Source organism: Bremia lactucae, linkage group LG7 (assembly GCF_004359215.1).
Source record: "Bremia lactucae strain SF5 linkage group LG7, whole genome shotgun sequence".
In the NCBI taxonomy this organism is placed as follows: domain Eukaryota; phylum Oomycota; class Peronosporomycetes; order Peronosporales; family Peronosporaceae; genus Bremia; species Bremia lactucae.
In genome coordinates, this window is record NC_090616.1 from 3,833,212 (window position 1) to 3,895,796 (window position 62,585).

A 62,585-nucleotide genomic window follows, 5' to 3' on the forward strand; every position below is an offset into this window, starting at 1 on the left:
ACTGGCGTCCGAGGATGGCGCAGTCCGTTAATATAAAGCGGTGTCTCACCCGTACTGGCGTGGACACTTTGATTTATAGCGAACCATACAAAGGGCAATTGCTTGCTCCACTCTTTGGGAGTTGCTATGATGCGTAAGACATCCGCCACGAACCGATTGGCACGTTCTGTTTGGCCATCGGTCTGGGGATGATCTGCGGTCGACATGTGGAGCTTGCTACCTAGCAGCTCAAACACAAGTCGCCCAAAAACAGACGTAAAACGAGGATCTCGGTCCGATACTATGGACTCAGGCATCCCGTGTAGTCGGTAAACATGATCCAGGAACAAGAGAGCTGCCTCCTTGCCTGTAATCGATGCCTTACATGGTGCTAAATGCACCATCTTGCTCAGTCTGTCGACAAAGACGACGAGACCCGTCCGACCCTTATGGTCGGGCGGCATGCCAAACCTGAAGTCCAGGCTTACAGACTTTCAACAGTCACTTGTGATCGGTAGCGGCTTCATTGGCGCACTGCTGGACGGTGTAGGCTTAATGCGCTGACTCTGTTCGCAAAGAGCGATTATAGTTGATCACTTATCTATATAGTTGCGACCAAAATTCCTCTGACACTCGTAAAAGAGTATCTTTTCACGGCCGAGATGCCCAATTGATGGCGCATGATGGAGCTCGTGAAGAATCATCAGCTTGAGATCTGTGTCATCAGGCACATAGATTCTAAAGAGACCACAAGGTGACAGCTGATGCCATAACATGCCATCGCTGTAGTTAAAGCGATTTAGCTTAGCTTTCAGGTGCGACGAAAGGGAAACCTTTCGTCCACCGAAATGATCCAACAGCAGGCGACAAGTGGTAGTCCTGACTGTAGCTCTCCTTTATCTCAGAGGTCAATGAGTTGGTCACGTGGTATGCCTGCGTGGAACGTTGACGACTCACCTTGTGCTTAAGCACGAGACACACTTTCCTGGTGTCTTACCTCAAAGTCTGGTCTGCGTGATAAAGCGTCAGCCAGGACATTCGACTTACCCGGCTTGCTTTCAACTTTAAAATTAGATTCAGATAGTAATGTAAGCCATCTTGTCATCCTAGGCGAGAGGTGCGGTGAGTTTATTGCGGTCAGCAGTGATGCGTAATCCGTATAAGCCATAAATGGTTCGGAGATAGGTGCACTCGAAACTTGACCAGAGTGTACTTAATTGAAAGTAGCTCCTTGTCATGCACAGGGTACGAAGCTATTGCCGCGTTTCATTGGGCCCTTTACGGTTGTAGAAGAGGTTGAAGACCTATATTATAAGCTTATACTTCCCCTATTTTAATTTATTTCTAATTAAAACAGAATATTTTAAATTAAAAGATTTAACACCGTATATGAAGACGCACCCCGTATTTTGTGGGTCGTCTGAAACGGTATGTAGACCCAAATGAGGTCACACACACCCATTTGTCTAAGGAGACCGATAATGACGCCGACTGTGAGTCGAGCGTCGATCGGGAAGGGGGATGGTGAAGGTGAAAAACTTTCAGCCGAATGACTCCTCCCACCGCGGTAATGACTCGGAGAGTGAGGGATACCACACGCGTAATGCGGGTCCCTCAGCATCAACTTCTCCAGGATGTCAAGCCGAAGTCAGGCGATCATAACCCTTGCGATTCTTCGCGCGGACATCCTGTAGATCCGAGGTCATTCGCAAGACTTTACCCTCGAGATCTACAATACGTCGTTCAGCAGCGCTTAACGCCTGCGACTGAATGGACAAACGTAAGGCAGCCGCGAGTAGATGGGCGAAATCGCCACTTCTAATTGGCGCCGCCTGCACTGATGGATGCGAGTGGGAACCAACGCTGCCTTGTTGAAAGGTTGCTTGCCCACCGCTCCGTGATCCAAAGGTATCAGATCCTCGACCAATAAAGAGGTTACCCGAAGAGTTTCGACTATTGCGAACCGATCAATACCCTACATATTGATGTTACCGACTTGGTGAGTGCCTATGAAAAGGAGCACCAGCTGAGGCCTCTTCGCTAGTTTTAACCGTCCTTCGGCAGTTGCTGGTGCAGCACAGGGGATTCTGTCCCTACCCACAGGGTGTTAGGAGCCCATTAGTATGGATTTTGTTTTCAGCCTACCGAAAGATTTGGCCGGTAACACCGGCATAGTGGTCTTTTTGACCGATCGAGCGAAATGGCTCACTTGGCGGCTGTGACACGACCGGGTTCGGGAAAATACGCCCAAGCGATTTTCCCTGACCCTTTCATGATTGTAAGACGCCATAAGAATTATGTGCGTCTAGAATAGCGCGCTCTAGGAGCGACGCTCTTGGCCCGTTTATTTACATAGAGGGGGCATCAGTGATATGCCGCCCGTCGCATAGCCACGTTTGATACGACTGGCTTGTGACACCGACTGAGCACGCCTACGTGTCGTCGGCGGAGCTTTAGGCTCCGAATCCTCTATGTCCGAACCATTGTGAACAATGGTGTGAGCAATAGACGTTGTGGGTTTACCCAACGGAGAAGCGGCTGCGCCTTTGTAGGCAGCGCTCTCATCAATGGTCGCTGCGCTAGCCAGCGCTGACGACGAGACAGCATTGGAAATCTTTGTTGTCTCCATGTTACAAGCAATTAGTAAAGTTTATATGGGCAGTAAAGAGGCATTATCCTTCCTCATAAGCACTACTATGAGGTGATGGCAACGGTGTCGACTCATTGTAGTCGACAATGAGCGACGGATCGAAACATCACTGTTAAAGTGGGATGGATTATGAAGACCAGTTAACGCAACAGCAGCAGTGGCTGTCGACGTTGTAACTATGGCACTGGGCGACGGGGGCGTGTCAACCCGGCGCGAGGTTGAGTGGGTGTCTTCGTAGACGACTCACCAACATTGCCCCCTTAGGTGGCACCTTTGGCGCCGTGTATGTAAACAAAGTCGCTAGAGTGACTGAGAGGAGTAGGCGGCGCGTAAAGCAGCTCGCAGTTCCTCTTTCCTCTGTGACGAATTTAAAATATAAATTCGTTCTTATAAAAATAAAGGGGGGATGGCCAATTACTTGGACCTACCACTTGGGTGTGGCCTACATTGTGATTCATCCGTAATTTAATTGGACCTACCACTTGGGTGTGGCCTACATTGTGACTCATCCTTGTGTATGTGATGTCCCTGAGGGCATTCACATTAGCGGGGATGATGGCTAGCGTCATCCGTTACGCGAGGTATCTAGAAAGACACTCGCAATACATATAAGTGTTATCAACGGAGATGAAATTTTATGATTGGTTTAAAAAAGTATTTATATTACTGCCATTAAATATAAACCAGTCTGAAAATTACTTGAAACTTTCTCACGAGGAGCCTGATTACCGCTTTCGTGACGACACGTATAACAGAGCTCTTAGTGCGTTAGGTGAGGTCGCCAAGGCTCTTACCACAACAACCTCACTGCATGCGATAGTAGACGGTCAAATCGCTTCCTTACTGTGCTAGGGTGTGTGCTTGAGTAGAGCGTGGCCGCATTAAGACGTGCCCGCCTACAACATCGGTATCAGAAGAAGAAGTACCAGAGCCAGTGAATTACTACACGGTTTGGAATGACGGTCGGCCAATAGGACTGACCGCTTCTACATTTGCAAGTCATGGACAGCGGTCGTATAGCAGGTGCAAGTGCAACTACCTGCGCTTCAGTCTGACCATTTCCAAGTAACTTTGCATCCCCAGCCAGTACAATATCCCATTCAAAAGCCGATAACCGCGCGAGTCCATGACGAGCTCTTAGCGGAGTTAATACGTCGGAAGCTCGGACGGGCAGAGGATGTCACTCCTTTGTTCCAAGCTTGGGAGCATTTGTGTAAAGAATCTGCGATGCATAGGCCGCGAGGTCTGGCTTGACAAACTGGATGCTTTCCGTGACCGGTCAGAAAAACGGATGCACGCTACAAGCTGCACCGAATGTGTAGAGAGGCAGGGTTACGTTGCCTCTCGTGGGAAGACTCATTTCCATGGTGGCTTAAAAGTGCAGGTTATGCCCCTAAGGAGACATTCTCCTATAGGACCCTCATCGGAGGATGCTCATCTCTTGTGAGATGCTCGAAGAGATTAAGAAACTATAATCCTTTTATGAGTGCAAGATGCGCTCGTTCTCAGATGGACCTTCAGTCGAGAAGGATGGGTCTCGTCGTACTGCCGTACGAGATGCACCCATCGTTCCATCATCAGTTGGGTACGAGATTTCCAACTATCATGCGAACCGTCTTGCAAAAGCGATCAGCACAAACAAGAATACCATTATTCTTGTGGGTGTCTTCAGGGAATTTGAAGACGAAGTCCATAGATACGGACTGCTAATAATCTGCCGGAGCAGGCAGATGTTGTAACGAAGAATGGGATGAAGCAGTGGGCTTTACCCGTTGACAAACTTTGCAAGCACGTATGTACTTGCGGAAGAACTCATACTGGCGTGGTTAGTAGAAATCGCGACTTATTATGAGATAAGTCTTCTCACGTCCACAATGACCACTTATTGGTGCATCGTGGCACTCATACATGACGCGTAACGCGAATTATTATGGGTGGTGATGACGACACAAGATGTGTTGCCAGCAATGGATGTACCATTGCGGGTTGTATATCGATCAGTTGGGACTCGATACAATTTCGACAATCATTTTTAAGATTGTCAAGATGGGTTTCTAAGGTAATTCATCCACCCTATAAGAGCCTTATCTTCTTGATAAGCTCTTCTGACGTCGTCGAGTAATGTTGACGACGAAACACTCTATTAGACGGAACCCATGTGCTCGAGGAGCTTGTTCTTTCGCCATTTTGGTTACCAACGACGCGCTAGGTGTCGTAATAAGCTTCTTAGTAGCTTTCCGTAGAAGCAAACATACTTCATTTGAAATTAATGACCTAGTCCGACTGTCGACGGTAAACCTATCAAAGCACGTAGTGACAAATGTAGGCAGTAATAACTTAATGCCCAGGTATATCGGCCTGTTTCGTGTACTACATCGCCAAGGCAATGCGTACATGATCGAGCTGCCTCGTAGTATGCGTACTCATCCTACATTTATATTGTGCGTCTCCGCCCGTACCATCAGTACGAGGCTTCTTCCGATTCTGGATTACGCCGGAACGGTCAAGGGCATCAGCCAAAGCCGGATGGATCCAAGCAAAGACTTCTTGTTTCGGAAAACGGTATGATTGTCTTGACCAGACGATCCACGCTTTTCTTCAGGGAAGAGTTCTTCTAATGAGCTGTCAACAGCTCCTTTTAGTAGAGACTGATGTGTCCTTTCGTTTGTTAATCAGTCGCGACCTGCGCACAATTTATCAACCAGTAACGAGAAACATTATCAACAGTCACCGCTGACCCGCGGTGACGGGATCGCTTGTGATCAAGATTTTCCCTTATATAATACAAGGTGTGATCTAAATCATGATGTTGAATTGGGCTCGTCAAACGAGGCGAACCCAATCCCCCCCCCACATCCACTGATGAATTCAGATGGTGAGAAGCGCTTTCTTGTTGAAATTTTCTTGAACCACCGTGAGGCAATGGGGGTACGAACGAGTTATCTCGTTCGTTGGCGAGGGTATCCACCCTCGCATGATAGTTGGGAACCTCGTTCATAGCTGATGTTGGACGTTCCGGGTCTCGTCTTGCCGTACAACGAGACCCATCCTTTCGGGTAGAAGGTCCATCGGAGAACGAGTGCTTCCCGCGCTCGTAAAAGGATTGGGGGTTCTTTTACGAGCGCGGGAAGCACTCGTTCTACGATGGATCTTCATCTCTTACGAGACGAGAGTCTTCTATGGGTGTCTTTGAGGGGAATATGCTTCCTTATGGGCATGGCCTGCACCCTACAAAGAGCATGGACAAGAGTCCCTCCACGAGAGGCAAAACAATCCTATCTCTCTCGACAAACGGTGCAACTTATAGCGTGCACCGACTACGTTCCGTTTCTAAAACCGTTCACAGAATGCGTTGAGCTTGTCAAGCTAGACCTTACGGCCTATGTATTTATTTGCACATTCTGCGCGAAAGCTGTCCAAGCTTGGAAGGAAGGTTTGACATCCTTTGCCCGCTCACAAGATTACCATCGATGCCGGAAAAGTGCATCGATGGAGAATTCCGTTTCATCCTCCCCAGGCTTGTGAAGCCTGGATGAGTCGAATAACGGAATATGATATCGATCGTTGGTTATAGTAGACAAACAATTAGGTTACCCTTAGAGGGTGCCTCTTTTCAGGAGTGAACTGCAACGTAACTTGGCCCTGGAAGCGATCCCTTGCTTCACGCCTTTTCTGCCGACGCAAACTAGCGCCACTTGCAGCACTTTTACCTACGCGACCACGTATTCCTGGCGACGCATACTAACGTCACCAGAGTGATCGTCTCCCACGGATTCATCATCAGATGACTCCCCACCAAAGAAGTCAGACGATTCCAACAACCTCGTCATCACCTCTTTGGTAGTAACGTTAGAACCCAAAGGTCTAACGGACTCGGCTCCGGGTAATCCGGTGGCCTTTACAGTAGATACTGAGGCGGGCGATGCCGGTGGCTTGGTCCAGTCACCTACAATTAATGTAGCAGGTGACTTGCACCTCTTCACCCCGCAATGTCAACAACACATGACATACCCCAGTCACCTTCAATGGGAGAAGGAGGTGACACATTCCCCGCAGTATACGCATTGGCGTCTACTGAAACATTTGCCTTGCTGGCAGCTACACTGATTCGTGCAGCTGCCAGCTTAGCGACCTCACGGCCCACGCGCACGGACTTATTCGTTGTCATCTTGATTTTGATCAAGATTAATATTGCAAATAAAGTCGGTTTAAAAACAATAATGCAAAAAAAATCGGTATTTTAGTTAAAACCATTTATGTAGCGGACCTACCTCGCTCCTAAAATCAGAGGAAGACTTTTAGACTCAGAGAGTCTCTTAGTTCTATAAGAACTAATGAATTTTATAGCTCAGGGAGTCGTACAATCTATTAAAACTTAGTTAATCCTAGTTCAAGGGATTCAGGGGTTCATAGAACCAAGTGGCAACTAGTGCCAAAAGTATATACCTTAAAAAGGCTTCTATTTCTTACTGATCAATAAGCAAGCCTTATGAGGCACCTAACGCTTTAAGATCAAAAAGCGAACTGCAATTTATTTAATTAGTTAATTTAAAACTTACCATAGCTAATTTAAAAACAGAAATCGGCCGCCAGATATATATCTGGCGGCGACACATGTGTTACCCATAATAATTGGAATTTAACTAATTAATATTCTAGAATAGGAGAAAAGGGTATATTACCCATAAAGTAAATGTACCACAACAACGGTTCTCAAGCCGATGTGTGCCCCATTACACCCTCCCCCACTGGACTGTTGACACCGAGTGACAACGTTCGCTTCATTCCTCTAATAGGTCGGAATCTTAACAGCTAAACGTTTGGTTGTGTTTTCTTTCCTTTGTCCCATGACAATCAAGCGTGAGTCACAGACTTAGCGCCTTCCTCGACGATGAGGAAATAGTGGACTTTGAAAGCCTCACTCCATCAGAGGACGAGGAACAAGAGCGTCGCTCTTATACGCCTCCTCCTCCGGATGAACGTCGGCGGGCCCCGAATCCGTTCCCAGAACATGGTGCCGATGATGTCTTGCTTGCCTTGAGCAGGACACAGGACCCTGAGTCCAAAATCATTACGAATCCGCTTGATGAAGAGCGAGAGCGGTAATCCACATTGAGGAAAATGCTTTTCGTTGAGCTGCCGAGATAGCGAAAGCTAAAGTTCATATTGAATATAGATTCACCCCGCTTAGTGCGGAAGAGCGTCTTAAAGAGATCGCGAATCACAGTTTGGCCATTCGGATCTCTGGCCCCACGACGATAATCCCAGAAGAGCAATCCCACAACGAGGACGCCAGAGGAGCTCGCTGCTCGCGACGCTCTTCATGAGCGATACCTTACGCCGAAGGTAATGACGCGAAGTCAGTATCTGACGCGTTTGCGTATTCTGGCCTGTAGGGCTTCGATGACCTCAATGAGAGAAATTTTGATCGTATTGTTCCTAACAAATCACAAAGCGAAACGAAATTTCGTTTGAGAACTGGCTCCATCGGGCCCGCCGCCTCCGCAATATTTGGAATATTCAAGAGTCTGCGGATAAGGCTGATGTTCGTTTGGAACAGAAGCTTCGCTTCAATTTCGCCAAGCTTAATGCCAAAGGCCAGTTACGTCCGGCATTTATGTCACAAAGCGAGGCATAATCAAGCCGACATTTCAGTGCTTCGGTTGACAGTACAACCAAAATACGAAGCCGCACTGAGGCTATAGATCTACCTAATCCACTTCTATGGGTGGGAAGCGTTTTTTTGACGCACGTTGGCCCTGAGCTTGACGCTCAAAAACGTCAACGGCGTACGCGCAATCTTGCCGAAGAGGTACCTCAAACTCCCAATAGGTTTTAGAAGAGGGGTGCCCTAGCCACTTCACCAGATACTGGAATTGGCCCTTACGACGACGTCGCTTCAAAAGTCTCTCTACGTGAAAGAAAAGGTTCCCTCGCGCATCGAGAAGCGCGGGAGGGGACCGAAATCTTGACGGAAGCATTTAATGATTAAAAGCAGGAGGTGCAACTTCTTCGTGAGGGCCTTGACCGGGTTGAGAGCTCTTTTGAGGTGGTTCAGAACCGTCTTTCGATGCTGGAGCGTCAGCAGCCTCGTTTAGAGAACCAGCTGGACATCTTGGGAAGGATGCAGCAATCTGCGGCACGACCGCCTGTCTTGGCACAAGTGCCTTTGAGTCTACGTGGGAATGGTCCTGATATCGCTTAAGCAGAGGACAGAATCTGTCCTCTCGGCCGACGGCTTATACCAAGCTGTCGCCGAGGCACTGTTGTAGGATTGCTCCTCAACTCAGGCAATTTGGATTGCCTCTTCCATCGTCGACGGCACCTTTCTGAAAAGGGCCTGTCGCGATGGGCCATGCCGTAGTCCGTTCATAAACGTGGGCACCTTAATGTGCTCCGGAATTGGACCTACGGTTATGGACGTCGACAGCGAGCGCATCTCTTGCACATACTCTTGCAGAGATCGCTTTGCCTTTCGCACTCCAAGGAAGCGCGCCTAAAGCAACACTTCGGTGTTCGCCGGCTGGTACATGGCGCGAATCTTTTCCTTAAAGATCGCCCCTGTAGGGAGCGCCCCGAGCAAGCTCACTCTGAGGCCTTAACGCGCAGATGCGACATGGCGTACGACACCATCCGGCTGTCGTCCTCGATGAGCTGGGCTACACCGCATTGCTCCACGGCTCAAAGCCAGTGGACAATCGTGTTCGCTACAGTTCCATTGAACTTGGGAGGGTCCATCCGAATGGGCCTCGGCTGATGCGGCCGGGCAGAGAGCATCTCAAAAGTCCTGTTGAGAGCCTCGCTCCGAGCCTGCTCATGCCTTAGCTCCCTGTGTCTGAGTGACGGACTCCACCACAGCATGGCCTTGTGCCTCGGACGCGGCCCTCCGCTGTCCGAGCACGAATGCCTCAAACTGCTCCTACTGAGCAACATGTTGCTCAGGAGGACTACCCAGGAGCCTGGCCAGGGCTTGTTCACCAAGTCCCTGCGCCATAAGCCCTGCCACCTCCCGATGATGTTCGGCGAGGTGGGGAAAATGAGCCCAATCAATGTTGAGGCTCATCCTCACGTACACACGCAGAGATGCGGGTCGTGGGAAAGATTTCAAGTGCTACCAAGTGTAGGCGGGCACGTCGTAATGCGTCCACGCCCTACTTAGACACACAAAACCCTAGCACAGCGGGGAAGCAGCTAAATTAGCTTCTTTTACGTGCAGTGACGTAGTTGTAGTGGGCGCGCTAGCGTCCTCACCCAACACACTAAGTACTGTGATTAAGAGTCGTCACGGGAGCGATTATCCGGCTCCTGTGCGCACTTATCAAGTAGGAAGTAGTTTTCAGACTGATTTATATTTAATCGTATCAAATATAAATACCTTTTTCTACCAATTAAAATGTCATCTCTATAGATAACATTTAATATGTATTGCGAGCGTATCTTTCTAGATACCTCGCGTAACGGATGACGCTAGCCGTCATCACGGATGACGCTGGGCGTCATCCCTTCTAATGTGAATGCACCCATGTGCATCACATACACAAGGTTGGTCACAAATGTGCACCACTCCCGAGTGCTGGGTCTAATAACTATTATTTAGTAATTGACCATTCCCTTAAGTACACCAAGTGTACATAACGGGGACTGTGTAACATTAGGGCAACTTTAGTCCGTTACAGTACACCCCGTTACATCTCATGTAGCGACACACCCCGTTACAGTAGGTGAGTTGCATCGAAACTTATCGTACAGAAGCGTTCAGAGTAAGGTTTCTAAATAGCTAAGGGGGCTTTAGCTTCCAAAGGTAATTCAACATTAGAAAGTAAAATTGTAATAATATATTTAGTATCCTGCGTAACGATCTTCTATCTATATTAATACTGAGTAAGTATGGCGCCTCCTTGCGCACCGCACAATCGGGTCTTTTATCGATTGGCGGGATTGGATTAGGCTAAAATCAACCAATCAAAAGAGCTAGTGTCTTATTGCATCAATGTTTTCAAATTTGGTAAGATTGGAACGTTTTAAGTCAAAATTATCAAGGAAAGTAATTTTGTTCTTTATTTATTTCCTCTCATAGGAAAACATATTTCTTATTCCTCTTATACGAAATAATACTTATGTTACGGGACACCCCGTTACAGCCCCCCCGTTAACCAACAGCCACTATAGTGACTGATGAAGGGTGACAACAAATTAAATTACGTATTTCCCTGTAATTTTGCATTATTCGTTTTAGTCAAAATACAGACTTTATTTGCATTATTAATTTTGACCAAAATCAACATGGCGACAAATAAATCTGTGCGCGTGGCCCGTGAGGCCGCAAAGCTGGTAGCTGCACGGATCAGTGCAGCTGATAGATGCTAATGAGTCTACTGTGGGGAATACGTCACTCCTACTTCCATTGGAGGTGACTGGACCATTTCATCTGTCGATGACATTGCAGGTGACGGTGACAAGTCACCTGCTACACCATTGTAGGTGACTGGTCCAAGTCACCGTCATCGCCCGACTCAGTGCGCATGTTAAGCCGGATTACCGCTTCCGTGACGACACTTGTAATAAGGTACTTACATTTTTGGGTAAGGTCGCTCAGGCGCCCACCAAACACCTCACTGTGCCTAAAGGTGTGCTCGTAAGTAGAGCGTGGCTGCTATAGTTACACCCGCCTACACTGCCAATGACTTCTAAGAGAATGGCTTCGAGCTACGTGACTCTTGCCCATATGTACGCTCTTAAGGCGACTGTGCTTCAGACTAGCAACATCCGTACCAAATGTCTCGGCTACATAGGTTCAAAGGATAATGAAATTCCTGATATTTGCTTTAAAGAGATTATGAAAAAAACAAAAATATACTTCTTTCCTTTGGAAAAAATTGTGTGACACCACCCCAAAATAGTGTCATTTTGGTCTATAAGTACCATTATCGGTTTAACTCAAAACCAATATCGCTCACGGGCCGGAGTTTGTGAATCAACGCTTCTGATCGTATTATAGATCTTATCATATCAAGTTCCCCGAAAACAATACAAAATGTTTTCGGGGAACTTGATGTGTTGTATCAATTAAATGCAAGACAGAATGCATCTTGCAGGCGTTCGGGTGACAAAATTTAGGTTTTCAAATCTTCCATATGGTCGAAATTTTTATGTTTGGCCTTTTAGAACAATTTGAAATTTTACCTATTTTTCAAATACCTTTTATTTTTACCAACGCTTCTTTAATTTTAATAATAGGTTTAAGTTATTTATATATTTATACACGTATAAAATTTAAATTTATTCCAACACGTTTTCAACAAATTTTTGAAGGGGCGATTTAAGGATTGATTTTTCATCAATCCCCTTTTTTCATAATAAATTTATAATTTCCATTAAAATCTCAAATGATAACCTCAAGGAGAAATACTAATTTATGGTGATGATAATTTTTATTTAATTAAAGAATTAAGTTATTTTAAAAAAATAAATTTAGTATGCTTAAATATTGAAAATAATATTTATTCAAATTTAAAAATAAAAAACATATTATCTAATAAAAATCGCCCACCCCTAAATAATTTAGTTGTTCCGCTGAGTCCCGTCCCGAGATAATTCGGTTTAATTATATTAAATACCGCTTTCTTCTTACAATGTTTTTAAGAAGAAAGCGGTATTTGATATAATTAAACCTTTTGAAAAGCTTTTTTCAGTTAGGTGTAGCAACAGGGCAGGCCAAATGGGCGAGAAGTTCTTGGTAATTACTTTTTGCCGTCGGTTAGCCAAGGAAACCCCATTTACCATAGAAGCTTTAAGCTACAACATAGCAACTGAGCAGCACTTGGGATACCGTAAACGGCTTACAAAAAGCACAATGTAGTTTAAGAAACATGCAATTATTTGCTAAATTGAGACGAAATCCTTCATCAATGCCTTTTTCCGTCAGCGGTGGGTACTCTTCTAAGTGGGCAAAGGATGTCAAACCTTTGTTTCAAGCTTGGACAGCCTTTTTTGTACAGAATGTGCAAAGCATAGGCGGTGAGGTCTGGCTTGACATGATAAATGCTTTCCGTGAACGGTTCGAGAAACGGACCGTATTCGGTGAACGCTATAAGTTGCAGCGTTTGTCTAGCGTGTTCACTAAGTTAAGACTGATTTATATTTAATCGAATTAAATAAATTGCTTTTAAATAATAAGTGGATGCCACCTCTGTAGATGTACAACCCTACGTTGCGAGCGTATCATTATGAATACCTCGGATATCGGATGAAGCAAGCCGTCATCCCTTCCAATGTTAATACACCTACGCGCATCACATATACAAGGGTGGATCACTTTGTGCATCACACCCAGGTGGCAGGTCTAAGTACTCACATGAAGTAATTGACCATCCCGTTAAGTACATAACGTGAACTTAACGGGTTTGTGTAACATAGGGCAACTTTAGCCCGTTACACCACCCCCCTTTCTAAGAACGAATTTACATTTTGTAAGATCGTCAACGGAAGGAAAGATAAACAGCGAGCCGCTTACGTCGCGCTGCTTTAGTACTTCTTTAGCGACCAGTGTGTGCAGTTACCCGGGCGCTTGACATGCCACCAAAAAGGGGCAAAGCTGATGGATCGTCTGCAAAGACACCCACGCAACCACGCACGAAGCGCACGCGCAGCGATAAAACGCATCCGGCACCAAGTGTCCCAGTTACATCGCCGACAGACGCTGCTGTTGTTAACTGGGCTGAACAATCCATTTCACTTGCGCAGTGAGGATATAGATCCGTCGCTCATTGCTGATTACAATGAGTCGACACCGCTGCCATCACTTCGTAATAGTGATGAGCCCAGCGAGCAAATGAGGAAGGATGATGGTCCTTTATTGCCCATCCAAACTTCACCCGTTGCTCTTATAATGAAGACGCCCAACGTTGCGAAGGTCAACTTGCCTTACATCAACAAAGCAACTGTCTCGTCGTCTGCGCTAGCTAGCGCAGCAAATATTCATGAGAACGCTATTCATAAAGGCGCAGCTGCTTCTCAGTTGGGTAGAATCACAGCACCTGCCGTTCAGACCAACATTCACAATGGGTCTGACGCAGAAGAGCCTGATCATAAAGCTTCACCGACGGCACGTGAGCGTGTCCAGTCGGTGTCAAAAGCCAGTCGCATTGAACGTGGCTATGGGACTGGTGGTATACTACCGAGCGACCTCCATTCGAATGGTCTTAATTGGATGGAACGAGTGCGTCGCTCCTAGAGCGCGCTACTCTAGATGCACATAATTTTAATGGCACCTATAGATCGTAGAAGGCTCAGGGAAAATCACTTGGTCGTGTTTCCACGATCCCGGTCGTGTTGCATTCAAACGAATCAACCGACCAATACGAAGTGGAATTCCTGCGCCACTTTCAGCCACATTCCAATGTGGCGAAACAACGCTCGCAGCGAGTTAATTTTGCTCGCTTGCGTGTGAAAAAAATCATGGGCGGTACTTTACCCCCTCCCCGTTTCTACTCATCACGCCGCTCCTGTTAGTCTTTACGGAACTAGCGGAGAGACAATTGTGCTCCTTCTCATAGGCAGACACCCCAGGCCCGGTACGTCGACGCGCAACGCGTCGTCCGGTTCCCAAAAGTCAAACCTCTTTGGGTATCCTCTTCACTGGATGAGAATTGGATGATTCGGATGCACGGAGCGGTGGGCAACCAACTATTCAGCAAGGAAGCGTTGGTTCCCAGTAGCATCCATCAGTGTAGGTGGCGCCCGATAGGACCGGCGATTTCGCCCACCTACTCGCGGTAGCCTATCCGCTTCCATTCAGTCGCAGTCAATAAGCGCTGCTGAACGACGGATCGGGGATCTCGAAAATCAAGTCTCGTGACTGACTTCGGATCTTCACGTTGTCCGCTCAAAGGAACGCCAGGGTTACCAAAGGCTGAAACTTTGGCTGGACCTTTTGAACAAGTTGATGCTGAGGGATACGCGCGTGATATCCCTCGCTCTCCAAGTCCGTATCATGGTCGGAGGAGTCATTCGGCTGAGAGTTTCTCACCATTCCTGTCTCTCTCACTAGATCGACGCTCGACTCACAGTCGGCGTCACCATCGGTCTCCTCAAACAGATGGGGGTATGTGATCCCTTCTGGATCAACCAACCGTTTCAGACGCTCCACGTAAAATACGGCGTGCATATTTATATACGGGGAAGGGTGAGCCTATAATTTAGGTCTCCAACCTCTTCGACCACCGTAAACGGCCCGACGAAACGCGGCAAAAATTTCTTAGTACCTTCAGGTAGTACAGAGATTGCATTTTTAGGTAGAGTAGCAGTACTTGATATCACTTTATCCCCAACATTAGAGCATATATTGTTTTTGCGACCATTTCGGTCAGCACATTATTTTTGTTTATCCTGTGCGCTTGCCATCGCGTCACGGACTTTTCATGTGATGGCTAATCGCTCATCCACAAAGCGTTGGGCTTCGCGCAAGCTTTTTGTATTAACTCGCCTATGACACCGTCGAGAAGTCGGTCATAGGACTTAGTCTTATTGACATCTTTACCAATGCGAAACTGGCAGGGTCACGAGGGCAAGCTTTTAAACTATCTCTCTCTTTTTTTCATTGCACCGAGTATAGTGAGGGGCCCTCCCTCACTAAGACTCAGTCTGCGCACACACGAGGCTGGCGTCCGAGGATGGGGCAGTCCGTTTATATAAAATAGTGTCACACCCGTACTGGCGTGAAACACTATTATTTATAGCGAACACAATTGTTGCTCCGCTCTTTCGGAGTCACTATTGTGCGTAATACATCCGTTACGACCCAATCGGCACGTTCTGTTTGGCAATCAGTCTGGAGATGATCTGCAGTCGACATGTGAAGCTTGCTACATTGCAGCTCAAACACATGACGCCAAAAACATACGTAAGAACTGAATCCGGGTTCGATACTATGGAGGCGGGCATCCCGTGTAGTCGGTATTTATGATTTAGAACAAGAAAGCTGCCTCCTTGCATATGATCAATGCTTTACATGGTCTAAATGCACCAGTCTGTCTACAAGGATGACGAGCCCCGTCCGACCCTTGTGTCGGGCGGCATGCCAAACATGAACTCCAAACTTACCGACTTCCAACAATCCGTTGGATTTTCAATGGCGCACTGCTGGATGGAGCGGCTTAATGCGCTGAAACTATTCGCAAGAACGAATATAGTTTGCCAACCATCGATATAGGTGTGGCCACCAAAATTCTTTCGACACTTTTAAATATGTCTTTCCACGACCCAGATGCCCACTCGATGGCGCGTCATGAAGCTCGTGAGGGAGCATCAGCTTGAGATCTGTGTGATGAGGCACATAGATTCTCAAGGGATCACAAGGTGACAGCTGATGCCATTACAGGCCATCGCTGAAGCTAAAGCGATTTAGCTTAGCCTTCAGGTGCGACGGAAGGGAGACCTTTTGTCCACCGAAGTGATCCAACAGCAGACGACAATGTTCGTCCTGACTGTAGCTTTTTGTGTATAAAAGAGGCTAACAAGCTCGTTACGTTGTACGCCTTAATTGCTGCCAACATTGATGGCTCAGATTGTGCTTTAACACTAGACACACTTTCCTGGTGTCTTACATCGAAGTCTGGCCTGAGCGACAACGCGTCAGCAAAGACATTCGACGTACTCGGCTAGTTTTCAACTTTAAAATTAACATTAGAGAAGAATGTTAGCCATCTTGCCATTCTAGGCGAGAGGTACGGTGAGTTTATTGCGGTCCGCAATGATGCGTGATCCGTATAAACCCAAAATGGTTCGGTGCCCAATAGGTGCACTCGAAACTTAACAAGGGCATACTTTATGAAAATAGCTCCTCGTCATGCACAGATTATTCAGTTCCGCAGCTTTCAAAAGCCGGGACTGATAAGAAATGACACGGTCAACGCCGGTGTCATCGTTTTGCATGAGTGCGCTGCCGATTGCAAAATTCCTTGCGCCACAGACGACGCTAAAATGCTTATCCGCGTCTGGAAATGCCAAGACCGGTGCCTCTATAAGAGATTGCTTCACTGACGTGAACGTACCATCTTGTTCTTTTAACTAAGCCGATTCTGCGTCCTTTTTAAGGAGGTCAGACAAGGGCTTAGTTCGCTCAGCATAATTCCTGGTAGACTTATGCAAGTAATACGCAAGCCCTAGGAATTGGCGCAAATCCTTAACATGTCGTGGGACTGGCCATTCTTTTACTGATTTACCTTGTCTGAGTCTGCTCGTACACCATGTGTACCTACGATGCAGCTCAGCACAGGTATCTCGGGGACCCCAACGACGCACTTTTGCAGGATGGCGTACAATTAAGAGTCACCCAAAGTCTGCAACACAGCGTTTTAAATGACGCTTGTGCGACTCTATTTCGGTCAGCCCGTTCTCGGCCCTACTATGCACGAATACATAGTCAAAGATATTCGGCGCGTAGGCACGGTGCTGACGCATCACGTGAGCCACCACTCGGTTGAATGTGGCTGGAGCGGTTCAAACCTTGACCATCACAAGCCACTCCTAAAGCACACCGGGTGCTTACTGGCGTTTTGGCTACATCGAAATCTCTTATTGAGTACCTGATTGTAGCCATCCTTCAAATCGCGATGTTTCCACAAAACTTAGAGAACGGACTGTCTCTCACGGCATCCCAACCTTGAGCAGCGAACTGTTTCTTTTTGTCCGTTTCTAGGACGCTCTTGTCTATTGTGGGCGACGAGCTACCCTCCGCCAAATTCGCTTCTGGAACTTGTGTAACTATTTCGTGGACGTTTCCTTCCTTAATTTGGCAAGGAAAATATCTCAGCACATCTCCGGGAGTTTTCCTTTTTTCACGGCGAAGTTTAAGACATGCTGGAGCACCTCAACTGATGATGCCTCCGCTATATTGTCTTCAACGGTCTCGAACACCTCGTTTAAAGGCCCGTCCTATTTAATTAAGACCGATCCAAAGGTCACTCGTTTTGACGTGCCTTTGACCGTACTTAAATGTCGGGTACTCTTTTACGAATGGCCACGACCTTGACTGGGAAGCGGGTGCCGTTACTGTTTCGGATAACGCACCCCTTCCAACCGCACGAGGGTCTTGGCTTTGTGCCGGTTCTTGCGACGCTTGACTACCTGTCAGCTCGCCGTCTACTGCCACATGCTTTCGGCTCTGTGTTGCACCAGACTTGCCCTTCAATTGATGATTGGTTAGTTTTGCATTTCTAATCATATACACCTTTTTGGGTGTACAGGGCAAGACCAACTCCCATTATGCTTTGGAGGATTTGTCGGCCCCGGGTATCGAACCCGGGACCTCCCGGCCCTGAAGTGATTGGCGGACCACTAATCCACCAGGATCAGTTCCACTACACCACCAGGATCGGTATGCTTTCGGCTCTGTGCAGGACATTCGGACGCATGACTACTTGTCATCGTCCTTTTCACTTTCCCAGTATCCACGAGCTGGTTAGGACTCGGTGACGTTTGACATCCCGTCAACGCACCATCAACTGTGTTCGAAACGACATCAGTTGCATAGGCCTCTTGCAAGAGCACATCCTTTCCGGTGTCCTGCGTAGAATTCGCAACTGTGCGTGTACGCCAGTCTATCCATGGTTGGTGTTTAACTAACCATGGCATGCCTAGGATGAGGCCCTACGGACTCTCCATACTTAGCACTGTGAACTTTTCGTTACAAGAGTAGTCACTAAAACTGAAGGCGAGTTCAACTTGAACTCTTTAGACTTTACGAGCGCGCTGTTCGCTAAACGAACGGTCGCCTATTGTCGCTTGCCATCCTGGCTAGCAACTCAAACACCGCCGGTCTCTGTTTTAGAGCCGCGAGTTTCACAAAATTCTGTGATTCACCCGAATTCACGAGAAGGCTCATCATATCGTCATAGTCTCGTACTCGAGCGCTAGAGACCAGCAGGGTTGAGGTCCGAAATTCGAGACCTCAGGGACTATGCCACTCATCTGTTCGATAACTCTAAACGTAGGGGTAGCTTCAGAGTCCGCGTGAGTAGGGCATGCCGCCCTTGCTGCGCTCCTGCATTTTCCCGAACTCTCAGTGGTCGACGCAGAGCTCGCATCTCGCACGCTGGTTCTTGCCATCATCCTTTGGAGAGGGAGTCCTCTTGCTGGGCGTCTTCGCCCCAGCAGGGACCCTGGCATAGCAGCGAGCCATCATATGGCCGCGCTTGCCGCATTTGTAGACAACGTCTGCATTACGTAACTCCATTGGAGTGGCATCTGACCTCTCGACCGACGGCTTATACCAAGCAGTCGCTGAGGCACTTTTGAATAATTGCTCCCCAACTAAGGCAATTTGGATTGCCTCTTTCATCGTCGACGGGCCTGTCGCAGTGGACCGTGCCGTAATCCGTTCATAAGCGTGGGCACTTTTATGCGTTTCGGTATCGGACCACACCAATGGACGCCGACAGCGAGCGTATCTCCTGCCCATATTTTGGCATGGATTGCTACGCCTGTCGTGCTTCAAAGAAGCGCGCTTGAATCAACACTTCGTTGTTCGGCGGCTGATACATGGCGCGAATATATGTCTTGAATATCGCCCATAAAGGGTCCGCCTTAAGTCCGCCACATGCGCCGGGTAAGCCCAATCTAAGGTCTTACCGCTCACATGCGACATGGCGTACGATTCTACCGGCTGTCGTCCTCGATGAGCTGCGCGACACTGCATTGCTCAACGGCTAGCATCCAGTGGACGATCGTGTGCGCTGCAGTTTTCTCGAACTTGGGCGGGTCCATCCGAATGGGCCTCGGCTAATGCGGCCGGGCAGACAGCATCTCAACAATCCTGTTGAGAGCCTCGCTCCGAGCCTGCTCATGCCTCAGCTCATCCTAAGTCTGAGTGACGGACTCCGCCGCAACATGGCTCTGTGCCTCGGAAGCGGCCCTTCGCGTTCCGAGGACAAACGACTCAAACTGCTCCAACAGAGCAACATGTTGCTCAGGAGGACTACCCAGGAGCCTGGCCAGGGCTTGTTCACCAAGTCCCTGCGCCATAAGCCCTGCCACCTCCCGATGATGTTGGTAGAGGTCGGGAAAATGAGCTCAATCAATGTTGAGGCTCATCCTCACGTACACACGCAGAGATGCGGGTCGTGGGAAAGATTTCAAGTGCTACCAAGTGTAGGCGGGCACGTCGTAATGCGTCCACGCCCTACTTAGACACACAAAACCCTAGCACAGCGGGGAAGCAGCTAAATTAGCTTCTTTTACGTGCAGTGACGTAGTTGTAGTGGGCGCGCTAGCGTCCTCACCCAACACACTAAGTACTGTGATTAAGAGTCGTCACGGGAGCGATTATCCGGCTCCTGTGCGCACTTATCAAGTAGGAAGTAGTTTTCAGACTGATTTATATTTAATCGTATCAAATATAAATACCTTTTTCTACCAATTAAAATGTCATCTCTATAGATAACATTTAATATGTATTGCGAGCGTATCTTTCTAGATACCTCGCGTAACGGATGACGCTAGCCGTCATCACGGATGACGCTGGGCGTCATCCCTTCTAATGTGAATGCACCCATGTGCATCACATACACAAGGTTGGTCACAAATGTGCACCACTCCCGAGTGCTGGGTCTAATAACTATTATTTAGTAATTGACCATTCCCTTAAGTACACCAAGTGTACATAACGGGGACTGTGTAACATTAGGGCAACTTTAGTCCGTTACAGTACACCCCGTTACATCTCATGTAGCGACACACCCCGTTACAGTAGGTGAGTTGCATCGAAACTTATCGTACAGAAGCGTTCAGAGTAAGGTTTCTAAATAGCTAAGGGGGCTTTAGCTTCCAAAGGTAATTCAACATTAGAAAGTAAAATTGTAATAATATATTTAGTATCCTGCGTAACGATCTTCTATCTATATTAATACTGAGTAAGTATGGCGCCTCCTTGCGCACCGCACAATCGGGTCTTGAAACGCCTGGCGGGGTTGATTTATACTAAAACTAACCAATCAATAGAGATTCAATTTTGACGAAGTTCTCTTAATGGAACCCGCACCCCTCATTACACTATGGAGAATTTCGGCTACAGGGCCTCCTCCCACCCAACTATCACACACCTTCGGTGCGGGTTGACAGGGCGGCCATCCATTGGATGGTTGCTCGTCTGCTTTTCAGCCTATCTCCGGCGATGTGTCATCGTACCGCGGTATCAATTCACGTACCTCCCGGTCCCAGTTCCAGTGCTTAACCAACGTCGGTAGCTTAGGGGTTACGGGGTCGGGGCGACTGTGATTGTTAAGCAGCCTCTTATCTGGGCAGTGCCTGGGCGGGTGACGGGTCTAACATGAACGGAAACCTCGGGTAGTACCACTCCTGGGTCGGGCGCCGGGAGGTGTAATGGACAACCCGGGAGCTGGGTAGGGAGCCGCTACGTCGTGTCGCATACCGTGACACGATAGGTAAACTGCCTTGTCTCGCACCCGGACCCGAAAAGTCCCAAAGACTGTGGGCACAACCACCCCCCCGGGGGCGGCTGGAACTTGAAAAACCCAGTTCCAGTGCTTAACCACTCGGCCACTGAGGTTGGTTTAACCAATCAATAGAGCAAATGTCTTATTGCATCAATAATATCAAATTTGGTATTATTGAAACTATTCAAGTCAAAATTAATAAAGAGTATAATTTTGTACTTCTTTTTTTTATTTCCTATCATAGAAAATAATAATTATGTCGTTAGAAGTGAAGCAGGCGCGATTTAAAAGTGATGACACCTCTTCAATGACGCATTCTTCGTACGGTGCCATCATTCATGAAGCATCAAAAGCCCACTTCTGCGCTTGCTGTAGCTTGTTCAGTTTTTGCAAAGAAGCGAGCAGACAAAACCTTACATATCCATCATAAAGATGACCTCTTTTTAAATTTATGTCGCAGTCTTTTCTTGCGATTGGTTATCTTTGCCACTAAGATTTTTTCTGATGGTGAAAACGTCACGTTTTCCGATAATCTAATTATCACGTTGTATAGATTCAAGCCTCGCAAAAGTGCGGCGGCAGCTCAATTCCGGTTAAAAGTAAGCCGTCTGGTGATTCTATAAATTGTCTAACGTCACTTGCCGGAATGAAGGCCACATGGCCCGCCAGCGACTGTCGCAGCTGCGAAGCCGCATGCGCTGCGTTGTCACAAATTAAGGGCTTTTCGTCGCCTTGTTCTGCTATTGGGACAATACCCTCAACCACTCCCACACACTCTTTCGTGACTTTTCCTATCACGGCCCCTCCGCACATCCCCTCCTCCAACAACTCCTGACTCCATGCAAACTCTTGTCCGCTGGAACTTCGTCCAACAAAGCGTCCCGATACCGTCGTACAGGTATGATAATTGTCTGACTTCTTATCTATACAGTTATGATGTCTGTGGCCTGAAAAGACAACGGCATCGCCACTTTCACATGGTGTTTGTTGTAAAGTTAGCGGCTGCAGCTTAAATTTTTGCTCTACAGTTCGCCAGCTCTCAAGTGCGGTGGAATCTTTTAGCGTTAGCAGGGCTAAATCTCGACTTTTGTGTGTATGCACCTGAGGAGCCAGCGGTAGCTCCAAGAGCACCGCTGGCCTCAAATTAGCATCATTTATGCTCAGGAGCTGCAGTGAATGCTGCACATGATTCTCGTTCACGTATTGCAGCCATTCCCACGTGGCTGAAAAGTATTTAGGAAACATCCACGGACATGCTACATGCTTGCACGTAACAATGTCCAACGAAGAGCCATTAGAGTTATGCAAAACGACAGCTGAACCACTGAAACAAATTAGATTTTAGTTTCAATTTAAAGGAATATGCCAGTTGATAGTTGCTCGCTTCGCAGCAACTAAAAAATTAGGCACCTGCTTAGATAGTCAAGAGTTGTCATGCCTTCATATGGCAGGCAGAAGCGCGTCGTGAGCGATAAAACAGAGCGACAGCTTCGAATGACCATTTAACTTTGTTGAGTGCGCAATTAAAGATAAAAATGGAAGTATTGCACAATTGTGGATATCAAAAGATGGCCAAATCTTTTTTTCAGCTTTAATTATTTTAAACTTTTCAATAACTAAATATTAATTAGCAAAATTGTCCTTTTCCTTCAAAAGAGAGTTGAGTATGATTCATGAAAATTTCTCAAAAAGGCCTTCAATTTGAAGAGTCTCCAATCAGTAAGAAAAGGATGAGTTCCTCAATAAAACGCGAAATAATCCAAATACTTATCATCGTATCGCTTTCCTATTTTTTTCTGTAAAATGTTTTCTACAGCAAAATAATTTATTATGACTACCTTCATCACGGCAGCCCGCGAGTTGCAAGCTTTGCTATGCGATGTCGGCGAAGACTTTGTCGTGCGCTACCTAGACTTATCCGCAAAAATTTCGGTACAGATGCTCTGCCATAACGATATCAGATTTGAGGCCGATATCAGCAGCATATCCAGCGCCGAGCAGCGGAACCTGATTGCGCTCTCTGCAATCTTGCGGCGGCTGCTGGAGGCGGCAACACGTGATCGTATGACGTTCCTGTTACCTCATATTAGTAACGATAAGGAACAGCTGTCGTCATCACGTAGAATAGAGCAGAATATTCTCAAAAGCCTTCCTGAGGCCATTTCACTACGATTCCGCCAATTACTGGCAACTTACTGGGACGTACTAAATGAGGCTGGAAGCAAAGCATCATTCTTGCTGCCAAGTGCGCAGCTGATGCATTGGAACGTAATAAAGGACGGTGGTGGCAATCGACGGATTTTACTTCGACTACAGACATCGGACGGCAGGACAAGAAAGATTCACGTGCCATTCAAGCAGTACCACGAGCTCCGACACAGCGTGGCCTTGATACTGAAGGATATGAATCAGGTGGAAAGACATCCAATCATGCGGCTCACTTCCAATGAACAGAAAAGACGAACGGAAGCCGCGCGAATAAATGATGTGCCTTAACGTTACGTTTAAACGTTGCTAATAGTCCCTTAATTTTTCATTTTCTTTTTGCTGTTAGAGAAACACTCGCCCCAGATGCACACAGTATTTCCGCGCATAATTTGCGAAAAGTCTTCAAACGTGTAACTTTGGCGGTTCCGGCCCTCTTCCTCCGCAATCTTTTTGTCCTTGATTTGAGCCTCCACTGCCGCCTTGAGCATATTTGTAGGTGTGGCAACGATGTACTCTTGGAATGGGTACTTTACATCTTCCTTAGCCAATACCCGTTTTTCGGACGGAACTTGATACGTATTAAGCAACAGATGCAACAAGCGCTCCAGCTTCTCGCTGGGGATTTCACGCGTGTTAGATTCCTCCATCTCCTCGCAAGAACTCAGTGCTTCGCCTGGCGGTGCATCTGTTGCTAGGTTGAATAGCATTCGTAGTCGCTCATCCACCGTACCCTTTACTGCCATTGAAAATGCCACCATCTGCGCATCGACGTCACTTTTTTGATCGCCATCCGTCTCAAGACATAAAAGCACTCGCTCAAGATGGTATCCCTTGCTCACTCCTGTCGGACAAACCTGGGTCAACTTGTAGCTCAAGTATTGATCAAAATGTTGCATCGAGGCCTTAGACGACGGAAATGCCTTTTTTACACCGTCTCTTACGTCCTCAAAAGTTTTACATCTGTCACAAATTCAGGATGGCATTAAATTCATACTCACGACGTATTTTTTACCAGTCGACCTTACGTTATGTTATTACTGGACCGCAGCTCCCAAGCTTCGTAGGGCGAAATGACGGCCGCCTCTGCGATTTTGTCTTGCAATTTCTCAAAGTTCTTTTTACCACGCGAGCCTCGGTATATGTAAAGACCGATGCCTAACAAGATGCCACCTAATGTCACTCCCGGGTTGCGACTAAACCATCCAGGTTTATATTTGGGCGTCTCCTCCCCACTTTTGCCGGTGTCTGTATTAAATTTCAACTTAGATGAACGAGATGTAGCAGTGTTTAATGCTGGTAGAGTAAAATTTGCCGTTTGCGATTGCCGCCACCGCTGCGAGTGGCCCGGAGGTGCGCGAAGATGACGTTTGATGCGAAGCATGTGAAAATGTGATGTAAAACCACACGACATTTCTATTACGTGTGACCAAGCATTTTCTACACAATTCATTGAGTGCCCGCTAAAGCAATCCATTCAGTGTAACAGAGCACGTTTCGCTAGTACTAGCTACCATTCACTCATAACATTGAAGGCAAAGCTGCCTATAAATACTTCACGTGCACGGCGTGCAGAGGAAGGGTTTTAAGTTGCTAAGAGCTCTTAGCAACTAAAGCTCAATGATAAGGATCTAACGTGTAACGGGGCACTGCCGACTTGTAATGCTTCAGTACAAGTCCACTTCGCACTGCCTCAGTGCGAGTGGTGCCTCACGTCACTTCACGTACACTAGTACGTGCAGAGGAAGTCTTCTCTATAAAACACTTACTTTAAAGAGGGTTAAATGAAAACTGTATTTAATATAATTAAGTTCCTCTTGTCTATCTACTTAAAATACTAACTTTACTATGAGCTAATACAAAATATGTACTAAAAGTTTTACCTGTCTTTCTCTTTGTGCGCGTCCAGCGCTGACTGGACCACGGAGAAAGTAGATATAATGGTCTATATATACCAATAGATAAGCCTTTAAAATATTACCATGTAAAGTAATATTCATCAAATATTATCTACCTTTTAGATAATGTATTAATTAACAACCTTTAAGTGTTGATTTCATGTAACAATACACCCCGTTACATCACCCCTCCCCATAAACGACAATCACTCCGACTGTCATTGGGTAGAGTGGTCACTATTAGACCACTTTATTAAAAACGATGTTGATTGGTCAGATTCATCATCTTTAATTCTATTACATTGTTAACAAGTCCATGCGGCGCCTTCGGCTGCGGTTCATGCAGCCGCAGGCGACGCATTATTGTCTCTTGCGGCAGACGTTCCGTCTGCCGAAGTGTAATCTTCTCCCGCAAGTCTAAATATTGCGGGTGAACGTGGTGATACACAACGTGAATGCGACCCCTCTTCAGAGGTCGACTACGAATTCGAATCGGACGAAATGGCCGACTCGGGGAGAATAGAACAGTCGCCTGATCATCGTCAGGCGGCTGATTATGAGCCTTCGAATGAGGGGGCTCATCCGAGTAGACGTGCTGGTAGCATTCGCTACAGCATGTTCGGTTCCGACGATGATGATGATTCCTCATCGCGCAGCACCGTCTCCCGTGCCGTCACCCGCACATATTTTTGTGCGTGGTGATAACGATTGGCGTGAGCCATCGTGATAAAAATTCTTGTGGGACCCCTGCTTCAGTGGGTACCACTCAGCGGTTCGTAGACACTAAAATGTCTCGCCTTGCCCCTGAGGAGAAGCCGTGGCTTTTACCTGAGCAGCTCATTAATAGCTTGTTTGGAGAGACTACTCCTCACAATAAATGTCCCTTATTTATTGCGACAAAGCTACATGGCCTTGATCCCAGCGCGAAGAAATTTCGCGCTGAGGAAGATTTTTATCTCGATGCTTTTTTCAAGCATCGATGGTAAAGTGGCAACAATGAGCACGATAAAGTCTCGCTTATGCAAGCCTGGAGCGCGATCATTCGCAATGTCAAGACATTGGACGCGAAGCTTGGCTTCAAAAACTTAACGCGATTCGCGTTGAGTTTGAGAAACGAACTCCTACCGGGGCAAGGTGTAAATTGCATCGGTTGTCACGTGAGGCAGGACTTCCATGCCTCACGTGGGGTGATCCCTATCCGTGTTGTGTGGACAACACGAAGCGAGTAGAAGGGGATGTCTTTTCCCTTTCTTTGCCCTGGGGAAGAGCTCGCATCTTAATCGAGATACGCGATGCGATTGACGTTTTGCAATCGATTTACAGGCGCCAAGGGCGCGTGTTTTCCGATGGACCTTCTGATCCATTGGATAGGTCTTGTCATACTGACAACGAGGCCCTCAACGTCAGCAACCAGCTGGGAACGAGGTTCCCAGCTGTCATGTGAAGGTGGATAACCGCGCCAACGAACAAGATAACTCGTTCGCTGCCCCTTCACATCACGGTGGTTTTTGATACGTTCCACAAGGAAACGTTGACCACCGTGGGAATCCACGAATGGTTGTGGCGAGGGAGTAAAAATATTATCCGACCCATGTGTCGGATCTAGAGTCTAAGATCGACAAACTCGATCGCTTCCTCCCTGATTTGGAGGAAGGACTGGATCACGAGCGCGGTAAGCGTCGCTCGTTAGAGCAGACGGTGCAGACTCATCATATTGAACGGTTGGAAGACCGTCCGAAGAGTGCGTACTCCATGTCGGAGTACGAACGGAGTTATCGCTGTCGTCAGCTCATCGCGGTTTCGAGGATCTTGGACCCGACATGAGAATCTCCAGATTCAGCATGAGAATCTGGTTCGTGACCACAAGAATCTTTTGGGGATTCTTTAAAAGGGTGGTCAGATCCATCCTCGGAAGAAACCGCGTACTGATGGTACGGGCGGGGCCGACCGCCGTAAAACGTAGGATGCCTTTGCATCCTACGTGGCAATTATATTGTGTACGAATTGCCTCTGCGATGTATTACGCGAAATGGCCCAATGAACGTGGGTAGCAGTTTACTGCTACCCACATTAGTGACTAAACGCTTAGGTAGGTTTACAGTAGAGAGTAGTACTAGGTCATTAATTTCAAATGAAAGAACGTTTGCTCTGCCATGTTTGTCTGCGTTCCGTTTTTGACGGTCCACCGCGTAAGCAATGGAATTCTGTACAAAACGGATTATTCATTATCGAGTCAGCAGAAATTCCTCTGCTGACTCAAGTTTTTTGTCTTTTTCAGTGCGTTTTGTGCGCACTGCCATGAGAACTTTCTCATCTTCGATGTCGATTTTTTTTTCTTCACTCGCGTCGTTGTTAACTTCGACGCGTGATTAGCCAGAAATGGTTTGCTCGTGCGAGTCCACCCCACCACTTAAACTAGAGGATCCCTTTAATTGGGTGAGTATGCGTGGATGGCGTAAGCCATTCACGAAGAGGATTTATGCGTTGTAGACGCATGCACCAAATTATTGATGTCGAATTCAACCATCAGTAAAAACTCGCTTCAATTCGGATACGATTGGACGTAACCTCGAAGTATCTCATCGAAGACGCGATTTACGCGTTCTGTTTGACCATCTGTTTCTGGGCGATCGGATGTTGACATAGTCAGCCGTATTCCGAGAGATCGGAACACGGATTGCCAGACTCCGCCGTGAACCGTGGATCTCTATCCGAGACCAATTCACGCGGTAGACCGTGGAGTTTGAATATTGTGTTGATAAAGACACGGGCACAGCCCGGAGCCGTAATCGACTCTGGTAGTACAGCAAGATGTACCATCTTGCTGAATCTGTCTACAAAAACTAGGATTCCAGTGTTTTTGGGATCGGCTTCGAGAAAACCGAAGACGAAGTCCATAGATACGGACTGCCAACACTCTGCCGGAATTAATACAGGTTGGAGAGGCGCACTGGACGAAGGGCTAGGCTGTACACGTTGATATACCTCCCAAGCACGAATGTACTTTGCGCACGAGCTGATACTGGCGGGGCCAGTAAAAGTCGCGACTGACTGTGAAATAAGTCTTCTCACGTCCACGATTCCACTTGTTGGAGCATCGTGACACTCATACATGAAGCGCAAGCGCAAATCATTGTGAGTTGGGTCGACGATACGTGGGGTGTCGCCGGCAACGGCTGTGTAATACAATAAGCCGTTGCGCGTTGTGTATCGATCGGATGACGATCGATATAAAGCCGGTAAATCCTTAAAAGATTTTCGGATGGATTCATTTGCTAATCCATTAAATGCAGAAGGTCTTTTTAATCTGTGTAGGCTTGTTTTATGTCATCAAACAAGGTTGAAGACGGAACACTCATAGTAAGTGTTGCAACAGTGGGATTATTTTCACTGCTGGAGTGCACTGCCGACTCGAATTGGGTCGGCGTGATAACGCATCAGCAACGAGATTAAGTCGTCCTGGTTTATATTCCTCGGAGAAATTATACTCCGCGAAAAAGGATAGCCACCTCGTCATTCTTTGCGAGAGGTGTGGGCTATTTACGGCCGTGCGTAATGACGCATGGTCCGTATATACATAAACGGTCTATCTCCGAGGAGATAGGCAGTGCATACTTCATGACAAGAACTTCCTTGTCATGCACTAGGTAATTGCGTTCAGCAGGTTGCAGCTGACGCGATTGGGAAAGGACGACGCGCTCCGCGCCGTCTGTATCGTATTACATTAACGCACAGCCAATCGCGAAATTGCTGGCGTTACAGACCACATGAAATCGTCTGTCGTGATCTGCAATCGCCAAGATGGGCGATTGCATCAAGCTTTGCTTGATACCTTCAAAGGAACGCTGGCAATCAGCGTTCCATAACCATATATTGTCTCTTTTAAAGAGACGAGAGAGATGAACTGTCATCTCGGCAGAATTGCGTGAGTACTTGTGCAAGTACGCCGCTAATCAAAGGAACTTTCTAAGTCCCTTGACATCGAATGGAACTGGCCAGTCGGTATTTGCCCTGATCTTTTCGTAATTAGGACGCACGCCGTGTCAGTGGCCACTGCTTCATGACACAATATCTCGAGCCCGGTTTGAGCTCGATCTCATGTCGGATGCCTTTAGCCTTAGGCTACTCGCACGGAACTGCTTTGGGGAATACATCTTTGAATTCAATCAAATCTTTGTATAAAGAATTTGTCTAAAGTTACTCAGAGGATGGAGAAGTATATCTCTCAATCCGAGTGTTCACATCGAGAACACTTTCGTCGATCAATTAGCTGCTGAAAACCCGTTTGTTCTCTACAAACTTTTTCGCTATCCGAATATCGGTTACGCATTCGTCCTCTTTGACGAAAACGCAGATCCTCTTGATTCTACCACTATGCAGATCTCTCAAGAACTGCTTGGTTTTTAGGGTTTTAATTGAGTTATCTCCGAAGTTAACATCGGAGGCGCATACAGATCAAGAGTATAAGCGCCTTTTCTTGATCCGTTATTAACCAAGACATTCAACGTCTCGGTTTCTTCCTGGTATTTGTCAATAGGCTGTCGAGGGATCAATCCCTCGGAATGCTGAATTCTAGTCAATTCAGCATTAATTATTCAAGTTTTTTTTTTCTAAAGTATGTGGGGACTTATTCCTTCAACGTCTTACCGACTGTGATTGCGCTATCACAGTCGGGTCCTCTACCGTCGACTCTCTACTTGACCTAGGATCATCGTGTTGCCCCTTTTGAACAACCGGTATATTCCTTGAATGTTGCTCGCTAGACGCACATTCATGTCTCAATCCACTCGACTTATTTGAGTGGTGGACCTTCGGCGCTGCATGTGTATTCGCACAGCCGCCGGCAGCTGACTCCACAGGGTGATTAGTAATCACACTGTGATCTTGTGCAGTTGTACTAACGACCGTAGCTTAAGTAAGGCCATCGCTCTCCCTCGTAGCACATCCACACGCTTGTGAACGCTCCAAAATGTTCATTAGATGGTCATCTCATTAACAAGTGGCAGGCATCTTTACGGATCGATGCTGCCAGTTGATCCTTGGCTCATATTTTCTGAGCCAAGGCAAACCTAGGATGACATCAAATTTGTCATCCAAATCCAGTACGATGATGATTTCATCATACTGTAAATCTGTTAACGTGTAGTTAAATTTCACTACGCGTTTCGTTACTGTTATCGATGCGCCTGTTGCTAGACGCACAGCGCGAGTGGTGCCTCACGTCGCTTCACGCACACTAATACGTGCAGAGGAAGACTCTCTTTAGAACACTTTCTCTAAAGAGAGTTATAAGTAAACTGTATTTAATATAATACAGTGCTTCTGTTTCTATCTACTTAATACCAACTTAATTATAAACTAATACATAACATGTAATAAAGTCTTTTCTGTATCTCTTTTTGTGTGCGTCCAGTGCTGACGGGGGACCGCGGAGCAAGTAGATATAATGGCAAATATCTTGCAATGGATAAGCTGTTCGAAAATTACTATGTAAAGTAAAATTCTCCAACTCTACCTTTTGTTAATTAATATATTCATTAACAACCTTTTAAGTGTTAATTTCACGTAAAGATACACCTCGTTACAGGCGATTGGCGGCGTTAATTTTAACTTAAAGTAACCAGTAATATTTAGTATTATTTCCTGTAAGAGGAAAAAATATTCTTATTTTATATAAGAAGAAATAAGATAAAATGTACAAATAATTATCTTTATTAATTAGTTGACTTGATTCATCCAATGTTATCAAATTTGGAAATATTGACGCAACGAGACATTAGTTCGAAGAGTGATATAATTCAACTGTTGCACTGCGTCTCCTGTCGAACTGGAAGAAGTGGAAAGTTCTACGGAATTTCTCAGTTAAAGCTTAAATCATTAATTTCACTTTTCAATCTATGCTGTTTACAACCTCAAGGGATAATCTGCGGCGTTTAGAGTTCCCAGAAAGACAAAACACGTATAATGAAGCTCTTATGTGCCATAGTCGGAGAGAGAAGCGTATTCCCTGTGACCATTGACGAAACGAAGTCAGTGGTGGCCTTGAATGACGCTATCAAAATTAAAAACTCAAACAAAATAAAATGCGATGCTGCCGAACTCGAGCTGTACTTGGCGAGAAAGGGGAACGCGTGGCTGTCAGATAGCGAGCCGAGTGCACAGCAACTTATAAAGGGAAATGTGGATGATGACATCGAAAGTATGCTTGATTGCAAGCCATTGATGTCAACTCGGTCTATCCAGCGTTATCTAAACGAAAACCAAATGCCCGCGCCGCAGCCAAGGCAAATTCACGTGCTGGTAGTGGTCCCACGACAAATTCTCTCTATTTCGCGGAACAGCAAAACCGCGAAAACTGTGGAAAGGTATGAGACTCTTTCCAAGACACTTGCTAGTCAACAACAAGTCGAGTCACTTTCGAAAGCAATCCGCTCAATTCTCGAGAGCAAAGATGAGGTTACACCATTTGTCGTTTTGGAAAGCTCGTCTGGTATGGGAAAGACGCAAATGGCATTCAACTTGGACGCCACTGGACAATTTGATATTTATCACATAATGTGTGACAATGTCGATGATAAAGGACAAGACATTAGTGCAGCGTATGCATCACGTAGCCGCGTTTTCGAAAATTGCCTGAAAAAAGACTTTGAAATGACGAATGGGCCAAATACGGGCAGCATTATGTTATTGCAAGGTGAAAATTATTTATCTCTTTATGGCTTTATCTATGCTGCACTGCTCGAAAAAAATGAATTGGAAACAGCTGTTTGGACTCGTAACGATGTCAATCAGGCACTCAAAGATCGTGTTACGAATGGAAAAAAGCCCTTTATCTTTTTTCTAGATGATTTTCCGCGTGAAATTGATCGAAAAGCCGCATCAAACGATCGTTGGGCTTACGATAATAGACGTCGCCTTCGTCTCATGCTAAACGTATTTCGATCGTTTGGTCTTGTTGTGGTAGTCAGCTCCACGAGTGGTACGGCACGAGGTTTGACTTCGGTTTCCTCTGGATCGCGATGTCCTGCGGATTATCTGTGGTGCATAGTGCACCCACTTTTACCTCGCACCGTAATTGGCAGTGATGTTCAAATACTACCAACGGTTTTCCAAAACATTGTCGCGAATAGTCGACCGCTCTTCGCTGAGATTGCTATCCAGTATATACGGGAAAATCCGTGGAATGTCGGCAATAATACAGCAAATTACTTAAATGCACTGGTTGGACATTTGGCACCACTATTGGCCCGGAGGAAGCAAAGACGACATCACGAGTTTGAAATTGGTCAGCTATGCTTGTTGCTCTGCTCGAGTTGTCGTGTTGAAGACGGTAAATTGAATTTGATTGACAGTCATTATGCTTGCTTAGATGAAAAGAGGACATTTAGGCTGTTTCTGAAGGCAAATGGCAATTCTTACAAAGCCGACGAAGCCGAATTCGATTTTGAAGACAGAAGAAGCTGGAAATGTCGTAGTGTGTTTCCTCACCCGTCGAATGACGTCCTTCTTTACTTGACTCTGACGGGCGGTATGTCATATCGTCCGTTTGACCTTTCCTTGCGTGAGGTCTTTTTGTCAGTGCCGACTACAACAATGTATTTGCATGATACCAACGAGCCTATGGACGAGAAGCAGCGTTTCGAAGTGTTCGTGTTCGCGGCTGTCGTGTTGGCGAGTCATGTTGCCGGACTTGGTGGGGTGGCATTCCCGACATTTTTGGGTCGGCTTTTGTACGAATTGGGCGTTAAGTCACAAGATGTGAAGATAGATTTTCCTGTAGGATTTGAGACACGCGGGAATTGGGTCGTTCCATTCTTGTCTCCTCCAAACGTAAAATGGCCAGCTTGGCTGCTTAATGACGAATTAAAGTTGGACAATTTCGTCCAAACTGCCAACAGTGAAACGATCGACTTTCGTATTGATTCCGGGCTGATATCTGGCGAATGCAACGACGAGGAGCAGCCTCTGTCGCTCGAGACAATAAGAAAGATTCTGTCGCGTGTACCGGCTGAATCCAAACTGCATTTGGTAGTGACGAGGGGATTGCAGAAAGAATATTTTATAAGGGAAGAAACATATGCAGCATTTGTGCGAGAACACAATTTGGCAACAATGGATGTCTATCGCGTTTCATGTGGTTCGAAGCTAGAGGAAATTGTTGGGATAGAGAATCAAGAATTGCACAAAGTACAGTGCATGGATGATGGTAGCACGAAGCACTGTGAAAAAAAGCTCGTCATTTTCGTTGAGATTGGCAATGGAAGAATCTAGTCTCCAGAATTCGATTTGCATGCTGTTTGCGTTATAATCAATACTACTTGTTTTGACGTACATTCCATACAAATGCCGACTATATCGTAGGGAAAGTTTTTTTTACCTCTTTCGTTAAGCTGGTTTTTACGATATAATACATTCTTTCTCTAAAATACTACGAAGACACCGTTATGAACAATTAATGCGCCTAGGTTGGAATAATAAAAAAAAACTTGTCCCATTATATCATCAATTATTATTGAAAAATAAATGAAATTTAAATTAATTGATAATAATAATAATTCAATAGACATTTAGATAATTTATTTGACGCAAACTCCGAAGCGTGTAATCTTCGACAGGAGCTTGCTGCTCAATATAAGGCGAAGCAACGATGTAACGAGTTGTATCGTTAAATAAGTATTATTTTCTAAAAGAGGAATAAGTAATATTATGTTCCATGAACAGAAATACGATAAAAAGTACTAATAAATATCTTTTTTGATTAGTTCCTAAATTAAAAAATTTGGTAATATCGAGGCAATAAGACATTAATTCTATTGATTGGTGTTGATTCAAGTTTTAATCAAACGCGCCAATCATTACAAGACACGATTGTGGGGTGCGCAATTTTATGACTCTCACGTCCGTATTTCCGTCCATAGCCCAGCTATGAACGAAAACATCGTCGAAATAACTTTGTGCGAATTCATGCACGGGTCTTAACAGATTCAGTACGCATATGTTGAATGTTGGGGGGGGCCCTTACTAAGCCCCTGTGGTATTACTAGCCATTCCTAGAGCATCCCACTGGGAGTGCTCACTGCTGTGTACGGGATGTCCCGTATATATTTTTCAAGTCGAGGCCGTCCTTGTCCTTGAAATATTTCACAGCCGCTGAATTCCTTGAGATCAGCAGAAGCTAAGGAATCAAAGCCTGCATCGATCGCTGTGCTACTCGCCCTTTAATCGAACTTATAACCTGTTGAGGTATGCTTTGCATGCATAGGAGGCGCCATACATAGTAAGTTACATATATAATAAATTCAGAAGAAGCTTGCGAACAAAACCACATACATTAATACAGTTTTACTTTTTCTCTATTCTTACGCCTTAAACTAGACCTTAAGCTAATTTACCTTAGCTTTATAAGAAACCTTTCTCTGTACCTTTTTGTACGTGAAGTTTCGAGGAACCGCACCTTCACTGTAATCAGTAGGTTGACTAGTACTGTTATTATTACTAGCAAAGGTGCCTAGTTACAAATGACCGGATAAGGTTAAAAAAAGCCTTCAAGAAAAAGAGGAACGCAGGCGTTTACCTAGAACTGTTCGGTTGACTTTGAACAATTGTATTAAGGACCTGATGCACTTGATTCACAAAAAAGCTTCATTAGACCAGTCTGGCGTAAACACAATGCAATTGGTGTGAATCCTTAGTCAATTCAAGATGCCGTGATTGAAAAAAATGATCTTCTCAGCATGTGCCAATAATTGCTCGAGCAGCGCGTCTTCTACACCAACTTCATGCTTTACAACTATGCCGCGGTTGGTCCTCTTTAAGAGCAACTTAACTCGTTGGTCTGGTAGGACCATTGATCGATATCAACTTTCATTTTTGACTCATCCAGACTTCACAAGTCTAGTGACGACAAAACGGAATTCTTCATTGATACCGTTTCCAGCATCGACGGTACACATGTAAGCGGGCAAAGGATGTCACTCCTTCGTTCCAAGCTTGGGAAGCATTCGTACAGAGTGATCGTAGCACCGGCCGCGAGGTCTGGCATGAAAACCCGGTTTATTCTCCGTGACCGGTTCGATAAAAAAACCGTAAGCGGTGCACGCTTGAAGCCGCACCGATTGTTTAAAGAGGCATGAATACCTTGCCTCTCGTGGGGGAGTGATGCCATGCTGATTTAAAGGCGCAGGTCATGCCTCAAGGAGGCATTGTCCCTTGAAAAACCACATTGAAGGGCGATCATTTCTTGTGAGATGCGCAAAAGATTGAAAACTTACGAGCGCGGGAAGCGCTCGTTTTCTGATGGACCCTCTGTCTAGGAAAATTAGTCTTGTCGTACTGTGCGACGAGACTCGGAACGTCCATCTTCAATTGGAAACAAGGTTCTCAACGACCATGCGAGGTGGATACCCCTGCCAACGAACGAAGTAATTCGCTCGAACCCTTTTCACCTAGCGGTGGTTTAGGAGGCGTTCAACAAGGAAACGCTTTTCACCACTCGAATCCGTCAATGAATGTGGAGAGGAAGTAAAAATCGGGTCGTCTCGTTCGCCAAACACGTGACTTAGATCGTGTCGTCCATTATTTACGGGAGGACATGGAACAATTCTGTCGTCGCTGAAACGCGACGACGGTTGACGGTATTTCCCTCGAACAGTTGCAGAACGATGCGCAAGTTGCGGTCGAACAACTTGCGAATGAAAGGACACACGGACCGATATACTTGAGCAGTAATTTACTGCCCACATTCGTCACTACATGTTTTGGAAGGTTTCCGTATCCAGTAGGACTAGATCGTGAACTTTAAATGAATGAGCGTTTAAGCTCCTGCCTGAGGGCCATTTCTGTCGATCCACCGCATGAGCGATGAAAATTTTGTACGAAACGAACCACAGTTTCTCTACTTTGCAGAAATTCTCCTGCTGACAGGTTTTGTTTTTGTCTTCAGTGCGATAGATTGCACGGCGGAGATGTCATTCTCCTCTTTACTGAGAGCATTATTGTTCTAGAAAATGTTTTTGGTTTTGTTCCTGAGTCTTTTAGCATCGTTATCAAGGCCAGCAATAACATTATTGGAATTGCTGAGTTTGGCCACATTACCGTTGATTAGATCAACATTGGTATCTTTCATATTGACCTTAGGGCTAATGCGTGATGAGCAAGAGCTAGAAGGTTCTTTGCTCGTGCGAGTCCTCCCCTAATATAAGAGATACTCCTATACAAGGTGTGTATGAGAGGATGGCTTAAACCGTTCACAAAAAACGGTGTATGCTTTGTAGAAGGATGCACTGTATTGTTTATGGCAAATTCTACCATCGGCAAGAACTCGCCTCAAATCTAAGAAGAATGGACGTTTCCGCGAAGTATCTCTTCGAGACTACGGTTTGCCCGCTCCGTCGGACGATCTGTTTCAGGATTGTTAAAAGTTGACATTTTGAACTGCCTTTTAGTGATTTAAACAAAATTTGAAAAACCTCCGCCGTTGATCTAGAGACTCTATTTAAGACCAGTTCGGAAGGTAATCCATGGAGTCGAAATAGCGTGTCAACAAAGACACAAGCACAGCCTTTGGATGTGATCGACTTTAGGACGGCACCAAGATGTACCATCTTGCTAAAACGGTCAACAAAAACAAGAATATTATTATTTTTGTGGGTGTCTTCGGGGAATTCGATGACGAAGTCCATAGATACGGACTGCCAACACTCTATCGGAACAGGCAGAACGGAGCACGGGGTGAAGCACAAGGCTTCATTCGATGACAAACTTCGCAAGCAGGTATGTACTTGCGGACGAGCTCATAGTGGCGTGGCCAGTAGAAGTCCGACTTATCCTGAGATAAGTCTTCACACGTCCACGATGTCCACTTGTTGGAGCATCGTGACACTCATACATGATGCGCAAGCGCAAATCATTGTGAGTCGGGACGGGTGTCGCCGGTAACGGCTGTGTAATACAATAAGCCGTTACGTGTTGTGTATCGATCGGATGACGAACGATATAAAGCCGGTCAATCTTTAAAAGATTTTTCGGATGGATTCATTTGATAATCCATTAATTGCAGAAGGTCTTTATTTTCTGTGTAGGCTTGTTTTATGTCATCAAACAAGGTGAAGACGGAACACTCATAGTAAGTGTTGCAACAGTGGGATTATTTTCACTGTTGGAGTGCACTGCCGACTCGAAAAAGGGTCGGCGTGATAACGCATCAGCAACGAGATTAAGTCGTCCTGGTTTATATTCCTCGGAAAAATTATACTCCGCGCAAAAGGACAGCCACCTCGTCATTCTTTGCGAGAGGTGTGGGCTATTTGCCGCCGTGCGTAATGACGCATGGTCCGTATATACATAAACGGTCTATCTCCGAGGAGATAACCAGTGCATACTTCATGACAAGACTTTCTTGTCATGCACTAGGTAATTGCATTCAGCACGTTGCAGCTGACGCGATTGGGAAAAGACGACGCGCTCCGCGCCGTCTGTATCGTATTACATTAACGCACAGCCAATTGCGAAATTGCTGGCGTTTCAGACCACATGAAATCGTCTGTCGTGATCTGCAATCGCCAAGATGGGCGATTGCATCAAGCTTTGCTTGATACCTTCAAAGGAACGCTGGCAATCAGCGTTCCATTGCGATTTCTCGTCTTTTTTCAAGAGACGAGAGATGAATTGTCGTCCCGGCATAATTGCGGGAGTACTTGTGCAAGTACGCCGCTAATCCAAGGAACTTTCCAATTCCCTTGACATCAACTGGAACTGGCTAGTCGGTAATTGCCTTGATCTTTTTGAGATCACCCAAAAAGTGTTATTTCGCTTGCAGCGAATATGCACTTCTTGAGACTTGCGTACAACTTATGCTTTCGCATAAGTGTAAGAACCTGACGAACGTGAGTTTTATGAGCTTCCACGTCCGTCTTTCCGTTCATGGCTCGGCTATGGACGAATACATCGTCAAAATAAATCCTTGCGAATTCTCGCACCGGTCTCAACAGATCCGTTACGCATTTGTTGAATGTTGCAGGGGCTTTACTAAACCCCTGTTGCGTTACTAACCAATTTTTAGAGTAACCCACTGGGAGTACTCACTGCTGTGTACGGGATGTCCCGTTCACGCAAAAGAATCTGATAAAATCCATCCATCAGATCCATAGCCGAAAAGATGGTACTCTTAGACATACCATCTATGATTAAGTCTTTTCTAGGTATCGGCGTTTGATCCGGTACCGTTGCAGCATTCAGTTTATGGAATGTGTGCACTATCCGCCACCCTCTTGTGGCCTTTCGCACACAGAAAGTCGGAGAGCTATTTGGGGAGGTTGACTCCCTTACATGGCCCGCTTTTAATCGATCGGCAAAGAATTTGTCGATCGCAAGTACTTGTTCACGAGGCAGTAGCCACTGCTTCATGACACAGTACTTCGAGCCCGGTTTGAGCTCGATCTCATGTCGAGTGCCTTTATCCTTAGGCAACTCGCATGGAACTGTTTCAGGGAATACATCCCTAAATTCTAACAAATCCTTATATAAAGGATTTGTCTTAAGTGACTCCCAGGATTGAGTAGTATATATCTCAATCCGAGTCTTCACATCGAGGACACTTTCGTCCATCGATGAGCTGCTGAGAACCCGATCGTTCTTCGGAGGCGCATACAGAACAAGAGCATAAGCGCCTTCTCTGTCATTAACCAAGACATTTAATACCTCGGTTTCTTCCTGGGATTTATCCATAGGTTGTCGAGGGATCAATCCCTCGGGATGCTGAAGTCTAGTCACTTCAGCACCAACTATTTGAGGAGATTTTTCTTCAAGTACGAGGGGACTTATCCCCTCAGCATCTTCCGAGTTTGATTGCGCTATCACAGTCGGGTCCTCTACGGTCGACTCTCTACTCGACCTAGCTTTATCGTGTTGTCCATTTTGGACAACCGGTATATTTCTTGAATATCGCCCGTTAGGCGTACATTTATGTCTCAATCCACTCGACGTATTCGAGTGGTGGACCTTCGGCGCTGCCTGTGCATTCGCACAGCCGCCGGCAGCTGACTCCACAGGGTGATTTGTAATCACAATGTGATCTTGTGCAGCCTTACTAACGAGCGTACCACAAGTGAGGCCATCGCACTCACTCGTAGTATATCCACACGCTTGTGGACACTCCAAGACGTTCATCAGATGGCCATCTGATGAACAAGTGGCAGGCATCTTTACGGATCGATGCTGCCAGCTGATCCTTGGCTCATATTTTCTGAGCCAAGGTAAACCTAGGATGACATCAAATTTGTCATCCAAATCCAGTACGATGAAATCATCATCGTACTGTAAATCTTTTAACGTGTAGTGAAATTTCACTACGCGTTTCATTACTGTTATCGATGCGCCTGTCGCTAGACGCACCGTCATCCTCGTTGGAGGGATGTCGCGCTCAACATATTTGAGCCTACGACCTCTAGCGACTGGCGACGAATAAAATTATTCAACGCTCCACAGTCCACTATGGCTCTAAGTGACAAATCATTTGTCCCTTTTTACTTCAAGGTGATGAGGGATACCTCATCACCAGGTGCAGAGAGACATAATGATTGTGTGTCTGGAGCAACTTTAGTCAAGAGATTTGCAAATTCTCTTGAGGTTGCTGGATCAGTTAGGCGTTGCGCCCCTACTGACCCCGACCGTTTTTTTGGCGGTCCGACTCGCTGTTGCGATTTCGCAACAACGTTGGACCCGCGACCGTTGCCCTTTCGGGCATTCGGTCCATAATTACGTTTAGGACTTCTCGGTACTGGGCGGGGAGCACTACACTCATGAGCATAGTGTCCTAACTTTTGACAGCGATTGCATTTCTGCAATCGCTTGTTGTTCGAACGCAAGTTTCTCGCTTTCGACATACGAGAGGCATTCGAAGGCTCATTGTCAGCCTGACGATGATCAGGCGACTGTTCTGTTCTCCCAGAGTCGGCCATTTCGTCCGACTCGCATTCATAGTCGACCTCCAAAGAGGAGTCGCATTCACGTGGTGACTAACCACGTGCACCCGCAACATCTAGTATTGCGGGAGAAAAGGATACTGCGACAGACGAAACGTCTACCGCAAGAGACAATAATGCGTCGCCCGCGGCTGCATGTACCGCATCCGAAGGCGCCGCCCTATTCGCATACCGCATGGACTAGTTAACCATGCGATAGAATTAAAAATGATGGTTCTAGTTAATCAATATCGTTTTCAATTAAGTGGTCTTATAGTGATCACTCTAATCAATGAAAGTCAGAGTGATGTCGTTCAAGGGAGGGGTGATGTGAAGGGGTGTATCGTTACATAGAATTAATACTTCAAAGGTTGGTAATTAATATATTATCTAAGAAGATAGAAAATATTTGGAAAATATAACTTTACATGGTAATATTCTAAAAGCTTATCCATTGGTGGATATACACCACTATATCCACTTTCTCCGCGGTCCAGCCAGCGCTGGGCGAGCGCAAAAAGAGAGACAAATAAGACTTTATTAGATGTTTTGTATTAGGTTATGATTGAGTTTGCACGAAGTAGATAGAAACAAAAGTACTTGGTAGCCTTGCTTAATCAGCAAGGCTCTCAAAAGGCAGAACTGTTGAGGTTACAAAAGATACAGACCCCTGTACCTGGGATGACGCATACGCGTCGTCCTGAATCTCTAAAGATTGACATCTCTAAGTATAGGGGAGTCGAAGAAGACTCCCTTTTGAATTGGTTTGTCGAGTTGGACGATGCCATAAGGGCACGTCACATCATCGACGAGCAAATGCAAGTCGCATTTTCTCAGTCAAATTTAGCAGGTCGTGTCAAAACTTGAGCACTAGGCCTTAAGTTGCGCGACCCATATGTCTTTGGGTCGCTAGCGGCTTTAAAGCCCGGCTCAACCAGACGTTTGAACCGCCTAGGGCTGAGTTCAGAGCGGGATCGGAGCTTCAAGCAAGGCAAGCGTGATATTCACACTTATGCCCAGCACATACGACTCTTAGCTAGTTGTATCACAAACCCCCCCATTTCATGAAACACGTTGATTACGGTGTTCATGCAAGGTCTTACGGATGGTCCCGTAAAGACCCACCTGTTCCGCTTGGAACTGGATACGCTTGAAGAAGCAATATTCGTTACGGAACAGGAGGACTTTAGTTCAAGACAGGCTCAAGCTAGTTCGTCATCGTATCGTCCTCCAAGACGACACGAACTGGGAAGTCCAGAACCTATGGACCTGATGGGGCGTAATCGGATGGACGTGCTAAAAGCATTCGCTATAGAATGTTTGGTTCTGACGATGGTGATGATTCCTCATGCCAGCACCGTATCCCATGCCGTCACCCGCACATTATTCTGTGCGTGGTGATGGTGATGGCGTAAGCCATCGTAATATAAGTTCTTGTGGGACCCCTGCTTTAGTATCTTACAAAATGTCCTTGGTGGTCATCTCGGTAGAGAAAAGACCTACGGCTCCGTCAGACAGATTTATTGGTGGCTCAAACTTTATAAATGGGTCAGCACATATGTTCGCACATGCGAAACTTGTCATAGGGTTAAACCCTCGGGCACGCTGCGGCGCCACTGGCGCGCACTTAGTGCAGTTTTTTTGTCATCTAAGACAGCTTCGTTTAGTAGTGACGATAAGTTTAACTCAATCATTGTTCGAATGACCACCTACTCAGACAAGTCGCCAGCATTAAAGACTCGGCCGCACTCATCAATTGATATTTCGTCTAGCTCTAACAGAGCATGAAACGAAGGGATTTCCGCAAGGCTAACTTCCCCCTCAATGTTACCGGTGACTCCATTTACAAGCGTGTGCAATTGCTCACTCGTATTACTTTGTGAGGGTATAGACGCTTCGCGTCTTCTTTGTCTCGGAGTAGAAACGATACGCCTCTTAGAGACCAGGACATTCACGTCCCCAAATTTTCAAGCCTGTATTGGTTCTATACCAGAGATGGTGTCTAATTCGACATCCGACCAAGGGGTTAGGCAACTCAACTTTCTTGTCCAGCGACCGTTTACGTGTCACTTCTCGTGCATCAGAAGGGGTTTACCCAAAATGTCTTGGCGAATCGCCGATAGTGTCACTATTGACACTCAGTATGGTGCCACGTCGGCTACCACACTCGGCGGACTTAGACATGCCACTCCACGTATCTCAGGGATGTTACACCCTTGGTTTTCGATATATGCGCAAACAAATTGATTCTAAACAAAATCAATAATGCAATAAATTGATGACTCGGCCTTAGGCCTACAATGCTTTCAGCATTCAGTGAATCGTTATTACAATGATTGCCACTAGACGGAGTACGTGCCATTCCACCCCTTTTTTCTGAGTCGGGCTCAGAATGAATGTTTTCAACATTGGAGCTTATCAACTCAGACATTCTAAAGTTTAAAACACTTGCAGATTCAGTCAGTGATTCGCGCCAATAGCGCTTTTGTTGCCTTTCAAAGGTGGGTTCATGACTCTCCAAAACTTTGCTAGGAACATTGTGCGTCGCGCCTAAGATCTTAGACCTCCAATCGATCGATGGCTCATGGTGTTCTAACCAAGCCATACCAAGGATGAGATCATATCTCGAATCCAAATCAAGGACGAGATAGCTTTCCATACTGTCAGAGTGCAGAAACTTTATAGAGCGTATAAGAAACAAACAAAAAGAATCAACTCGCTGGTCAAGGCTGTAATGCCTCATAAGGCAGCCCGGTTTTTGAAATTCTGTGACACACCGTGATACGTTCCCAGAAGAAGTGCCGAGCCGCCTACCGGCTGATAGACATCAGGCACGGAATCGATCTCGAACCTGGTACCAAGTATTGTGTAACAAGGAAAAGTCGATTATATCGACGAATTCTTCGACAAGCGAGCCAAGGCGGGGCACGTACGTGATAGCAAGCCGCATCACTGCAGCTCGACCTTCTAAGTGCGTAACACCAAAGGTATATGGAACGTAGTTCACGCTTTCAATAAGCTGGGCATGGCCACCATATCGGCGCAAAAAAAACGTCATTTCCGCTAAAATATGTCTTCCTGAATATTGTGGGACAGTCAACAATCTTTTCCGCGTTGGATTTTAATAGATGGATACTATCAGGCACTCACGAGAGAGTCCGGTGTAGCTAAACGGCAATAGACATACTAAGGGGTATGCTGTGGGAGTGGCTTGTGATGCCCCAAGATTTAAAAATGCACCGGCGACATTCAACCGAACGTGATGCGTCAGCATCGTGCCTACACGCCCCGTTACTTTGAAGATGTATTCGTGCAAAGCAGGGCCTAGGACGGCTGAGCGAGATGGAGTCATTTGGACGCTGTGATGAAGACTCTGGTGACGCCTAATTTTACGTCAACTTACAAAGTGCGTCATAGGGGTCCCCGAGATACCTGTGCTGGGCTGCATCGTAGGTACGTACACATGGTGTACGAGCACACCCAGACAAGGTAAAGTCTGTTAAGGAATGGCCAATCCTACGACACGTGAAGGATTTGCGCCAATTTCTTGGGCTCTTAATTACTTGCGTAAGTACAGCAAGAATTATGCAGAGCGTACTAAGCCCTTGTCTGATCTCCTTGAAAATGGGTTTGGTCAAAAGATCAAGTAGATGCGTTCACATCAGCGAAACAATCAACTGTAGAGGCCCGGTGTTGGCATTGCCAGACACGGGTAAGCCGTTAAGCGTCGTCTGCGATGCACGCAATTTTGCAATCGGCAGCGCGCTAATACAGAAGGATGAAGACGGCGTTGATCGTATCCTCTCTTGCGGAATTGAATACACGGTGCATAAACAAGGAGCTACTTTCAATTTTATATGCTCTTATAGCTACTTTCAATATAGTATGCTCTTGTTCGGTTTCAAGTGTACCTGTTGGGACCGAACCATACATGGTTTATAGGATATATCAAACATCACTGCGGAATGCAATAAACTTACCGCACCTCTCGCCTAGAATAAGGTGATGGCTTACATTCTTCTCTAATTTAATTGCAAAGTTAAATGCAAGCCGGGTAGATCGAATGTCTTGGCTGACGCGTTATCGCGCAAGCCAGACTTCGAGGCAAGATGCCAGGAAAGTGTGTCTCATGCTAATGCACAACTTGAGTGTCAACGTTGGCAGCCGTGAAGGTCTACCACGTGACGAGTTCGTTAACTTCCGAAATAAAGGAGAGCTACAGTCAAACGAACATTTTTGCCTGCTGTTGGATCACTTCAGTGAACAAAAGTTTTTGCTTCCGTAGCACATGATGGCAAAGGTGATCAGTTTAGCAACAGTGACGGCCTGTTACGGCATCGGCTATCACCTAGCGATAGCCCATGATGCACCATAAAGTGAACATCTGGGCCGGAAAAGATATATTACGAGTGTCAGAAGAATTTGGTGGCCCCGCCTATATCAATGCGTGGCCAACTATATTCTCTCATGCGAACAGTGTCAGCGCACAAAGCCTGCACCGTCCAGCAGTTCGCCATTGAAGCCGCTGCCGATTCCAGCTGATTGTTGGAAGTTGATCAGTCTGACTTCATGTTTGGCATGCCGCCTGACCACAAGGGTCGGACGGGTCTCGTTGTCTTTGTTGCTTACTGAGCAAAATGGTGCATTTAGCACCACGATCTCAGGCAAGAAGCAGCTCTCTCGTTCTAGACACGTGTATCGAGTACACGGGGCTCGAGTCAATAGTTACACGGGGTCTCGAGTCCATAGTATCGGACCAGGATCCGCGTTTTCGTCGGGTTTTTGGCGAAATGTTTCGAGCTGTTCAGCTGCTGGGTAGCAAGCTTTACATGTCAACAGCCGATTATCTCCAGACCGATGGCTATACAGAACGTTCCAATCGGGTCGTGACGGATGTATTGCGCGCGGGAACAACTCTTAAGGAGTAGAGCAAACAATTGCCATTCGTGGGGACCGCTATTAACAGTGCCTACGCCAGTATTGGTGAGACACCTTTTCATATTAAATAACTGAGCCATTCTCGGACGCCAGTCTCGTTTGTGCGTACTTCAAGTCTCCCTCACTACACTCGGTGCAATTGCGAAAAAGGGACACAGTTAAGAAATTTGTACCTTGTGACCCTGCCAGTTCAACAGTGGTCACGACAAGAAATGCATGTGCTCCTAGACGATAACAACTGTTATTGGTAACTTCGTCCCATGACCGACCTCTCGGCAGTGTCATAGGCGAGTTTGATGCTGAAAGCGTGAGCGAGGATCAACGCTTTGTGGACGAGCGATAAGCCATCCCGCGAAAAGTCTGTGACGCGATGGCAAGCGCACAGGACAAGCAATATCTGTTGCTAACCAACATGGTCGCAAAAACAGTGAACGCTTTAAAGTGGGAGCAAATGTACTATTAAGTACTGCTACCCACCAAAAAATGCAGTTTCCGTACTACCTGGAGGTACAACGAAATAACTGCCGCGTTTCATCGGCCTTTTACGGTGGTCGAGTACCTAAACTATAGTCTCACCCTCCCGCCGTAAATGAAGACGCACCCGTCTTTTGCGTTGGTTGTCAGAAAGGATTTGCTGATCCACAAAAGATCACAAACGCCCATCCGTCGAAGGAGACCGATGGTGACGCCGACAGTGTGTCGAGCGTCGTTCAGGTGGGGTGAAGGAGAAGATAAAAAAAACTTCAAGCTGACAACTTCATCCCACCTTGATAAGGACTCGGAGAGCGAGGGAGATTGCGCGCTTGACGCGGTCTCTCAACATCAGCTTCTCCAAAAATGTTCAGCCAAAGTATTAGCATTTCGTAACCCTGGCGATTCATCGAGCGAACATCGTGGAGATCCGAGGTCAGTTGCAAAACTTGACCTTTGAGATCCCCGATCCGTTGTTCAGCAGCGCTCTGCTTCTCATAAAAGGAAGCAGGATAGGCTACCGCGACAGTGACGCGCTCTAGGAGCGGCGCACAAGTTTCATCAGAACGAGGCCATTCGGATAGAGGTGGCATAGGTAGTAAGCCACCAGTCACATAGCCGTGTTCAATACGGCTAAATACTGACACTGACTAGACACGATTTCGTGCCGTCGGTTGACCTTTTTGCTCAGGCTCTTCTCCCCCCGTTGTTAATGATGGTCTGATCGATAGATATTTTGGTTTTGCCTAACTGCACCTTTATGGGCAGTGCTTTCATGAATGATCACTGCGCTAGATGACGCAGACACAGTTGTCTTGTTGACGTTAGGCAAGTTTGCCTTCGCAACTTTAGGCGTCCCCATGTTAAGAGCAACGGTTGAATTGTGTATGAGCATTATAGCGCCATCACTCTTCCCCATAAGCTCTCTGAAAACATCACTAGTATGAGGTGATGGTAGTGGTGTCGACTCATTGTAATCAACTATGAGCGACGGATCTACAACCTCACTGTGAAAGGATGATGGAGAATAAACTCCATTTGGCAGCACGGCAGCAGTAGAAGCTATCGGCGTTGCGTGGTAGTAGGCGACGATGGCGTGTTATCGCGGTGCGTGCGCATTGTTTGGGTTTTATGGGTGTCTTTGCAGACGACCCATCAGCTTTACCTTTTTAGGAGGCATGAGGAGTGCCGTATGATGTCACCCTAGCTAGTGAGTTTCGCATGGTGACCCACGCTTGTGTATGTGATGCGCAAAAAAATCACATTAAATAGGATGACGCTTGGGATTGACGTCATCTGCGAGCCGACGTCTGGGACTGGCGTCATCTGCGAGCGGACTTCTGGGATTTACGTTGTCTGCGAGCCGACGTATTTCTTAGAATAGATACAATCGCCACTAAGGGATGCACTTCTGCAGAGATGACATCTTATCATTGGGTAAAAAATCAAATTTAATTCTATCAAATATAAGTCAGCGTGCAACAGCTTCCGTGACGTCACGTGCTTGAAGGTAGAAGTTCGTTGGGTGAGGTCGCCTTAGGCGCCCACCAACTGCCTCATTGCACGTGAGAGAAGACGGTCAAATCACTTTTTCGTTGTGCTTGAAGGTGTGTGCGTTGCAGTGCAAGGTCAATTTAGAAGCTCCCGTCTACACTAAGGATAGAAAAAGTAAAATTGTATTTATATAATTATGTTCCTACGTAAGCATTACACGTAAGAACATAATTCTATTAAAACAGTTTAATTTTTGGATTTTATGAGTATCTCGTCTTTAACAAGCCCTTTGTACTAGATATTGTCACGAGGTGTTCCGTAACATAAATAGGATTTGCTATAAGAAAAATGGTAACTATAAATTTCCTATACAAGAAATATTACTATGAAGCAAAAAACTATCATCATTTTGATAATTTTACTTGATATTCCTAATCTTACAAATTTGATAATATTGAAGCAACAAGACAACAATTCTGTTGATTATTAACTAAATTCGCCAATCGTTACTTGACACTATTAAGCAGTGCGCCAGGAGGCGCTATTATATGTTTGATATTTATATATATTGAAGTCAGTAGAGAGAAGATCGTTACGTAGAAACTTAATCTATTAATACAGTTATACTACTGAAGCCTTCGGTATTGATTTTGAGTAGTTAACACTTTTTAGCTATTTAAAACTTCCTCCACACGTCGAGTACGTGAAATACTCGGAGGCACCTCACCTTCATTGTTAGCAATGCAGTTGGTTAGTACTGAAGCAATACTAGCGAAAGGTGCTCCATTGCACCTGGTAACACCTCGTGGTCCGTTCAACAACCACGCACGTACCATTCAACATGAATTGTTGGATGTAGAAGGAGGGTGTTCGAGCGAGTGCGATGGTCTCATTTATGGTACGGTCGTTAGCACGACTGCATAGGAACTCAGTGTGACGACCTATGACACTGCGGAGCTAGATTCTGAAGGCTGTGCACAAGCGCAGGCAGCGTTGACGGTCGACCATTGAGACCTGGATCTATATACGACGGCTGTAAACAAGCATGTGTAGCGTCAAAGATCGACCACTCGAATAAGTCGGGTAAATCGCAACAAAGGTTTTTGCTTCGAAAGCAACACCCAAGAAGTTTAGAACGCGTGTCTAAAAGAGGCAGGGCGAAAATCCTAGATCGACTGGAGAGTCGATCGCAAAGGATCTCGCTGGGGTTAAGCAACCACAGCTCGAGGCTATTGGGGGGTATGAACTAAAACGTCATTACGTGATCTGCGCAGTGGAAAGTCAAGCAGATTTGCGTGCGTGTCACAGATGACAATTACGACCGATGTTAGGTCGGCAATAGTATTTCATGGAAAAGAACGGGTTTTAGCAGCTCATCGATGGACGGAAGTGTTCTCAATGAGAATACTCGGATTGAACGTTTTACGTCTCAATCCTGGGAGTCAATGAAAAAAATCCTTTATATAAGGATTTGAGCGATTTCAAGAATGTGTTCTTTCAATTCGTACCGTGCAGAACATTTGACACGAAGTCGACCTAATAAAGGTTCGACATATTGTGTCATGAAGCAGTGGGCCATGTCAGGGAGTCAACTCCCCGCATTTAGCTCTCCGACCATCTATGTGGGTAGAACAGGAGGGTGGCGGATCATGCATGCGATCGGAAAATTAAACGCTGCAGCGGTACCGGCTCAAACGCCGATACCGAGAAATGGCGTAACTACAAAGACATATCAAAGAGTACCATCTTATCGTCAACGGATTTGATAAATACATTCTACTACATCCTCGTGCGTGAAGAGGAGGTTCCGTTCACGGCAGTAAGCACCCCAAACGGAATGCTAAGGGGATGGCTAGCTATGCCACATGGGCTAAGTGATGCTTTTGCAACGTTTAACAGGTATGTAACCAATTTGTTGAGATCGGTGCGGGATTTCGCACATTTATTTTTATGACGTCTTTGTTCATAGCAGACCCATGAACAAAAAGTCGGACGTTGAAGTACATTGTATTCACGTCCGAAAGGTTCTTACACTTATCCGTAAAAATAAGTTGTATGCAATTATCAGAAAGTGTTTATTCGCGGCAATCGAAATGCCACTTCTTGGGTGTATCGTGGGTATACACGGTGTACGCCCAGAATTCGATAAGATCAAGACGATCACAGACTGGCCTGTGCCAGCCGATGTAAAGGAAATTGGAAAGTTCCTCTGTTTAGCGGCGTACTTTCCCCAATTATGCCGAAATGACAGTACATTTTTCATCTTTATTAAAGAAAAATGTTAAGTGGTCATGAAACGCTGATTGTCAGCGTTTCATGTAAGGGTATTAAGCAAAGCTTCATGCAATCGCCAATTCTGGCGATTGCGGATCCCCTTTCGCCTTACTATGAAGCTACAATTTTATCCCACGCGGTCTTCATTTTAATAAAGGTCGAGCAAATTGTTAAGCGTGAACTTACCAAGACAGACCATTTCATGTGGTCTGTGACGCGAGCGACTTTGCAATCGGCTGTGCCTTGATGCAATATGACACAGAGGGCGCAGAGAGCGTCGTCTTCTATCAGTCTCGGCAGCTTCAACCAGCTGAACGCAATTATCCAGTGCATAACATCGAACTTCTTGCCATGAAATATGCACTGGCTAAATTAGTGTATATCTCTTGGGAGATACCCCGTTCATTGTTTATACGGACCATGCGTATTTAAGCACATCCGTACATAGTCCACACATCTCGCAAAAAATGGCGAGATGGTTGTATCTCGTCGCAGAGTATAATTTCTCCGTGTAACACAAACCAGGACGACTTAATGTCATCACTAATGCCCTTCCAATTTTAAGACGGCTGCCTAAATTAACAGTGAGCATGAGCCCACTGTTGCAACAACAAGTGTTATGTCGTCAACAGTTTTTACGACGTTAGAAGAGTATCAGAAGATACGGCTCTTAAAGGGTAAATTACTTAAAAATCCATCACAACAATTCTTAAAGGATTGTCAGAATTGTATCGATTATTAACGGATCGATACACTGCACGCAACGGTATACCGGTTTAAAAGCCATTGCTGGCGACGTACCCTTAGTGATTTGCGTTTACGCTTCATGCATGAGTGCCACGATGCTCCAATAAGTGGGCGTCGTGGACGTGAGAAGACATAATTCACAATATGTCGCGACTTCTACTGGCCACGCCAGTATGATTTCATCCGCAAACACATGCGTGCTTGCGAAGCTTCTCAACAGGTGAAGCCCAGCTTCATTCCATGCTTGATTACAACCTCTGCCTGCTCCGGCAGATTGTTGGCAGTCCGTATCTATGGACTTCGTCTTCGGGTTCCCCGGAGACCCCCACAAGAATAATGGTTTTCTTATCTTCGTTGCTCATTTCAGCAACATCTTGTTGCATCCGAAGTCGAACACAGCCAAAGGTTGTGTTCGTGTCTTTATTGACACGATACTTCGACTCCATGGGTAACCCCGTGAACTGATATCGTCGAGATCACCGATTCACGGCGGAGTTTCGGCAATCTGTGTTTAATAATATTTATTCGGAACACAGTTCTGTCTAGCCATCGTTTTTTATCGACACCAATAGAAAAACGATGGCTAGACAGAACGTGTCCTCTAACTGACTATTCGCTGATACGTCCACTCCTTTGCGAGCTGGAGCGAGATCTTGCCGATAGCTGAAACTGCCGTCAACGATTCGGTGAATGTATCTACGACGCATGGTGCAACACGACCCACACACTTATTATGCCACACACTATTGGATGGGTCTGACTCGTCGTTTTTCGTAAATGGCTTACACCATCCACGCATATCCACCTTGTTTGAAAGTAGCTCTTATTTAAGGGGGGGGGGCTCGCTCGAGCAAAGAACAATCGAGCGTTCGCTCATCACGCATTGACTCTACATTCGATTTGAAGGATACCAATGTGAATTCAATTACCATTGAAGTAAACAAACAAAGTAATAGCGATATTGCTATTGCTGGCTTTTATGGTGATGTTTAAATATTCAGCATCGACAAGACTAATATCAGTGAGGACAATAATGCTCTAACCAACGAGAAGAACGACATCTCCCAGGTGCGCACCAGACGCACTGAAAACAAAAGCAAAACCGAGTCAGCAGGAGAATTTTTGCTGGCTAGAATAATAGTGGTGCGTTTAGTACAAGATTTCATCGCTGATGCGGTGTACCGACAGAAACAGAAATCTGACAAAATTGGAAAAGCGAACATTCGATAGTGTTGACGATCTAGTTTTACTGTCTATCGTAAATCTACCAGAAAATATAGTGACGAATGTGCGCAGTAAAAAAGTACTGCCCAGGTATATCGGACCGTTTTGTGTACTACACCGCCAAGTCAACGCGTTAACGATCGAGCTGCCTCGTCGGTTGCGTACGCATCCTACGTTTTATGTTGTGCGTATCTGCTGGTACCATTTGTAAGAGGCATCTTCCGGTTCCGAAAAAACCCAAAGCCTGATGGTCCCGAGTCAAAACCTGATGGTCCCGAGTCAAAGCCTCATAGTCTCGGGAAAGAGTCTGGTTAGCACAAACCAAACGTTCCAAAACATCCTCCATGGATGAAATCTTCTAACGAGCTGTCATCAGATCGTTTGGAAAAGCCTGATGTGTCTGTTCGTTCGCCAGTTGATCAACCGCAAGTTGTGCACGATTTTGTAACTATTTACGAGAATGACCGTCGACCGTCGTCGATAACTCGCGACGAAGAGATCGTTCGTGATCAACGTTCTCCTATAAATACCGAGGACGTGATTCAAATCACGGTGATGACTCGGGTTCGGCGAACCCAAATTTTTCTCCCCCTCCACATCTTTTGACCGGTTCGAGTGGTCAAAAGATGTGGAGGGGGAGAAAAAATTACCACCATGAGGTGAAAGGGGTTCCAACGAGTTATCTCGTTCATTGGCATGGTATACACCCTCGCATAATAGTTGGGAAACTCATTCCCAAGTGATGATGGACGTTCCGGGTAGTACGACGAGACCCATCCTATTCCAGAGAGGGTCCATCAGAGAACGAGGGCTTCTAGCGCTCGAAAAAGTATTGGAGGCTCTCAATCTCTCGTGCATCTCACAAGAGATGAGCGTCCTCCAATGAGAGTCTGTACGGGAGCATGCCTCCTTAGGGCATTGCCTTCACCCTTATAACAGCCATGACATGGGCCCCCCCACGATAGGCAAGGTAACCCTGCCTCTCTTGGCAAATGGTACAGCTTGTAGTGTGCACCGACTACGGTTCATTTTTCGAACCATTCACGGAAAGCATCCAGACTGTCAAGCCAGGCATCGCGGCCTATGCTTAGTACATTCTGTACAATGCTTTCGAAGCTTACACCCACAGTAGATGCATTAGCGTCTCCTGAAACATTTGCATCACTAGCAGCTGCACTGAGCCGTAAGCTGCCAGCTTTGCGGCTTTACACGACACGCGCACGGGTTTTGAAACCATGCGGATTTAAAATTTCAAATTAAAATAAAACCATTAACTGCTAATTTACAAGGAGATATATAACAGTACTCTCTGTCACTCTACATCAGTCACTATAGTGACTGTTATTTTTGGTGGAGGGTATGTAACGAGGTGTCCCAATACATAATTTTTTTTTATCCTTTAAGAAAAAAATAATGTACTAATAACTTTGAGACGAGATAAATAGTATCTTTTATAAAAAGAAATAAATAAAGAAGTACAAAATTATTATCTCTTATGTTTCAATATTACCAAATTTGGTAAAGGTGAAGCAATAAGACATTAGTCATATTCATCAGTCCTGCCAATCGTTACGAGACACGATTACGCGGTGCGCGAGGAGGCGCATTGCATAGTTATTTATGAATATATTAAAGCGAGTAAATTAATAAAGTTACAAAGGAACTTAACATATTGAAACAATTTTAACTTTTTCCAAACCCTTACAATTTACCTTTAGTTGCTATGACTTCTTGGCTACTTAGAATCTTCCTCTGCACACCCCATCTTCACTGTAACCAGTGTGGTTTGACTATACTGATCTCAGTGCTAGCAAATGGTTCCCAGTCAGACCGCCAATCGTTACTTGACACGATTGGGGGGGGTGCGCTAGGAGGCGCTAATCATAATTTGATGTAAATATATCAAAGCTAGTAGATAGAAGATCGTTACGTAAGAAATTAATATATCAATACATCTTTACCTTTCTCTATACTAAGTTTTAGTAGTAGCTAAAAGTTGGTATCTATTTGAAACCTTTCTCTGCACGTCAGCGTACGTTAAGTAATCGATGTACCTCACCTTCGCTGTTTTCAGTGCATATTGGCTAGTACTATTATCAATCCTAGCGAAAGGCGCCCCGTCAAATTTAGGGCCTTAAAAGGTTTGGGAGATACTAATGCCTCAAATTCTCCTATTTATTTAAATTGAAATAAGAATAGTATAATAGCGTCTCTCAGAAACCATGTTTCACTAAGAGTGGAGTTACATCTTATAATCTAAAGTTTGCTTTAGTCTTTTTAATTTAAATCAATATTGTCTTTTGAAGAATCTTTTGATTTCACCGCCACTAGGTGCGTCGTCGCTAGTGGTAGCTACAGGTCGCAATAGCTTATAGTGGCTACGTCTGTGATAACGAAGCGACTTTATTGGGAATGGGGCACACTTCGGTTGGTGAACCGTTGCTGTGGTACATTTACTTTATGGGTAAAATACCGTTTTGTTCTATTTAAAATTGTTAATCACTAAATTCCATTTAGAATGGGTAACATATGTGGCAGCCGCCAGATATGAATGTAGTGGCCAGAATCTATCTAAATTGGTAAGGGCAAGGTTATAGATTTAAATAATCAAATACTACTATTAAATTTCAGGTAAAAAAAAAAAATTAGTATTCCGTTTTAGCTTAAAGCGTCTAGTGCCTTCCTAAGGCTTGCACAACGATCTGCGAGAGAAAGAATCATGTCTAAGGTATATACTCTCGGGCACTAGTAGCCACTTGGTTCCACGAACCCCTGAATCCCTTGAACTAGGTTTCATTAAGCTTTAATAGCTTGGACGGCTTCCTAAGTCTTTATACCTATTAGTTATATACAACTAAGTAATCTCTGAGTCTATAAGTCTCCCTCTGACTTGAAGGACGAGGTAGCTCCGCTTCACCTGGTAGCCTTCGTAGTCACTTTATGCCTAAGTCTCTTAGACTTATCCTCTTCGAACTTTCGTGGGCGCAACGTGTTGCTATTGACAAGCTTAAGACCTTGTTTGGGCCGGATCATAATTGCCACTGGCAAACCGTGTTGTCGATACACGCGATCGATGAACAGCCTTGCTAAACCCTCACCATCAATGGTATCCGGCACAGCCGCTAAATGAGCTATTTTGCTCGGTCAACAAAGACCACTATGCCGGAGTTACCGGCCAAATCTATCGGTAAGCTGAAACTAAAATCCATACTAATGAACTCCCAACACCCTGTAGGTACGAGCAGACTTGCCAGTGCTTAGAGCCTAGCACATGAACTCTGAATTTGACAAGAGCACACTTTATTGCGAATAAAACTTGGTCATGAACTGGGTAGTTCTTTTTTACAGCTTTAGCTGTCTAGACTCGAACGCATTTACATGTTCGCACCCACCATCATCTGTTTGTGACAGATCACTGCCAATAACAAAATGCGATGCGTCACAGACGACACTGAAAGGTCACTTTAAATTTGGCAGCGTCATAATCGGGGCATGGATAAGACTATCGATAGTTGCTTAAAAAGCGTTATGGTCTGTGCTAGTCCAGCACTAATCCGTATCCTTTTTAAGAGATTAGATAATGGCCAAACGTATCAGGTTGATTTTCGCTATATTTGTCTAAATAATAGGCGACATCCAACCACTTACACGAATCCTTTAAGCTCTTAGGGGCCGGCCAATCTAGTATGGTTTTTCCTTAGCGAAACCCGCTTTAAGGCCTAGCTTTCCAATATAGCACCCTAAAAAGAGAATTTTCTTTTCCAGGAACCAAGTCAATTTACATGACGGACACCTCTATCCGGAGTAAAGTAGATGGTGGATTGGTACATACCACATCTTGGAATTCCTTAACCAGGGAATAAAATTGAACCGTAGGATCTTTAAGAATCGATGATCCACTGCGCGCACTAAACACAGCTTTGGCGTCCAGGACAGCTTCGTCCAGAAGTGACGATGAGTTTAACTCAATCGTCGGATGAATGACCACCACGCCAGCCTTTAAGGCTCAGCCGCATTCACCAATATACATTTTGTCTAGCTGTAAAAAGCATGTTATGAAGGGATTGCCGCAAGGCTAACTTCCCCCTCGATGTTACCGATTACACCATTTACAATCGTATGCAATTGCTCACTCGTATCACTTTGTGAGGGTATACACGCTTCGCGTCTCCTTTGTCTCGGAGTAGAGACGATACGCCTCTTAGAGGCCAGGACATTCACGTCCCCAAATTTTCAAGCCTGTATTGGTTCTATACCAGAGATGGTGTTTAATTCGACATCAGACCAAGGGGTTAGGCAACTCAACTTTCTTGTCCAGCGACCGTTTACGTGTCACTTCTCGTGCATCAGAAGGGGTTTAACCCAAAATGTCTTGGCGAATCGCCGATAGTGTCACTATTGACACTCAGTATGGTGCCACGTCGGCTACCACACTCGGCGGACTTAGACATGCCATCCACGTATCTCAGGGATGTTACACCCTTGATGACTCGACCTTACGCCTACAATGTTTCCAGCATTCAGTGGATCGTTATTGCAACGAGTGCCACTAGACGGAGTACGTGCCATTCCACCCCTTTTTTCTGAGTCGGGCTCAGAATGAATATTTTCAACATTGGAGCTTATCAACTCAGACATTCTAAAGTTTAAAACACTGACAGATTCAGTCAGTGATTCGCGCCAATAGCGCTTTTGTTGCCTAGCAATGGTGGGTTTATGACTCTCCAAAACTAGGCTAGGAACATTGCGCGTCGCGCCTAAGGTCCTAGACCTCCAATCGATCGATGGCTCATGGTGTTCTAGCCAGGCCATACCAAGGATGAGATCATATCTCGAATCCAAATCAAGGACGAGATAGCTTTCCATACTGTCAGAGTGAAGAAACTTTATACCTGAGTTCAATGGAACTTTGGGAACAGACGCACGAGTCCCAGTCGCTAAGCGAACAGTGATTGTATCACCTTCATGCGCTTTAAGCGCCCCAACGTATTGTTGACTTCCTTCAAGGGGAAAAGGCGTCGGGCATAATTGCAAGACGCTCCTAAGTCAATTAAATTGACCACGGCTTATCAAAGCCCTTTACAGTCGCTTGAGCAACTAACAAGCCAGGCTTGCACTCAAGTCCCGTGCCATTACGCACAAAGCAAATAGGGGCTAGATTCTGTTTACTTTCACCTCCTAGAGATTTAGTAGAGCCTAGGTCTTCCCCAGAAGGGCGCCCGGCCCCTACTGCGAGTTGACGTTTTTTTTCGCACCGTATTAGATTTCTGGTATAGGTCGGGACAACTGCTCCTTCAATATTTGCGCGGATTACGCAATGGGCAAACCGGGTGTTAATGCTTAGTGCTCCCGTACGTATAACATCTACGGATGTCACGACGCTCTTTTACAGCTTAAAGCTCTTCTTCTTCCTCAGCAAGGCTGAGGTCCATGGGTTTCGGCATGTAAGACGATCCCGATGTGCTCGAGGAGCTAATATGGTACCCATAACCACTAACGCGAGAGGCCCCAATGTCGTATTCCGCGTTTAATGCACTTTTAAGCGCTGCTTCGAAAGTAGCGGGATTGGAACGATATAGCTTCATTCGGACAACGCCCACGTTAAGGCCTTCCATAAAGATGGTTAATAGAACCACTTCTGGCAATGGGTCTTGCTGCATGGCAGCAATAATGAGTTCTCAACTCCTGGACATAGTCCGCTAGGGTACGATTACCCTGACGAGACGCTAAAATTCGCGATCGCACGCGAAATGCCTGATTTAGGCGGCGCAAACATTCGAGTAAATCCCGTTAGCGAATTTCCCGTGGGAACAGCAGCATCTTTGGAAGTGCCACATAGAGAGCCCACTCACTGGCTCTACCACTGAACTTAGAGATCGCTAGGGCCACCTTTTGTTGCTTGGTTTGGACCATGGCCTAAGTTATGGTCATGTCTATTTGCCTGAGCCAAAGAATGAGACTTTCTCCTTCTTTGCCCTCATATGTACAGACATTGACAATAAGAGGGCGAGCCTTGGGCTCGGAGTCAATAATAGGGGTGTACCTAGTTGGTATAAATGCCGCCAAGTGGTCTTGGACCTGCCCTATTAGAGAAGCCTCGTATTACATAAAGGCTTCCAGCCTGGCTTCCAAAACCTTTGAGCCTTGGAATAAAATGCGATGGATATCTCTGATCGGGACCCCCGTTTCACGGGTTAATTTTGGAAATCGATTTTACGAGTGCTTGGCACCAGATTGGACATGTCCACCGCGGATCATTCGCAGACCGATGGTCAAACTGAACGTGTCAATCGCGTCATTGAAAGCGTTTCCGCAGTGTGTGCTCAGACACCAAAGCGCTTGAGCTCAATGCTCCCAGTGGTGGAATTTGCGTTAAGTAGCGCTGTTCATGCCTCTCAAGCTACAATCGGTTCTATGTCAACGGTCTCACACACCCACGCGTTCCGTTAAAGATACCACTGTGTGGGGGGAACTAGCTTGTAGGTTTGCTGATATCAGCATTGTTACCGCTCGAAAACAAGTAAGCGAGTTTCTCACGACGCGAATTAGTGTCTTAAGACATGTACATGACACGATGGCTGACAGCCAAAACAACTAGAAAGAGCAAGCAGTTGCTAAAGACAAAAGCTGTATTTATTCTTATGCGGTCGGTGACCGAGTTTCTTTAAGCGCTAAAAATCTACCTACTTACTTGGTTTCCGCGGTCTTCAAGACCAAATTGCACCCGCGCTTTATTGGACCAGTTAGGTCGTGGCCAAGAAGGGCCTAGCTTACACGATCGTGGCCAAGAAGGGCCTAGCTTACACGATCGTGGCCAAGAAGGGCCTGGCTTACACGATAAAACTTCCAAGCAAGCTGAGCACACACCCAGTGTTTTACGTCGGCTTGCTCAACCCATATTAAAATCCTTCCCACGTGGCATTGGAGGTGCTTGCGCCGAATAAGACGGCCTTGCCGCAGACTGACGCATCCGCTCAAGGGTTACCAACTCACCCTCTAAACGAGATTGCTGACGTTTTAGCATTGAAAGACGGTTTTGAACCGCCTCAAAAGAGCCCTCAACCCGAGCAAGGCCCTCGGGAAGAAGTCCTTTAGAGCATCAAATATTTCCGCCGAGATTTCGGCCCTTTTTTCGTGCTACTTGGTGCGCGAGGGAACCTTCAGTTTCACGTGGAAGGAACTTTTAAAGGGACGCCGTCGTAAGGTCCAATGCCAGTATCTGGTAAAGTGGCTGCGGTAACCCTCTACTGAAAACTCTTGGGAGTCTGAGGTACTTCTTCGGCAAGATTGCCCTAACGCCGTTGACGTTTTTGAGCACCATGCTCAGGATCAAATTGCGTCAAACGATGCTTCCCACCACTAGAAGTGGGAATAGGTGGACCTATAGCCTCTGTGTGGCTTCGATCCATGGTTGCATTGTCAACCGAAGTACTGAAATATTGGATAGTCCTATCCTCATTTTGTAGCATAAACGCCGAGCGTAACTGGTCTTTGGCCTTTAGCTTGGCGAAGTCAAAGCGAAGCTTCTGTTCCAAACGACATCAGCCATACCCGCAGAATCTAATATTCGAAATATTGTGCAGGTAGCGGGCTCGATGGACCCACTTCTCAAACGGAGCGTCGTCCTCGCTTTTTGATTCGTTTGGAAACAAAACAATCGGAATTTCCCTCATTGAAGTCACCGAAGCCCTTCGGGCCTGATCATGCACACGCGTCAGATACTGATCTCACGTCATTACCTTAGGCGCAAGGTATCGCTTATAAAGAGCGTCGCGAGCAACGAGGTCCTCTGGCGTCTTCTCCGTGGGTCCGGAGGTCCAGATGGTCAAGCTGCGACCCGTGATCTCTATAAGACGCTCTTTACACTAAGTGGAGTGACTCGGTATTCACTGTCAGCTTTTGCTTTCGCTAGCTTTGCAGCTCGACGACGAGCTTGTTCCTCTATGAGGATTGCCCGCTCTTGCTCTTCATCGAGCGGATTCAAGATGATATTGGACTCAGGGTCCGGCGTCCGGTGTATTGTAGCTAAAACGCCCGCGGCACAAGTGTACTTAACGGGGTTATGTAATATAGGGCAACTTTAGCCCGTTACACCCCCCCCCTTTAAGAACGAATTTTCATCTAGCAAATTCGTCAAAGATGAGTGAGGAACAGCGAGCTGCTTCACGCGCCGTGCTTTTGTTCTCTCAGTCACTCTAGCGACCTGTGTGCACATACACGGCGCCAAACATGCCACCTAAAAAGGAGCAAAGCTGGTGGGTCGTCTGCAAAGAAGCCCACTCAACCACGCACGAAGCGCACGCGCCGCGTTAACACGTCGTTTGTGCTTAGTGCCACAGTGGAAACGCCGACAGCTACTGATGCTGCTATCGCGCTGTTAAGTGGGCTGAATTATCCATCTCACTTTCACAGTGAGGATGTAGATTTGTCGCTCATCGTCGATTACATGAGTCGACACTGCTGTCATCACCTCATTGTAGTGATGAGTACAGCGAGCTAGTGAGGAAGGATGATGGATGATGGCGCTTGTCTTAATCGTGGTGAGGGGGGTCATTCGGATAAAAGTTTTACACCTTCCCCGTCTCCCTCACCCGATCGACGCTCGACTCACAGTCGACGTCACCATCGGTCTCCTTAGACGGATGTGGTATGTGGTCTCTTCTAGATCAACATACCATTTCAGACGACCCACGAATAATACGGAGTGCATCTTCATATACGGGGGAAGGGTGAGCCTATAATTTAGGTCTCCAGCCTCTTCTACCACCGTAAAAGGGCCCTATAAAACGCGGCAATAATTTCGTAGTACCTCCATAGTTCAGAAATTGCATTTATATATAGGGTAGCAGTACTTAATAGTACTTCCCCCCCCCACTCTAAAGCGTTCATTATTTTTGCGACCATTTCGGTCCGCATATTTTTTTTGCTTGTCCTGTGCGCTTGCCATTGCGTCTCGGAGTTTACGTTGATGGCTAATCGCTCATCCACAAAGCGTTGAGCCTCGCTCACGCTTTTAGCATCCAACTCGCCTATGACACCGCCGAGAGGTCGGTCATATGACGTAGTTGTAAATAACGATGCATCGTTATTGTTTGGGATCACAGGCATTCCTTGCCGTGACTCCATACTGACCACTGCCGACCCGGCAGGGTTTTTAGGGCAAGTTTCTGTCTTTGAGATGATACCCTCAAGGGTCATCTACATAATGACGATATTCTGTTACTCTTTCTAATGAGCGTAGTGAGAGAGGCCCTTCCCCACTAAGACTCGGGCTGCGCACAAACGAGACCGGCGTCCGAGGATGGCGCGTCCGTTTAAATAAAACGGTGTCTTACTCGTACTGGCGTGGACACTATTATTTATATCGAGCTCCACGAAGGGCAATGTTTGCTCCGTTTTTCTGGGAGTCGCTACCGTGCGCAATACATCTGCCACGACCCGATGGGCACGTTCTGTCCCGTGTAGTTGATATACGTGATCCAGGAACAAGAGAGCTGCTTGCTTGCCTGTGATCGATGTTTCACATGGTGCTAATTGCACCATTTTATTGAGTCTTTCTACAGAGATGACGAGACCCGTACAAACCTTGTGGGCGGGCGGCATGCTCAAACATGAAGTCCGGACTTACTGACTTCCAGCAATCCGTTGGAATCGGTAGCGGTTTCAGTGGCGCACTGCTGGATGGTGCAGGCTTGACGCGCCGACACTGTTCGCAAGAGTGAATATAATTGGTCCCCCATCGATATAGGTGTGGCCACCATAATTCCTCTGACACTTTAAAATTTCTTTTACGGCCCAGATGACCACTCGATGGCGCATCATGGAGCTCGTAAAAGGATCATCAGCTTGAGATATGTGTCATGAGGCAGATCGACTCTCAAGGGATCACAAGGTGATAGCTGGTGCCATAACAGGCCATCGCTGAAGCTAAAGCGATCATGCTTAGCCTTCCGTTCGACAGATGGGTTACCTTTCGTCCACCAAAGTGATCCAACAGCAGGCGACAATGGTCGTCCTGACTGTAGCTCTCTTTTATATCAGAGGCTAATGAGCTCGTCACGTGGTATGCCTTCATGTCTGCCAACGTTGACGGCTGAAATTGTGATTTTGCACTAAACACATTTTTCTAGTGTCTCACCTCGAAGTCTGGTCTGCGCAATAAAGCGTTAGCCAAGACATCCGACTTACCCGGCTTATATTTAACTTTGAAATTTAATTCAGAGAAGAATTTAAGCCATCTTGCCATTCTAGGCGAGAGGTGCGGTGAGTTTATTGCGGTCCGCAGTGATGCGTGATCCGTATAAACCACAAATGGTTCAGGCCTCAATAGGTTCATTCGAAAATAGACAAGAGCATACTTGAATTCTAGTAGCCCCTTGCCATGCACAAGGTAATTCAGCTCCGCCGCTTTTAAAAGCCGGGACTGATAAGATATGACACGGTCAACGCCGTCGTCATCCTTTTGCATGATCGCGCTGCCGATTGCAAAATTGCTTGCATCGCAGGCGACGCTCAAGGGCTTATCCGCGCCTGACAATGCCAAGACCGGTGCCTCTACAAGAGATTTCTTCACTGATGTAAACGCATCTTCTTGTTCTTTTAAACAAACCCATTCTGCGTCCTTTTAATGAGGTCAGACAATGGTTTTGTTCGCTCTTTATAATTATTGCTATACTCATGCAAATAATTATCAAATGCTAGGAAATGGCGCAAATCCTTCATATGTCGTGGGATTGGCCATTCCTTTACCGATCCTACCTTGTCTGGGTCTGCTCGTACACCATATGTACTAACAATGCAGCCCCGCACAGGTATCTCGGAGACCCCTATGACGCACTTTTGCAAGTTGACGTACAATTGAGCGTCCTCCAAAGTCTGCAACATAGCGTCTAAATGACGCTTGTGCGACTCTGTTTCGCTCAGCCCGTCCTCGGCCCTACTATGCACGAATACATCGTCAAAGTATTGAGGCGCGTAGGCACGGTGCTGACGCATCACGTGAGCCTCGAGATCCGCAATACGTAGTTCAGCAGCGCTTGTGACTGAACGGACGAAGGAAAGGCAGCCGCGATTAGTTGGGCGAGATCGCCACTCCTATCGGGCGCCGCCTGCACTAATGGATGCGGGTGGGAATCAACGCTTCCTTGTTGGAAGGTTGCTTGCCCACCGCTCCGTGAGGCAAGGGTATTAGATCCTCGTCCACTGGCAAGTTTATTCGAAGCGTTTTGACTCTTGAGAACCGATCGATACACTACGGATTGATGTGCCCGGCTTGGTGGCTGCCTATGGAAAG

At 46.1% G+C, this 62,585-nt stretch overlaps 4 protein-coding genes across 4 annotated transcripts; 2 read left to right on the forward strand and 2 right to left on the reverse strand.

The window, feature by feature from the left end:
- Positions 1-21,480: 21,480 nt before the first annotated feature.
- On the reverse strand, positions 21,481-22,628 carry CCR75_008652 (uncharacterized protein). The gene is made up of 2 exons (XM_067966702.1): positions 22,492-22,628; positions 21,481-22,405 (listed from the first exon to the last, which is right to left on the reverse strand). The coding sequence occupies exons 1-2, from the start codon at positions 22,581-22,583 to the stop codon at positions 21,637-21,639; spliced, it is 861 nt and encodes a 286-aa protein (XP_067814781.1). The 5' UTR covers positions 22,584-22,628; the 3' UTR covers positions 21,481-21,636.
- Positions 22,629-22,911: 283 nt separating this feature from the next.
- Positions 22,912-23,577, forward strand: CCR75_008653 (uncharacterized protein; the record flags this gene model as incomplete). The annotated part of the gene is made up of 1 exon (XM_067966703.1): positions 22,912-23,577. The coding sequence occupies one exon, from the start codon at positions 22,912-22,914 to the stop codon at positions 23,575-23,577; it is 666 nt and encodes a 221-aa protein (XP_067814778.1).
- Positions 22,983-24,700, reverse strand: CCR75_008654 (uncharacterized protein; the record flags this gene model as incomplete). Its single annotated transcript, XM_067966704.1, has 2 exons — positions 22,983-24,249; positions 24,315-24,700. The coding sequence occupies 2 exons, from the start codon at positions 24,698-24,700 to the stop codon at positions 23,607-23,609; spliced, it is 1,029 nt and encodes a 342-aa protein (XP_067814784.1). The 3' UTR covers positions 22,983-23,606.
- Positions 24,701-31,148: 6,448 nt separating this feature from the next.
- Positions 31,149-33,455, forward strand: CCR75_008655 (uncharacterized protein; the record flags this gene model as incomplete). The annotated part of the gene is made up of 1 exon (XM_067966705.1): positions 31,149-33,455. The coding sequence occupies one exon, from the start codon at positions 31,149-31,151 to the stop codon at positions 33,453-33,455; it is 2,307 nt and encodes a 768-aa protein (XP_067814780.1).
- Positions 33,456-62,585: the final 29,130 nt, after the last annotated feature.

Coding starts and splice junctions, on each gene's coding strand:
- CCR75_008652 (XM_067966702.1), bottom strand. CDS start 22,583: ATGGTCATTCGAAGCTGTCGCTCTGTTTTATCGCTCACGACGCGCTTC. Junction 22,406..22,491: donor ACTCTTGACTATCTAAGCAG/GTGCCTAATTTT, acceptor AATTTGTTTCAG/TGGTTCAGCTGTCGTTTTGC.